At 38.8% G+C, this 72,089-nt stretch overlaps 3 protein-coding genes and 1 non-coding gene across 4 annotated transcripts; all 4 read left to right on the plus strand.

Moving 5' to 3' along the window:
• The first annotated feature begins 38,275 nt into the window (after nucleotides 1-38,275).
• On the plus strand, nucleotides 38,276-44,215 carry LOC110899162 (cyclase-associated protein 1). The gene is made up of 10 exons (XM_022146035.2): nucleotides 38,276-38,734; nucleotides 39,585-39,753; nucleotides 39,850-39,914; nucleotides 40,005-40,293; nucleotides 42,115-42,262; nucleotides 42,350-42,459; nucleotides 42,560-42,615; nucleotides 43,481-43,537; nucleotides 43,645-43,788; nucleotides 43,877-44,215. Exons 1-10 carry the CDS (start codon nucleotides 38,462-38,464, stop codon nucleotides 43,961-43,963), a joined length of 1,398 nt encoding a protein of 465 aa, XP_022001727.1. The 5' UTR covers nucleotides 38,276-38,461; the 3' UTR covers nucleotides 43,964-44,215.
• A 6,761-nt stretch (nucleotides 44,216-50,976) lies between these two features.
• Nucleotides 50,977-53,025, plus strand: LOC110901591 (acylsugar acyltransferase 3). The gene is made up of 2 exons (XM_035980628.1): nucleotides 50,977-51,579; nucleotides 52,184-53,025. The coding sequence occupies exons 1-2, from the start codon at nucleotides 50,983-50,985 to the stop codon at nucleotides 52,934-52,936; spliced, it is 1,350 nt and encodes a 449-aa protein (XP_035836521.1). The 5' UTR covers nucleotides 50,977-50,982; the 3' UTR covers nucleotides 52,937-53,025.
• A 305-nt stretch (nucleotides 53,026-53,330) lies between these two features.
• TRNAE-UUC lies at nucleotides 53,331-53,402 on the plus strand. The gene has a single exon. It is a non-coding gene; the product is annotated as a tRNA-Glu (tRNA).
• A 1,670-nt stretch (nucleotides 53,403-55,072) lies between these two features.
• On the plus strand, nucleotides 55,073-57,918 carry LOC110899161 (putative proline-rich receptor-like protein kinase PERK6). The gene is made up of 8 exons (XM_022146033.2): nucleotides 55,073-55,411; nucleotides 55,513-55,971; nucleotides 56,061-56,147; nucleotides 56,418-56,488; nucleotides 56,579-56,655; nucleotides 56,764-56,896; nucleotides 56,967-57,128; nucleotides 57,366-57,918. Exons 1-8 carry the CDS (start codon nucleotides 55,123-55,125, stop codon nucleotides 57,540-57,542), a joined length of 1,455 nt encoding a protein of 484 aa, XP_022001725.1. The 5' UTR covers nucleotides 55,073-55,122; the 3' UTR covers nucleotides 57,543-57,918.
• The last annotated feature ends 14,171 nt before the right edge of the window (nucleotides 57,919-72,089 follow it).

Genomic DNA, 72,089 nt, shown 5'->3' on the forward strand with positions numbered 1-72,089 from the left:
TGATTCACTAGACGGAGTCTTGATCACCACTTGCTTCTTATTACAAATAATCTAGGCCTGGTTATGAGATAACCAGTCCATACCCAAAACTATATCGAAACCGGCTAGCTTCAACGGAAGTAGGGTCAAGGGAAAAGAGTGGTTCCTAATGGATATGGAACATCCCTCTAAAATGGTTGAGGCGGTTTCTAAGGTGCCATCAGCTAGTTCCACCTCATACTTCACACTTAAAGTCTTAACATGTAAATTCAGCAATTTGCAAAACTTATTGTCTACAAAAGATTTATCAGCTCTTGAATCAAATAGTACTCTTGCATAGACATCATTTATAAGAAAGGTACCTGTGATCACGTTATCATCTTGCACTGCTTCCTTTGCATCCATCCTGAAGACTCTAGCATTTTTCTTCTTCCCCTCATCTGCTTTCTTGGCATACTTTGGGCAGTTTGTCTTAATGTGCCCCTTCTCATTGCAACTGTAACACGTTGCGTCCTTCAGCTTCTTGCTTTCCAGGGTCTTATGTTCCGTGGATTTGCAAATTCCGCAACGTCCCGCCTGAGATTGGGATTTGGAGTCAAGTCTGCGCTTCCCATAATGGTATTTCTGGCAAGTCTTACATTTGGGCTTATCCCCAGACTGATGCCCATCTTTCCTTGAACCAGATCCTTTCTTGTGATCATTGCTTCCACGGTGCTTCTTATTCGATCGACGCGAGTTGTCGTCATCATCATGCTTCCTCTTCTTGGCATCCTTGTTCCTCAGCGATCTCAGCCTGACCGCATCCAGCGTGAGGGATAAGGATATATCAGCTACTGACATGAATGTAGCTGGCCGAGAGGCTTTTACACTGGCCTTGATCTCCGGAGCTAAGCCTACTATGAAACGAGTTATTCTTTTAGGTTCTGGGGTCACCAGATAAGGAACCAACCTTGACAACATGTTAAAGCTCGTAAGGTAAGCCTAGCAATCCAGATTCTTCATAGTTAATGATAGAAAATCCGCCTCAATCTTTTCCACCTCATGTTGAGGGCAGTAATTCTCCCGGATGAGGGCAACAAATTGTTCCCATGACATACCATATAGTGGAATCTTTCCAGTAGCTTGAATCAGTGATCTCCACCAGGCCAAGGCCTCACCCTTGAATGACTGAGATACAAACTTCACTATATCCTTTTCAGCGCACCCGCTGATATCAACCACCGTGTCCATCTCATCTAACCACGTCATGCAGTCTATCGCTCCTTTCTCCCCTGTAAAATCCCGGGGCTTGCATGAGACGAAGTACTTGTAGGAGCAACCCTTATCACGGGGTCCTTTTTGAGACAGGACACTGTGATGGTTCGAAGAGTGACGATCGTCATCTTTCTTCCGTTCCTCCTTCTTGGAGGGTGGTGGCTTGCTATGTGACTCGGAATGAGTTTTGAGCTTAGAATGTGGCGCGGATAGCGTCCTACTTCGAGACCCGCTATATTCTTCATACTGCCGTTCTAAGGCCGTTGCAACAGCGTTGTCTACTAACGCTTTCAATTCAGCACCCGTTATATTAATTCGGGCGTTATCATTCTCATTTTCCTTTGGATGACTATTAATTTCGCCCGAGTCAGCCATTGAAATCTTGAGCTGCTACATAAGAAAATGACAAAAGTCTTATTCGGGAGTTTATTATGGAATTGCCTTTTCATGGCAATTCATTAACCATGGTAAACATAGACCATATCTGGTTAATTTCTTACTCACATTTATTTAGGATTTTAATATAACTTATCCTAATTACAAACAATATTGTTAGCGGCACAAAAGCCTAGTCACAGGGACGTTTTAATTTATTAGCCATGATTTCAGAGAACCAAAGCACGAAGGTTTGAACATAGTTCTTTACCTTTCCCGACAGGGAGTCATAGACTACAACTATCTTTTGTCTTATATGATAATGAATATGGCCCGTAGGCACTACATCACTAATGGATGCTTGATATGTGATCATCTAAATTGATGATTCAACCCATGATTTATAAATCATTAAATTAGGTTTGGAATCCCTTGAGGGATCTTTGTGTAAAAATGACACGTGTGATTTTAACGAATCACGCCTGCCAGGAGTGTTAACATGTTTACAGAGGTTAACGGGAATCTGAATCTTTTAATCAGGTTTTACCATCTTGGCCGGGTCTTATAATGACACGAAGGCTAGGTTATACCGTTAAGATTCTTTATTTAATAATTGGTAGGCAGATTAATTTAAAAGGAATGATTTTTGATTTATTTACTTCATATATTTTTGCATATAATGACAAAATGAAATGTATAAACTTAACATTCCATTATATTTTAAAAGGTTACACACTGCCCTAAACGGGACTTTTAAATAGACGCAATACCTACGCAGAGGTTATACGAAAAAAACAAGTCCACGCAGGGACCAAATACTAGGATAGATGTCCACACAGGGACTGAAAGACAATGTCCACACAGGGACCGAAAGGCAAGTCCACGCAGGGACTAAACACACAATAAATGTCCACGCAGGGACTAAAACAAGTCCACGCAGGGACTAAATACTAAGACAAATGTCCACGCATGGATTAAAACAAGTCCACGCAGGGACTAAATACTAAGACAAATGTCCACGCAGGGACTTGATTGAAATAGGAATACAATAGTACATATAGAGACTAATGATCTTGCTTCTTCTTTCCTTTCAACAGGTTTGCTAGGCCTTTGAGGAATCCACGATTGTTCTTACGCTCTTGCTCGAAATCTCATTCCACCCTATTTAAGCGGTGGAGGATTTCTTCCTGTTCCGGTGGGGAAAAACGTGACTGCTGCGATAAGTGCTGAGCCGGAGGTCTAGCAGCACTACTAGAAAATAGGCCTAATGCAACTTTTTGAAAGCAACCCTTTTCAAATGAGTTGCATTTGTCTCTAATGCAACTTCATTGAACATAAAGGTTGCATTAGAAGATCTAATGCAACCTTTTTATTTAAAAGTTGCAATTTTTACTAAAAATTGTAACTTTTTTTCTTAAAAGGTTGCATTGTGAAAATTTAAATGCAACTCTAATTTTAAAAGGTTGCATTGTTAGAAGTTAAACGAAACTCTTATTTTAAAGGTTGTAGTGTTGGAAGTTAAATGGATTTTGTATAAAAGATAAAAAATCAAAAAATAAATTCGCTTCCAAAAGGATATTGATTGCACCCATTGTTTCACAAACTTTTATGCCCCAAAACATTCACTAGTGAGCGTGTGTGGCCAAAAAAACCATCTTTTGGGCGCTTTTATTGTGGATCGCCCAAAAAACCCCTCATTTTTGTTTTCCCTCCAAACCTTCATCTTCATTTTCGTTTTCCCTCCTTTCAAACCCTAAAACAACTGAAGTCCCTCATTCCATTCATTTTTCGTCTCCCAAAACCATCCTTCAATCTGATACCACTCCAAAGTCCCCCCCCCCCTAAATTTGGTGACCGAGTCTTAAATCAACAGGTATCTACTACTCTCTCACACACTGGGTGAAATCAATTGAGAATTGTTAGGTTAGAATGTTGTAATTTGTAGAATTGTTAGGTTAGAATGTTGTAATTTGTAGGGTTTTTTTTGTTTGTTAATTTGTTCGTAGGGGGCTAGGGTTAGGGCGTTCGACAAATTTGAGTTTAAGATGTTGATTCATTTTGCAGATTATGTTCATATATGTTCAAGAATCGACGTATTAGGTTTGTCCTGTTGAACAATGTATGTGTGTTCATCAATGATTGTAACAATATTTTCTTATCTAGGTTACCAACTGTTTTTGTAACTTCTACACATGTTAGAGGTAAGATTGTTGGCTTTTTAAGCAAAATTTAGGAAGCTTTTCTTATAGTAGGTATATAATCTCTTATGTTATTCATCGACATTGTTTTGAGGCTACGATGATGGGTGTTGCTTTGAGTATTGTGAGACTTTTATGAAAAGAAAAGGTATTAATATGAACTTGAATACTTGAAAGGGTAATATTCTCTTTGTATTCAGTTTTGTCTGCTAGGTGTTGTTCCATTTCCATCAGATGTCAAACGACTCAAGGATCTTGGTGTTCACGGAGTGATTACTCTCAATGAGCCATATGAGACTTTGGTCCTTACATATTTATACAAAGTAATTTCTTTTTGTTTCTCTCATCAGCTTATAGATTATGAATCGTTTTAAAAAAAGGCTAGGTTCTCATGACTCGTCATTCTGATTCCAGCAAAGTTATGTTGATAGGAAAATAAATGGATTGATTCGGGTTTCTTTTTTAACCTCTAATAATGGGTCAAATGGGTTGAAAGATTGAGCTGAAAAGAAAAGGTATTTAGCAGGTCAAATGCATAAAACCTAAGGATAACATCGAACCTGAAACCCGACACATTTTGGACGGGTTTGGGGTTAGTTAATTATAGAGAAAATGTTAAGAAGTGTATTGTAATCATATGCAAATCTTAATTATTTAGTTTTTTTTCTTAACATGACTGGGCTTGACATGTAAAAGTCATGTTTAGTTCCAAACTTATAATAACCCCTTTATTTTGCAGTCAACTGAAACTGTCAGGCCAGGCCCAGAACACATGTTGGTCAAACGAGGTTTAACCGCAGAAGAATTTTTTGATAGAGCAAAGCAAATGACTGATGGTACTGTTCTTTCCGGCTTATCGAGTCTTAATGATTATTTATAGTGTTAATGGTATTACTGGCTCTGTGTTTATGTTGTCGCGTTAACTTGAAAGCCTTTTATATAATTACAAGGAGGCGAAAGATGCAACAAAGTAGTGGAAGTCAAAAATTTCCCAAGTGAATTTCTTTCTCTTTTTTCTGTAGTCTTTTTTTTTTGGATTTATATATTGTAGCTTGTAGCCCTTACTCTAAGTCTCTAATAGCATGTAATATTTTATTACTTTCTTCAGGAGCAGACTTCTGGTACTTTCGAGGGCACAATACGTCACTCCAGATTGGACTGGGTTTTAGGTTCCATCTCAAAAACATATGAACTTGCACAAAATGATTCTATTTAAGATTTGAGATATTTTACTAACTTAGGTTGTATATGTAATTGTTCAACAGCCTTATCTCCATATGCCTCTACATGGGTTCATGGCATCAAGCCCTCAAGCTCAGCACTACTTGTGGGGGGGGGGGTGTCCAGGTATTACTAACTTATTATGTATGGATTTTCAGCTTATTTGAACTTGTTGGCAATGATCATGGTTTTTTGATCATCATGTGCAGCGTCAGTCTCATAAATGTTGATTTTTTAGTCATCTGTAGGGGTGTAAACAAGCCCAGAGGCTCGAGAGAAACTTAAGATCGGTTCGGTTAAAAGCTTGAACGAGCCAAGCTTTATCGAGACCGAGTTCGAGCCTGAAATACAACTTGTTTAGTCAACGAGCCTGAGCATGAGCCTGAATTACAAAGCTCGTTTAGGCTGGTGAGCTTAAACAAGTCCAAACAAGATTTTAGTTTTTTTTAAATATATTATAATGGTAATGATGATTATAACCCAATCCTAAAAGCCCATTTCGGTTTCAAATTAGGCCCATATTATTTACTAATAACATCAGCGAGTCAAGCTTGAGCTGAGCTTTGGCTTGTTTAAGCGATATTAAAGCGAGCTCGAGCCGAGATATTAGCTTGTTTGAGATTGTTCTCAAAATAGCTTGAGCCGAGTCGAGCTTTGGATTTTACTCATGAGCCGAGCTCGAGCTCAAATATGTAGCCCGGCTCGTTTTCAACCCAAGTCATGTGATGCTATTTATGGATATTCTTATTATTTTTTCAATTAATTGTTTTGCTGAAGGAATTAGTTAAGATTACAAACCTTTACATGGAGCAAATGCTACTCGGTCGATCTATAAGTGTGGGTTCAATAACTTTTTAAAGAAAGCATAACAAATCATTGTCTTTATACGGTCTTGCCAAGGAATCACCTGCTCGGATAAAAGGTAGTGGAATAGAGAAAGCGGATTAGCTGGTAATAATCTGATGTCTTAGTGATAATCACCTGCTTGCAAGTATTTACTTTGTTTTTGGAGGTGTTTTTCAGTTTGAAGCTTTAATAATCAGATGTCTTAGTGTTATACAAGTTCTTTAAGGAGTCGATAGGTTTAGTGAAGCTTTAATGATCATTTGATAAGAAAAACATTATTGGAGAAAAATGATGTTTAGTAAAAGTAAAACTGAAGAAATCCTCTCTTATTAGGTTAAATTCTGGTTAAGACTTCTGTATTCGGCAATGTGTATTGAAAGTTTATTCTCATATGATGTGCTTTTTGCTTGTGCTTCTTCTTCAGATTGATGCAAGTGTTCCAAACACACGAGTTACAGCAAATTGTGGTGTAGTGAAGCCAAAAGTTGCTGCAGCTGAATATATATCTCAAGTGAGTAATTATGTTTTTTTTTTCTCTCATCTGTTTTACTATCCGTGTTAATGCCTATGCGATTTATTGGTATTTTTTCTGCAGGGTCCTTTTTCTGCAGATTTGTGTGTGTGTATTCATCAAATTGTTTTTATGAGCTTGAATTGCTAATAGCCTAAATTCATAATTACATGATACAGAAAAATGTTAATAATTGGGACAAGAGTAAAGAACACTAGGTAATGACATCTAATATTCAACCTTTGTTGCTATGGGGCGGTGCTGTACTTATACGCAGGTGAATTTAACATCATTATAGAAGCTGTTAAACCCTATTTGTTTATAGTTTTGCCAGTTTTCCCCTTTATTGACAATAACTGGTCTTTGTAGTGTACTGGTACCGGTTATCCTACCTTCTGCATCAAGCCAAGCTGTCAAGCAACGACTTTTGAATTTTGTCCGTTCATTATCTACAGTATTGGCATTTGCATACTGCATATCAAGGTAATAATGATTAATCTTGGATTTTTTTTATCTTTCCTGTTTAAGCTTATGCAAAACATGAATGGGTTGTTGATTACTGATTGATATCTAGTAGAGGTGGCAATTTCGACCTATGTAATTATAGATGGCTTATAGACGATGTTGTATTTTGTTTTGGCAGCTTGATACAACAAACACAAAAGTTCTTTGTGGATAAGGACCCCAGCGATGCAAGAACTGTACGACTTCGTGAATCTAGCATATCTATTTTTATTTTTTTTGTGTCGATTTGGGTTAAGTTTCTACTTGTCTGACAAATAAATAACTCAAATCGACATGCTCATAATTAAACGGGTTAAAATCGCCACTTCTAATTGTGAGCTTGTTCTTTATGCAGGAGTACAGTATGATGGTGGAGCTCGCCTTTGCATTAGAAAAGCATGGGATCAGTGTATTTCGCTTTCCTTTCCATGAAATTGGTAAGTCGCAATATTAAATATTAACGTATAACACCCAAACGTCTGGGTGGCCCTGGAGGAAGGTCGAGTTGAGCGACTACACAGTGTTCACTCTCGATGTGAGATCGATTTAAAAAAAAACTATGTGTATATATATATAAAATTTTTTTATACATATTTTTGTTTAAAAAAATATATTTTAGGGACCAATTTTTTCCTATTCGCATCGAGCCCTCAAAATTTTGAGAGATTTTGGGGATGGCCTTAATGGCGGTAAGGGTGTGGAGGGGGGTTAGTGTATTTTGTAAACAAAAATTCCAATCGTCCCCCGTTAGAGGTTTGATTAAACCCGCCAATATATAAACAGTAGGCTTGTTTAAGCTCACAAGTTGGCTTAAACTCAATAAGCAAAGCTTGGGCTCGGGCTTGAGCTAGCTTAAGCTCTACTTGTTTGCACCCCTACATGTGATTCATGTGACTAATCCTTGAGTTCTGCTGGATCTATTTCTCCTTTTTCAAGAGTGTTTGGAAAAGGTGAGTTGATTGATAACTATTTTTATTGTAACTGTTGTGCTCTTACTTTATCAAAGACATATTGTCAATTGGTGTTATAGTAACTGTTGTTTGTCGTTTGGAATGCTTTATTACCTGGATATTGTGGAGATAGAAGAATCAATATTAGTTTTGCTATGGTGAATTACATTGTATTCTAGGCAGGTGACAACAATACTGATCACCACACCAACCAGAAAGGGACCGGGTTCTCCAGTTACAAAGGAAATTTTTAAGGTTGAGACATTTAAACAATATCCGATTACTTGTTCGGATGATTTAACTATATATATAGACCGGTGACTAGGACTTTTAGCATATTTACCGAGCTAGAACTGCTTTCATGTAGCATATAAACAATTGGTAACTAAATGAATTATTTATATTTTTTGGTGACAAAGTATTAATTGGTGAACATATTTATGGATGTTTCAGGTGATTGGATTCTTCTATTCTGGTGCTTGTTCTCTATAGATAGGGCTGATGACTGCTGGCTTGCTACATGCAAGGATAACATGTATTGTGATATAACATCTCCATACTGTAGTGAAAACCATATGGGGGATTATGCATTTTTTAACACAAGTTGCAAGCCTCTTTAACCATATTAAATAACTCTGGTAGTAAGCATTTTATTATTTTTCAATCAGTTAGCTCGCTTGGTCAAAACCTCAAGACAAGTACCTACTTATGGGATTCTTAGACATGTGTTATTCTAGTTTCTTCTTCTAGGCAACATGTAAGTGGGAAATGTTTGTATATCTTGCATACACATCGTGTTATTGAACTATATATGCACATATTTTATTTTGATTGTTTTGGTTGGTGCAACACAGATATCTTTACTCAATGACATTAAGAGTAGAAATGAGGGTAAAAAGGAGGGATGCAGAGGTATGGATGTCCACAAGCTGCCCGAGGACTTATGGAAGGACATAAAGCTCAATGGACAATACAACCGGCAACCAAACTACCAAATTGTTCATGTAAAATAACATCAGGCATATATAATATCTCATACTGCTCCCAGTATAGAAAAAAACCCACAAATCAGCAGCATCACAAGGCTGTTTGGAAGGTTTTATTATCAAACCCAACAACCTAATCCTTATATTGCCTTTTCCATTGTAATTAACATCTTTGTTTTTATTTTGATTACATTGTAATATTGAATTTGGACATATGTTAATATATATAAGGGTATCTTTTGTATTCTTCTTACTATTGTATTGGTGTAATTGAGATAACAATATAAATTTTAGTACTTTTCACAAGCTTTTTCCTACGGATACGACTACCCCATACATAATACGGGAATGATTAAGGCATTAGGTGAACCTTTTTGATGCTATGGAGTTGTATTTAATTGTAAAAAAGGGTTGCATTTGTTATAACCAACATCTTTAAAAGCGTTGCGTTTGATGTAAAAAGGTTGCATTTGAGTGAAACAAAAGTTGCTTTTAGTGTAGTAAAGGTTACATTTCGCGCATCAAAGGTTGCATTTAAAAGTAAAAAAGTTGCACTAGCTTGTAAAAAAGGTTGCATTATAAAAAGGTTGCATTTCAATACTAAATGCAACCTTTTGAAAAAAAGTTGCATTATCTAACAAAAAAGTTGCATTAGGTCTAATGCAACTTCGCCTAATGCAGCTTTTGTTAAAAGGTTGCATTAGGCCTAATGTAACCTTTACAACGCCTAATGTAACACTTTACCAGAGTTGCATTAGCTTCATTTTCTTGTAGTGCAGGTATTGGGTACCCATGAGTTGAGTATCCCATTCCCCAAGGTGTTTCATAAGGTACTTCAGGATGAAGGGCGTGGTAGTTTTCCGCCGCTTCTACATAAGGGTCGACACCAATATAGTTGTAATGAGTGTTAGCTGGCTGCTCAAACAGGTTGTACGCTGTGGAACCGGCGTACGTAGATATCGGGTTATCATAGCCGAATGGTGGCGGAGGTGGTGCAACTGGTGCAGAATTCACCTCTGCAGGGTGGTTCGAAGGTCCACCCATTTGTGGGTCTTCAGGCAGTGGCGGAGAATAACTTCCACTTGAGTGGTGAGGGGTGCTAAAGTGAAAATCCCCTCCTCGTGTGGACATCCGCGCGCCTGTTCTCTCACGCCTTGGCGGATCCGGAGGTGCTTGATGAACTGGTGGCGGTGGAGGCGGTGGCGTAACTGCCACGAAACGTGAATCCTCGGAGGGATCCTGCTGCTGCTGTTGTTGCTGCTCATGAGGCGATGAATGGTGAGAGGGTGTAAAGTACCACTCACACTGGTTGAACCTCGCCTGATAACTGTCTGGACCCTGATAGGGTGTTCCATGGAAGGATGATCCATCAGAGATCTCGATCGGATGGTTGGGGGTACCTCTTGCAGGCTCGACGGGATCCGTATCTTCGTCCATGTCCATAGCATTGCCTTCGAAGAAATCATCCTCTAGTCCTAGAGGGTTAAAACCTATTGGTTCCTGGAAAAAGTTTGTCGGGTTGAATCGGCCCCCTAAAGACCGGAGTAGGGTCGCCAAAAGAACGGTGCGAAACGGAACCTTGAGAGGTATGAATAAAGGTTGAGGGTTATCGGGCTCGTTTTCCGAATTCAGACCAAAAGAGTGACGGTAGGAAGGTGTTGAACTGTGTGAGGTAGACCGTCTAGCGGGCTCAAAGAGGTTCCTCCTGTTCCTCCGAGGTTCGTCACTCCTTGTGCTGGAAGGAGCTCGCATGTGTGAAGGTCCGACCTCATGATCATGGGTAGTGATTGGCCCTTTGCCTCTTCCTCCTTTTCTAATTGCTGGTGGCATATTTCCTACTTAAACAATTTTAAATCAACAACAAACAATAAAGGATAAACTAGAACAACAATTCGAATTCGTCCTATGTTCTTGTCTAGACTCGAGTATGTGCAATTGTGTCATTGAGATTAAACACATAAGGATAGTGTTTAATTCACTCAACGTTGGCTCTGATACCAACCTGTCACACCTCGAATTCCACACGTTTCACCGGTGGGCCCGGTGGGGGATTACCGTGACGTAGTTGGCAACAATACAGTCAAACAACACAATATATAAATGCACAGCGGAAGCAAAAGATAGATATATTTGTAGGTCCCCTTGAGTCTATGGATCGTCACAGAATCGTCTATCTAACCTAGAGTGCGGAATCCTCTAGATCAGATTGTAGCAGAAAAGTGTAGAAACAGCAAATCACTTTCAACCGGGTTTCTATTGATTATCAAACAAACGTATTACAATCAATCAAACCCTAACCCTAATTTTCGTCCAAGCCTAATTGCTCTCACGAAATTGCTCTCTTAAACACTGTTTTGGCTGATTAACCTTAACCCTAATGTGTAACCTTGTTTATATAACACAAGGTTCACAACTGGGCTAGGTTAAAGACTCTTGGGCTGCGAATTGGACAGGCCCAATTCGCCCCCATCACCCAACTCCTTGGGTTTAGTAAGCCCAAACATTACAACTAACTATTACAAAGCTAAACCCGCTAATTGTTTATCGTTTAACTAAATTACAAGATATCCAAAGACCAAATCTAAGCTGTTGTCACAAACATGCACCAACAAACTCCCCCTTGACAATAGCTTCATAAAAACTTTGTCTTGAGTCAAAACTTTGTCTTCAGTCTTCTTGCAATCTTCACGTAGTCTTGCACTGTCTTTGGTCTTTGGATAGCTTCAGCTTCAACAGCTTCTGTCAGCAACAGATGACTCCCCCTAAGCTGATGCATCCAATCACCAAATCTTCAACACGTTAGCGTTTGAGTAAACTCCAGTTCAGCATTTGCACAGCAATCTTCAAACTCTTCAATCTTTTCTGCAATATAGAAAGGAGGTTCTACCATGCATCCAATCAAACTCTCATCTTCACACCTCACAGCAACTTCTCAGCAACAAACTGCTTCAATCTGGATACTATAAAACAAACATCTCGAGAAACCATAAGAATTTTTCAACATAAGTTAAATAAATTATTATTTTTCAAGAGATTAGTTAAACTGTATCACAGATTAAGCCTTTTCAATTTCATCACCAACACGCAAAACTTTTTGTTCAACACACAAGGACCTGCCTGATTGAAAATTTTGAACTCACTTTCTAACACCGTCTCCCCCTATCAGTAACAATTCCTCCACGAATAACAGTTTTTCGTACGTTAAGAATTTTAAACAGAAAATGACACTATTTTTGGATTTTTATATTTTCTGAAAGCAAGTAAATAACAAAAACAATAAACACTCTATTTTTGTGAGAATCACTGGTAAGAGGATCATATCAGCACAAGCAAACTGTTTCACACAATCATATAATTCTTTATTTAATTTTTCGTGAAAAGCAGTTCAAGACGATTACCAGTATGTTTGTCCACTTAAACAAAATGCATGAACATTTCAAGTACCATTACCATATGATACGTTAAGATAATTTTAATTACTGATATATTAGCGTGTCCCACATCAGGATATACCCCCGCGATCAAGGTATGCACAAAGATTCATCGTAGTAGGTGAGTATACTGAATTCATCCTTTAAGATATCATGACTGTGTCTAGATCTGCATAAAATCTGTTTTATCATGTTTTAATTGCTTAACTATGAACACCCAAATAAATATTAATCAAATCCTGGAAATAAAAACAGCACACTCTATCATGCAAGTATCTTCCCTACCACATATTTCACAAGTCCAATCCAGAATTCTGAAATCTTAACTGGGAATAGGTTGAGAAGAGAAAAGAATAGATCTTAGTAGAGATGGTATAATATACAAATCAAATGAGATTTTCTCAGTTTGATATAGGTTTATTGGGTTTCTTTTGGGCACTTGAGGGCCTCTTTCGGGTGTATTAGATCTATAGCGCGACAACGAACAGCTAGGTCAGCATGTATCTGGATGCAGCAGAAGCTGTCGTTGCCTAGCACCTCCAGGTCAGCATATATCTGGATGCAGCAGAGGAGGTACACGACTTTTGTCAGAGAAGATTTCAGAATCAGATCAAAATTGTGTGTATCGGGAAATATACAGACATTCAAATAGAAATGAGCTAATTCCAAGTGACTATCTTTCCTGGGGTCATGTACAATTTTAGTTCTAACAGACAGACAGCCAGGATATCCCTAGTTGAAATAACAGTATAAAGACCCAAAACTTCAGATTTTGGCAATCTATCAACGCAAGAATTAAGGTCATTAAACCATACACCACTAATGTGTTCCCCACTCATATTCAATTCATTTAAGTTTATATCACATTGGTAAGTTGATTATTTCATGCTTTTGCCTACTGGTACATCATATGATGAAGCTGCTATCACACTTAAGCAATTTATGGTTCAAGTTCAGTGTGACAGTCTAACTTGCTGATGTACTATTATTTCTTCTTTTCACACAGTGATATCTCATTTTTGATTTTCTATTTTTTTTTTTTTTTTTGATTTTTCAATTTTTTTTTTTGTGTTTTTGATTTTTTTTTTTTTAAGAAAAGCAGTAAACTATTTACAAAAATTCTTATGAAAAACCAGTTATTCAGGATTCCTCATCCCGTTGAGTTCGACTAAGTGTTCAAAGCGAGCCCTGTCAAATGCTTTAGTATAAAGATCTGCCAGGTTATCCTCTGTGTCGACTCGATGTAATTCAATTAGTCTCTTTTCAGCACAATCCCGTATAAAATGATGACGTATGTCAATATGTTTTGTGCGACTGTGGTTCACGGGATTATTAGTTATTGAAATAGTGGCATTATTGTCTATCATAATAGGAGTACGAGTGAAATCCAAACCGTAATCGCGCATCTGCTGTTGAATCCAGAGAACCTGAGAGCAGCAGCTTCCAGCAGCAATATATTCAGCTTCACACGTAGAGGTAGACACACAGGATTGCTTCTTGCATTGCCAAGACACGATCCTGCCTCCTAAGAACTGACAACCACCTGTTGTAGACTTTCTGTTCGACTTGCATCCTCCAAAGTCTGAGTCAGTGTAAGCAACAAATGTCAAATCACTATCAGCTGGATACCATAACCCAAGTTTAGGTTTCCCCTTCAAGTAACGAATAATGCGCTTCACTGCTTTCATGTGTGACTCTTTAGGATTTGCCTGATATCTGGCACACAAGCATACGGCAAACATGATGTCGGGTCTTGAAGCAGTCAAGTACATTAGAGAACCAATCATTGCCCTGTATTGAGTAGGATCAACATCTTCAGTGCTTTCATGATCTGGGCCAAGATTGTGATTTTCACATATGGGTGTGTTGGCAGTAGTGCAATCATTCATTTTGAACCGACTCAAAATGTCATACACATACTTTGTTTGATGAATAAACAACCCATCCGCCTTCTGTTCAACTTGTAATCCCAGAAAGTAAGACAGCTCACCCATAGCACTCATTTCGAACTTGCTCTTCATCACCTGCTCGAACTCTTTACACATGCTTTCATCAGATGACCCAAAGATGATGTCATCCACGTACACCTGTACCAGCAGAAATTCTTCCTTCTTCCTCTTGATGAACAGTGTACTGTCAATCTGACCTCTTTCAAAACCATTCTTTATCAGATGTGTAGACAGTGTCTCGTACCACGCCCTGGGAGCTTGATGTAACCCATACAAAGCCTTATCAAGTTTGTAAACTCGATCTGGATAATCTGGATCAACGAACCCATCTGGTTGTGAGACATACACCACTTCTTGGACTTTCCCGTAAAGAAACGCACTCTTCACGTCTAGTTGGAAAACTTTGAAGCCCTTGAATGAAGCAAAAGCTAGAAACAACCGAATTGCCTCCAACCTCGCCACTGGTGCAAACACCTCATTGTAATCTATCCCTTCTTGCTGATTGAAACCTTTGACCACCAATCGAGCCTTGTTTCGCGTGACTATACCTCTTTCATCCTTCTTGCACCTAAACACCCATTTAGTGCCAATCTCTCTTTCACCTTTAGGAAGATCAACCAACTCCCAAACCTTCAACTTAGCAAACTGGGCCAATTCCTCTTGCATTGCTTCAACCCATGAATTGTCTTTAAGAGCCATATGAATGTTCTTCGGCTCCTCTTGGGAAATAAAGCAACTATACAAGCATTCGTTCACAATCCCAGTCTTCTCAATCGACACAAATAAACCTGTATTCGCTGCTATGCTTCTTCTCGTTTGAACACCTGCAGCAGGATCTCCCAGTATCATGTCAACTGGATGATCCCTATTTGCTCGTGTAGTAGCAACAGCATCGACTTCTAAATTGTCACCAAGGTTTGAGCCAACCTCCCCCTGAATATGCTGATCCGCAAACGGATTAATGAAATCCTCCCCCTGATTGGGTTCGGGTTCATCGTCACTTGAATCAGTATCAGCAGCATCTTGAGAAGGTCCCGGAGCATCTGTTGTATCAACATTTGATCTAGGCATGAACTCGCCTTCATCATCACCAATCACTGTTTGAATCAGCTGAGACTCATCTGCATTGGAAAACTCAGGAATATTAAATGATTTAAAGACACTTTCATAATCATATAATATAGCTGGTCCACTCGTTGACTGTTGAGGTTTGTAAGAAGTGATTTCAACATTAAACACAACCTCAATTTTACCAGTTTTTAGATTAAAAACCCTTTTATTCGGTGCGCCAGGTACGTAACCTAGAAAGTAGCCCTCGTCAGCCACCTCACCGAATTTTTGTTTATCTTTATTTCGCACAATGGTGCAGGGTAATCCAAATGGTTCAAAGCCTTCTAAGTTTGGTTTCTTGTTAAACATTAATTCATGACAAGTTTTGTTAAAACGTTTAACAGTCAAAACTTTGTTTAGGACATAGCAAGCTGTATTCACAGCTTCTCCCCAGAAAAGAACTGGTAGCTTAGAATCTGAAAGCATTGTCCTAGCGGCTTCAATCAACGTCCTGTTTTTCCTCTCAGCAACTCCATTCTGTTGAGGCGTATAAGGAGCAGAATATTGATGCTCAATTCCCTTGCGAAGACAGTAGAGATCCAGAATACGATTCTTGAACTCCGTGCCATTATCACTCCTTATCCTCTTGATCTTTGCATCATGGACGTTTTCCAATTTTGTAAAAAGATCTATCAACATCTCTGCTGTCTCATCTTTTGTACCTAAAAAGAAAACCCATGAATAACGTGAGTAATCATCAGTGACAACTAAACAATAGTACTTTCCACCTATGCTCCTCACGTTCACTGGACCGAATAGATCCATGTGAAGTAATTCGTAAGGGGCATCTATGGAATTTACTGTTTTAGATTTATGAGGTTTCTTGTGTTGTTTTCCCTTTTGACATGGAAGACATTTGTCTTCCACTTGAAACCTCCGCAATGGAACCCCTCTCACTAGCTCATTTTTAACAAGATAGTTCATTTTGCGATAGTGAATATGGGCCATGCGTCTGTGCCACAACATCGATTCAGCTTCAGATGCTTTTGATAGTAAACACGCCACCACTGCAGTTGGATCCTTAGCACCCATGTCCATGACATAAGTGTCATTTCTCCTTGGCGCTCGCATGACTATCCAATCGTCCGGTATCTTCAAACCTGGTTTCAGCACTAAAGCTTCATTCTTGTTAAAATGGACCGAGTGACCCTTGTCGCAGACTTGTGACACGCTCATAAGATTGTGTTTAAGCTGCTCAACATAGTTCACTTTGTCCAGTGTGATCTTCCCATTGGTCACCTTTCCTCGACCTGTAATTCTACCACCTTTTGCACCTGCAAAATTCACTTGTCCTCCATCATATTCTTCAAATTCAGTCAACAACCTCGCATCCCCCGTCATGTGCCTGGAGCAGCCACTATCAACATACCACAAGTTGATAATCCTCCTTAGCAGCTCCTGCACACACCAACCAAGAAATTAGTTAGATTGGGGGACCCAAGCCTTAATGGTCTTGGGTCGTCCAAATTCACCAACCACCGGAACGTCCATCCAATATCCATTACTCCTAACTGGAGTCTTGGATCTTAGACCTGTTGGAAATTGATTTTGACTTCCACTAGGTCTTTGGTCCTGAGGGTTCCTATGTGTGTTTGGACTATTTGACCTTTTAAAATTTGGATTTTGATTCCAAGAAGCATTATAGTTATAATTTCTAAAGCCATTGTTATAAAAATTTCGACTACCATTATTTTGGTATCGATTTTGATATTGACCTTGACTTCTGAAATTATTTGTATTTTGATTGTTCATTCTTGGTGAACTGCTTCTAGGTCTCTCAAATCTGCCTGGTGGAGATCTAGGCTGAAATCTAGATTGATTTCTTTGAAAACGAGGAACTTGTGAAGTTCCTTTTTCAGCCTTATCCTCACCAACAGCTACTGGTTCTGGTCGCTTAGGAGCAGATTTCTTTGGAGAGTTGGACTCTCTCTCCTGCTTATCACCATTTTTCTCTGGTGACTTCTCTCTCTTCCTCTCATTCACCTGTGCTTCATTCGTTTTGTTAGGACAGCAGCTAGCTACATGTCCTTTGGTGTGACATTTGAAGCATGACATTCTTTTCGAAGACTTCTTATCTGAAGCCTTTGAACTAGATTCAGGTTTTGATGATGATGGCACAGAAGGATTTGGTTCAGTTTGCTTAATTTCAGAAGTTTCTTTGTTTTTATTTTTAGCAAACTCTATGTTCGATTCATTTTCAATAACAGCTGTTTCGTTTTTCATGTCACTTCCTTGAACAAAACTAATCTTTTTAACAGAAGTTGAGTTTTTATTCCTAGGTTGTGAGGTTTTCGTTTTCAAAACAGGTTTGCTGTTATTATCCTTCTTGGCCTCATCTCTCTCAGACTCCTCTCCTCGACCTGCTGTGGAACTACTCGGTGCTGTTGACATGAATTTGGTTAGCTCATCTTCATCAGGTAGGAATGAATAATCATGACTAAGAGGAGGTGGGACTTCATTAAAGCCTTGGAATCCCACACTCGTCTTGTCATTACTCTTCTTTAACCCACCCATCATGTGTTTCATAACAAAAGCAGAATCCCTGAATTGACCCAATTTCTTTTCAAGTTCAACAATTTTGAGTTGAGCATCTGACAACTCTTTGTTTTTATCAGAAATCTCTTTTGTTTTTTCAGCCATCATGTCATGAGCTAAGTCAATGACTTGAAGTTTTTCATTTAATTTGCAGGTTACGGCTTCAAGTTCACTTTCATAACCTTTTATTTTCTTCAAGTATGACGTTTCGTTTCTTTTAGCAAAAAAGTTTGATTCTTTAATGTTAGACATTTCGCTTACCAAACTTTTGTTTTGTGCAGACAACCTGTCAACCTCACCCTGCAGTTCACGACATTTTAAACACACAGAATTAGATTTTACCTCTCCTGTTTGTTTGTCAAGGTTGGCCATTAGAGCAGCAAGCTGAGCTTCCAATTGTTTATACTTAGCATCCTTTTCCTCAGCTTCTCTTTCATATTCTGACTTTTGTTTTTCATCTTCAGCACCTGTTGTCTGATCAACTTTCTTTTCTTCAGCTCTATTCTCTACCTTCACCTCAGCATCCACTTTCACTTCTGCATCATCTACTTTGGCTTCACCATCATCGATTGGAGTAATCTCTGCCATGAATGCTTGAGAGACATCCCCATCATTTTCTAAGTGAATGCTCCAATCATATGAACCCTCTCTTGCAGTAGAGATCAACGCCTTTGAGCTAGAGTTGTTTGATGCATTTCTGTTGTTTGAACTCTGGCTCGAATTATCTTGCTTTTGTTTCTGACATTCCCTAGCAAAATGCCCATAACTTTGACAATTAAAGCACCTCACTTTGGTCTTGTCGAAACCAACGCTCCTTCCAACAAATTTCCTCCCAGTTCTATTCATAAACCTCTTCACACGCCTAGAAATCATGGCCATTTGCCATTGCAAATCCATCTCTTCAAGATCATCAGGGTCAATCTGATCATAGTCTTCATCTAAAGTAGCAGGATCAGAAATCTTTCCCTGAATATAGTTTTCATAGGAGGCAACAAACGAAGCAAGGAGAGCCAGATGCTCTTCAGCAGACTTCACACTCATTGGCATTGACTTAGCAGTAGTACTCTGCTTAGAAGCTGACGATTTCTTAACTCCTGATGAACCTCCTGAAGCAGCAACAAAACACACATCACCATCCTGATTCACCATAACCTGCTCATTCTCACATGATAAAAACGCAGTAGCAGAGTCGCTAGAAGCGTTGTGAGATGAAGAAGATGTAAGCCCATTGTACACTGCCGGATCTTGAACCTGATCATATCCAGTATCTTTCTTCTTCATGCTGAGCTCATAAGCTCTCAACTTTCCTACAACCTCTTCAAGCTCTTTTGTTTCATAATCTGCTTCACCCTTGATCATTAAAGTGTAGATATCCCACTTAGTAGGCAAAGCATCTAGCAGCTTGTCATTCTTCTCTACATCAGAATAGCAATCGATCTCATAATTGTCCATTTCTGACATCAGATGGTAGTAACGTGTGATGACGTCTTCAAGTGACTCATGCTTCATGTACTTGAAGACAGCAAACTGCTTCTTCAGTAGATCAATCTTGTTCTTCTTGACATCAGCATTACCAGCGTATCTTTTCTCCAAAGCATCCCACATATCCTTTGAGTTAGTGTACTTTTTGAAGGTATGTTTGATGCTATCAGGCAACGACATTTTGATTGCAGCCAAGGCTCTCTTTTCAGCCTCATACATCTTTTTATCATTGTCTTGCATGTTCACATATTCTGTTCGACGTGGTCTGCCCTCAAAGTCGTGTGTTGGATTCACGTAACCATCTTCGATGCATATCCACATGCGCGTATCCTGATATTCAATGAAGGATTGAAAACGATCCTTCCATGTCAAATAGTTCTCCACCTTCATCATCTTAGGTGGTTTGTTGGTAGTGCCAACCTCGTGCTCCATTCTCAACAGCTCGTTCAAACTAGACATGTTCGACATTTTAACGTAACAGACTGAGAAAACCGTACGAAAGTTTCCGAAAGCAGTGGTTACTAAGTTACACCGTTAGAATCGTCTCGAAAAGACGAATCCAATGATATATAATGTCAAAGACCGAAATCGGGATTTTCCAGACTTTTTTTTTTTTTTTTGTCCTAAAAATCACACGAGTTCAACGGTCCAAACGGTTCTGTCAAACGAGCTACGAATCAAATTCTATTTGCGAAACACTGAAAAATTTCCGACGCTTGCCAACTGAAATTCCACCCCTAAACTTCTCTACTAATTTCGCTAGGTACTTAGTTAAATTTGCTGGTTTAATTTCGCAGGTTAGCTTCGCTGACAAGTCAAGTTCGCTGGTTTGCAACTAGTTCAAATTCGCTGATCAAGTTCGCAGGTTCGCTGGTCAAACTTCGCTCCAAATCCGCCAAATTCGCTGGTCAAATTCGTTATTACGACGACCAGCAAATTCGCCGAAACCGAGATAACTTCGCTGTGGAAAGTTATTCGGTTACCAAAGTCGCCTTTGGATTTAAGTTCGCCGATGTCCGAGTTAAATAAAACACAAATTCGCTGGTAAATATGCTGGATCAGTCAAATTCGCCCAGTACAGCTAAATTCGCCCAGCAGCTATGGAAAGTCAATCTGTTCGAATTTTTGAAGATTTTTCAGATTTTCCAACACTTATCTGCAAAATCAAAACACCAAATCAGCAACTTAAAACCGAAAATTATGAAGAACTGATTGAATAAACACGAAGAACACGAAGAACAGTCTTCGAATCTTCAAGTCTATCAGCCACAAACTATTCCAGAATCAGCCAAATCTTTCCAGAAAACCTGCAAAACAGCAATCAAACAAACCAGAATATCAAAACAGCCAACAAAATTCGAAAATCAAGATCAAGCACACAAAAAATTTCGAAAATTTTAAGAACCCTAATTATCAGGTTTCAAAAAATTCGAAAATTTTACTCCCTGTTTCTGCAGCAAACAATTCTGAACCGAGCAATCAAGAGCCTAATGCTCTGATACCAATTGTAGGTCCCCTTGAGTCTATGGATCGTCACAGAATCGTCTATCTAACCTAGAGTGCGGAATCCTCTAGATCAGATTGTAGCAGAAAAGTGTAGAAACAGCAAATCACTTTCAACCGGGTTTCTATTGATTATCAAACAAACGTATTACAATCAATCAAACCCTAACCCTAATTTTCGTCCAAGCCTAATTGCTCTCACGAAATTGCTCTCTTAAACACTGTTTTGGCTGATTAACCTTAACCCTAATGTGTAACCTTGTTTATATAACACAAGGTTCACAACTGGGCTAGGTTAAAGACTCTTGGGCTGCGAATTGGACAGGCCCAATTCGCCCCCATCACCCAACTCCTTGGGTTTAGTAAGCCCAAACATTACAACTAACTATTACAAAGCTAAACCCGCTAATTGTTTATCGTTTAACTAAATTACAAGATATCCAAAGACCAAATCTAAGCTGTTGTCACAAACATGCACCAACAATATTTCAACTGAACGTTATTGTAATATCATGTATCACAAATAGTTGAAAATAATCCACAGGGGATCAAAAATAATTAGGAACATTGTTCAACAGCTTGACGTCCAAGCTTGCGAGACTTATTGTGGACGCTAGGAGAAAGCAAGCCTAGTTCGTTTAGTACCTGCAGTTAACCTTTTTGGGAAAATACGTCAGTTTACACTGGTAAATACATTCAACCGACACTTTTGTAAAAGGTTTAATAAAATTGATTTGAATGCACGTAGCGCAAACTTTTATAACTTGGGATAATTATTTTAATATAATACTTGTAAACGAATTACATGTTTCTTTGCGTTCAGTAGCCCGTTTCGTAGACCGGGTTAAAGACTAATAGACACACCACAGGTATAATACCCACAGGGTTAATCCTTAAGTGAGATACCATTTTTCATATGCAGCTGTCAGGTGTACGCCTACACCCCGTGCTCCTATTCTGGAACGAAGGTTTATAACAACCTATTAGAATCCTAACGGGTCTTTGATTAAGTTTAAACTTAGACCGGTTAGTTTTAACGAAAGATACGATTCGAACGCACGATTAAGCGAAGACCGGAATAAAATGCGATTTAGACCCGACAAGTTTGAAGACTTGTTTAATATGGGTAATCCAATCACATTCTGGATTTTGAGATAAAAACGACAAGTTTTGGCCCGTTTCGGCTAATTTATGTAAACTAGTTACGCGGCCCGCCTGAGGCCTGCTGTAAGATTTTTCAAATCTTTTTACATAATTGCAGCTGGCTCTTGGCGTTTCGAAGGGGTAACTTTGCACTTTGGGCCTCTCTTATTTACGTATAAGGGCCTCGTGACTTTTACCCACTTTGTTAAGCCCTCGGTTAGTTTATTACTACCCGAAAAGTCCTAACTTTCAATGTTGACGCTTTTAACCCCTCATGTACGAAATCGATCATAACTTTCTCATTTTATAACGGAACTTGATGAAACTTATATCATGCATTCTAGTGAACATATTTTACCGTTACAAAGCCTCGGGTTTGTTAAAGGGTCATTCAGAGGTACAACTTAAACATGTTGACACATTTAACCCCTGTAGCTTGTAATCTCTCACTTTCTTCCACATTTCGTTCCGTATGATCCATGATTCATTCGTTTGAAGGTACGAGCATCATGTAGGGTTACTGTAAAGTAGATTTATCCCTTGTTGACATTTTAACCTTTGAATTCACATACTTTCTATGTTTGTCAACTTTAGTCCCTCTATAGTATTCTTTAACACGTTCAAGCTTATGACACGTGTCAATACATTATAGGACGCAAATTTTCGAGGTGTCACAACAACCAAGACCGAGGTTGGAAGCATCATAATAGACAATGAAACCGTCGTTTCCATCGGGCAATGTGAGAACAGGAGCATTGCAGAGCATGTGCTTGAGGGTTTGGAAAGCAGAATCTTGTTCAGTTCCCCAAACAAAAGACCTGTCTTTATGCGTAAGAGCGGTAAGCGGCACAGTGATCTTTGAGAATCCTTCGATAAATCGTCAATAATAGCCCGCTAGTCCGAGAAAAGAACGGACTTCGGATGGGTTCTTAGGTGTAATCAAGCTCTTAACTGCTTCAATCTTCGCCGGATCGACATGAATACCTTGACTATTTACGATGTGACCCAGAAATTGAACTTCCTCCAACCAGAATTCGCACTTGGAGAACTTGGCATAGAGTTGATTCCCTTGGAGTAACTCGAGAACCAAACGTAGATGTTGCGCGTGTTCGGCTTTCAACTTGGAATAGATCAAGACATCGTCGATGAATACGATGATGAAACGGTCTAGAAATGGCTTACACACGCGATTCATTAGATCCATGAAAACCGCGGGTGCGTTGGTTAGACCAAAAGGCATAACAATGAACTCATAGTGGCCGTAGCGAGTGCGAAAGGCAGTTTTGGGTATATCCTCCTCTTGAATGCGTAGCTGGTGATAGCCTGAGCGGAGATCGATCTTCGAGAAACACGTAGCACCTTGCAGCTGATCAAATAAATCGTTGATACGGGGCAGGGGATAGCGGTTTTTGATGGTTAGCTTATTCAATTCCCGATAGTCGATGCACATCCTGAACGACCCATCCTTCTTTTTGACGAAGAGGACTGGCGCGCCCCAAGGAGAGGTGCTCGGGCGAATGAAGCCTTTTTCAAGAAATTCCTGGAGTTGATTTGAGAGTTCACGCATTTCGGACGACGCGAGTCGGTAGGGAGCTTTGGCAACAGGGTTGGCTCCAGGAATGAGGTCAATACGAAAATCGATATCACAACTTGGTAGTAAACCAGGAAGATCGTCAGGGAACACTTGAGGAAATTCGCGGACCACAGGGACGTCTTTTACTTCTATATTCCTTTTCTTTTCCTCCTCCGCTACTACAATGTTAGCCAAGAAAGCCCTGTATTCCTTGTGGAGATACTTGCTAGCTTGGACACATGACACGAGCTTGAGACCTTTCGAAGCAGTTTCGCCATAAACACACAATAAATCACCACTCGCGAGCGAGAATCGAATCATCTTGTCGTAACACACAACTTCAGCATGGTTTTCGCGAAGAAAGTACATGCCTATTATGACATCAAAACTTCTGAGTTGCATTGGGATAAGGTCGTCTGGGAAGATGTGATTGTTGAGCTCAAGAGTACAATCATGAAGAACAAAATTTACGGCGACAGTTCTTCCGGTAGCGACTTCATCATCGAATGTTGAGGAGAGATAGGAGCGCTTACGACTAAGGAGTTTCTCAAATTCGAACGACACAAATCAATTATCGGCTCCAGTATCAAACAAACATGATGCATAAATACCATTCAAAAGGAACGTACCATTGACCATGTTGTTGTCGGTCTGGGCTTGGCGCGCGTTGATGTTGAAAGTTCTGGCGCATGCGGCTTGTAGCTGCTGCTGAGGCTGCTGCTGCTGCTGGGGCTCCTGCTTCATGACCCTGTTCGGGCACATGTTCGCAAAGTGGTTAGGATCACCACATGCATAGCAGACTCGGGCGTTGATCGCGGGTGCCTGAGCTGCTTGTTGGCCTTGCGGAGCCGGGAGCAGAGCTTGATGAGCAGTGGCTTGAGCTGGGGTGTTGCGGGGACCAGTACGGCAGTTGGCAGTGAAGTGGCCGTACATGTTGCAGTGAGCGCAGAATCGACAGGCAAGACCCATCGGATGATGATATGAGCATGTTGGGCAGACCGGGTGGGGGCCTGTGTATGCACGCTTTGCAGGTGGTGCATAAGTAGTTGGTGCTGGACGGTGATGGTGCTGCTGCTGGGCCAGTACGACCTGGAGAGGAGCAGCAGTGGTAGTGACACCACAGTTCTTGTTGCTGGAGCTGCTGTTGTTCTTCTTCTTCTTTCGGCGTGAGGACTTTGATGGTTGAGCGGCGGCGGTTTCGGCAGTTGGAGCGGCGGTAGCTTGATGCATGTGCTTTGAAGTTTTATCCCAGACACCAGCCTTGACCCGCTTGTCGTTGATTTCAGCGGCCAGTAAGTAAGTCTCCTCGATCGTCTTAGTCTTAGCCGCTTGCACGAAATCTGCAACACAGTCAGGCAGGGCTTGGATATACTTCTTGATTGCCATGTCAGAAGTCTTCACCTGATCAGGGCAGATGATACTGAGCTGCTTGAATCGAGCAGTTAGAGCAGCGTTCTCGCCATCCTTTTGCTTTATGTGCCAGAATTCATCTTCTAACTTTTGGCGTTCATGAGGAGGGCATAATTCTTCAAGCATGACCTCCTTGAGTTCGTCCCACGACAGACCGTAGGCTGCATCGTTCCCTCGTTTGTTTCTCTCGGCCGTCCACCAGTCGAGTGCGCGGGACTGGAAGACGCCAGTAGCGTTGAGAGTGCGGAGCTCGTCAGGGCAACCGCTCTGTCGTAGAGTTACCTCAATGGAATCAAACCATTGGAACAACATTGTAGGACCTTCCTCGCCAGTGAATTCTTTTGGCCCACAAGCCTTGAACTGAATGAAACTGAAGGCAGCTTTGGGAGTAGCTTTAGGAGCTTTGGTTCTCGACTCCTCAGATGATTTGCTGACGTTCTCATAGACATCACTCACAGCTTTTGCTACTTGTTTGGCGATGATGGCAGCAAGACGTCTGTCTCTCTTTTCTTGACGAGTAAGTGGGTGACGGGATCCTGATGACGGTCCAGTTGACATTGTCTGCAATAGACATTGTCATAGGTCTCAGATGCGTCATAACCGAATCTCACCTCACACGTCTGACACTTACTAAAGCTCAGGAACACAGTCGCATAATTACATAAACACATAGGCATGAAATCACAGATTCACGTAACACGGTAGCACATAAGCACGTAAGCACATAGGGCACAGAAGCACAGAAACACAAAAGCACATACGCATTTAGTCACAGAGGCAGTCAGAATACAGAAACCTATCATTCAAAGTTCGCGATTGCTTGAATATAGCGATCGCGTTTAATTATAGCGATTAGTATGGTATATGCGTATAGTATAGCGAGCATCTTAGTGTACGACGTCTCCTTATGGTAGTAGCAATTTGTTAACGTTTTGAGATAGAAGGGCAATGCGGGTTGTGTGTATCGATCATAGTGAGAGCAAAAATCGAATAAGTTTCCAAAATTTTAAACACATAAACAGGTAAATACACATATAAACACATAAAAACGACGAATCATCAGAGTTAGCAGTTGCGGGCTCAGAATCGAAACACATAAAAAATCGAGAAGTAGATTGTCTGCGGCTATTAGACTTTGACTACCCAAAGCGATTCGACTATTCTCAAAGACTTGTCATTCACATTTGACTTTCAGGATTGGGCCTCTGCCTCGATTCTTGGGCATCCGGCGCACATCCCTCTTGTCATATTGTGAGTTCAGGTCGTTGGAGTCCGTCGAGACTTTGGTGAGAGTTTTGTAAAACCGTGGACAAGCCGTCAAGGTTAGGGTTTCACCCCTTGCTTGACAACTTCCCTTCGATTTTAATAAAATAGAGGAGATTATTCATCAAAATATGGATTTCACTCCTGATTTGGTATAATTCTCCCCGTTGGTAAGTAAAATTTGCAGGTTGATCAAGCAGATTCTAGTCGAGAGTTTGCGGTTTTCACACATAATCTCGACTAAATCGCTTCTTCATTATTGAAAATTTGAGTGCAGTGATAATGTAGCATAGGCGAGAATGGCGAAGAATAGCAGTAAGCTCATACATGGTCCATACTGGACATGCACGAGTCGGTCTATTGGGTCCTAACTATAGACTAGGTTTCTAAGACATCGACCCGGACTAGGTCGAGTCTTGCCTAATTCCCTATAGTTATGGCTCTGATACCAATCTGTCACATCACAACCGACGGCGGAATCATCGGGGCATGGCACTGAGTGAAACAGATTGTCCAGAAGTTTCCATAACAATTATCATTACCAATCAATTTAAAGTAACATGTCCCATACCATGCCTCAAAAGGTAAATAAATTATTACAGACAAAGTCTAGGCGAATAGTTCTATTCCGACAACTCAGATTTTTCAAATAGAGCAATTGTTTATCTGCTTCTAGAGACTCTTGGTTACGTTAGTACAGACAACTATTTGTTGGGCTCTAGAAACTTATTATAGCCTCGCTTTCCTAGGAGATAAGCGTCCTAATTACATGTCACATACGTTAAAATAAAAGTCAATACACATAGTGTAAAGGTGAGCATACAAGTTTGATAGTAGCATATAGAGTTCGAAATAGTTTACGCTTAACCAGCACGTACACAGAGGAAAATGAAGCATGTTAATTATCGACATGGATCTGTCGATACCAATGACTGCGGGTTGACTGCCCAAGGCAGTTCGTAATACATGATCACCACCGTAATCCATGCAAATAATTGTCCTTAATAACCCCCGTGTGAATGGGTGCTGAGTCAAAACTATAGTACTATCGTCGTTAAGGCAAGTAGACAGCATTCCACGTGTAAACATAACAACAAGCATTCATTTAGTCACGTAATACATGCAGTAACGGTTAGCGTTTAAAGTATTGCGTAGTGTGTTCGATTGTGATTTTGTATAAGTAACGTATGTAACACCCAAAAGTGCATAAAGCAAAAAGGGATCGAGTATACTCACAGCGGTTGATGGATTGAAGGGAGCGCTTGAGAGTAAGGTTAGCCTGAATTGATCGATAGCATAAAGGTAAGTGACTCGTAAAACGAACACAAGTGTTGAGGGGTCGAATGGTAGTTTGGTCGGATGGTAATCCGATCGGACGGCCAATTTGTGCGGATGATAATCCGTTCGGATGATTATCCGGTCGGACAGTAGTCCGGTCGAATGACTATTCGAGTGGATTGTTTCTTCCTATGAGAAGGATGTGTTTGTGTATGATGGTTTAACTTTTGAAGATTTTGTTGTAGCATTTGAAAACATTGAAGTATCTCTACCTTTCAGGTCGGTCGACCGGACGGTAGTCCGATCGGACGGTAATCCGATAGGTTGACACTTCAGTGAGAACAAGTTCACAGCAGGTTGTCACTCGATCGGACAGCAGTCCGGTCGGGTGGCATCACTAGTGCATTGAACATGTTGAAAAATCGATTAAGTGTTAAAGTCAAGTATCTCATGATCCGAAGAGTAATCCGGTCGGATGGTAGTCCGATCGGACAACAATTCGTCAATACTCAACTTAAATGAGGTTGATTAAGTGTGGGACTCAAAGTGTCGGTCGTTCGGGCGGCCGGTCGCTCGGATGGCAGTCCGGTCGGACAGTAGTCCGGTCGGATAGTCACTCTGTGCTGGTCGTTCTGTTCGGCTTTCACTTGGTCGTTTTGATCGTTTGTAGTTTTATCGAAACATTTTGACAACGTGTCAACCAACAGAACCCCGTATCGAACCTGGTTACCTGACCGAACAGGAATCACCCAACGTTCAACCAGTTAACCGGTTCAAGTCGGTCGTCCTTGATTAACCCGAAATCGGTGGTTTCGCGGATAGGATTCTGGTCTCGAGCCAACACATTACTAAGAACAAGTAGAGGTTAGAATGAGATCCGATCCTATCGGTTTGCATGCATTGAGTGTAAAAGAGTTGGAAGAAAATTTGGAAAAAACCTTCCTTCAATCCCTTTTTACCGTGAATATGTTAGATCTATGAAAGATCTTTGTTTATTTATGTGGAAATCGGTGAGATTCAAGTTGTTCTTCAAAGATTGGAGCCAAAACATGAAGTTCTTCAAGAACACATGATGACATCATCCTAGAACCCTTGAATCTTGGTGATTTCACGGTTAAAAGTGAAGATTTAAAAGATAGAAAGGTGTAGGAGTGCGTGTAGATCAAGAAAGTACAAGGTTTAGGGAGAGATCTTACCTGGTTTGAGAGAAATCGAAGAAACGGTGAAGAACACGTGCTGCTCGGACAGAGGATTTCCAAAAGTAGAAAGTATGAAAGTGACATAGGTATTTATAGGATTCCAAAAGAGGAAAGGGTGGGTCGGTCGGATGACACCACACCCGGATGACCGGTCGGTCGGATGACACATCAACCGGATGGCAGCCCGGTCGGATGGCGATCCGGCCGGCTGGCATCTGGTTCGAGTGCGCGGCGCGAGGATTCTTGATATTTCGATTTCGATTGCGAGCGATGAATGCGATAGAGTTTCCTATTCAAATTACTTCTAATCCCAACCACTTGTATCTCGCACTATCTCTTCTCCACCAATTATCATATTATATTAACATATAATCATCATTAGTTCGTATTCGATTTGCGATTCGATTCGATTGCGATTCGATTGGTTACCACATAACGTAAATAAACATGCACAAGTAACACATAAGGCACACACACACGTATAATAATCACAAAAATGCGTAATTCGAGTTTGCGAGCGCGATGCCGATTAGATTAGATTGATTATCGCATTGTTACTTCCTATTATTCACAGTCGTATAGCGATTCGTATCGATAAATATACTTCGATTACTGTGATTATAATTAATTACTCCACATAATACAACTAACGTAAAATAAAATAGGCCATATACAGTCAAAGAAGTCAAAACAGGAATTGAGCAAGGAGAGACAGATTGCAATTAGCAATCTTTTCTTCCTTTGACTTCAATCTTGACTTTAACTTTGACTTTCGAAACACTGGGGTGTTACAGAGCAAGTATCAAGTATGTGAATAAGTCGAATGTAAAACAAGTACGAATAATCAAGGTATAGTCCGTATAAAATGCTCATGTTTTATTATGATCAACGTTTCGAATTACGAAGCTGGAAGTGACATACGAATACGATACGAATATAAGTTTCCAAAAATAGGGATATAAATAATCTTTCTAAATAAGGAAGGTTTCAAAAGCGAGGCGTTACAATTAGTGTTTTGGTGCTTTTAGTTTTTGGCATTTTATATAATAATGTATTTTATTATTAGAGAATTAGATGACAAACAACAGATAATTAGATAACAAAACAATAGAAAATGAAAAAAAAAATTAAAAATGGTAATCTAATTTGTCATTCAAATCTTCACTGTCATCAGCCTCTTCTCCTTGAATTTTGATTTGGCGTTTTGAACCTTTGAATACCTTAGCTAGATGCCAACTTTCCTACATAACGTCCGTTAGACGAAGCTTTGTTAGTGGCATTCTGTTTTTTGGTATGATATTCTTGTTTGGTGACATGTCATTCAAGATCAACTCCTACTTGAATGCTACTTATAATAATGGAGTCCAAAATAGCATTTTACACTGGTATTGATCCCTTCATGCCATGCATATAGTCATTAAGAACAAAGCTCACATGATGGCATATCATTGTCATCAGTCTCTTTTTCTTGAATATTTGTCCATCTCATTCAGCAAAAGCTTATAGAGATACCCATCTCAGAGAAGAATCCATTCAGAGAAAGTTTTTCCATCTGTGATTTTTTTAACTATTTTTTGGCGTTTAAAGTGAGTGGTTTCTAGGAAACATGGCATTTGTTTTCTGGGTGTGATCAATTCATTGTGTAGAGAACTCTCTCTTATAGGAGTTTTTTGGCGCGTAGTTTAGACGGGATATTTATTATAATAAATGATAGTAATAAAGTAACCATCTTTTCAGTTACTGTGTGTATTTACTGTTTTGTTCAGCTTTTATCAGTTTTAGGATGATAGACGTCTCATCTTCCAATTTTGGCCTTTTTTAATGGCGTTATGTAGACCAAGATGATAAAATACAATAACAGAAAAATTATTAAACAGGAAAAATATTTTTTATTATTTTTGGCGTTTTGTAAGCAATAACTTTTTGTAGTATTTTTTGGCGTTTTGAAACTAAATAGAGAAATATAGCATTTAATTATCTTAAGAAAAAAAAAGATTACACAGAAGAAAACCAACCAAAAAAAATTAAAACTCCTCGTCAGAAGGTACTTTATCCGAGAAGTATCCATCACTTCCGTCGTCTTCTTCCTCGGAGTCTTCATCTAGACTTTCATCCATGTCATCACTTTCACTTTCATTGGCTTCTTGTTGTTGAAGATTCTGAAGCCTCCATTTGAACATGTCATGCATCAACGCCATTTTTAAGTCCATGTCTGTGTTCAAACAAGTGGCGTTGTGCAATTCTTCCATAAACCTCTTGACAGCGCACAACTTTCTCACATTTGTAACCATTTTAATCCTTCCAATCCTTTTCCCCAAATATTTAAATAAAAATTGGCATTTTAGAAAGCACCAAAGTTCTCATGTATTTTTTTTATCTACGTTTCATTATTTGAATTCGAGCCAAACTTACAATTTGAAAACCTATTTAGTTAAACTAGTAGGGTGCCTGCGATGCGGCGTAGGCGACACTTTGCATTGCGGCACTCGTTTCTGGTAGTTTTCTTATTCGTATAATATTTATGATAATATTATTGTGGTGGATATATGTCATAAGTGTTACACATATGTAAAGTTTTGTTTTTTTTTATAAAAAATAATAATCAAAAGACAAAAATTATTGTTTTTTTATAAAAATTAATAATCAAAAGACAAAAAATAAAAGATAAGTTGTTATAATTGTAAAGTATATTAATTTTATTGGTTAAGTTATTAAGTATAATTTTATTCTTTAAAGTTCATAACTTTTTTTAAATATTCATAGTACTCATCCAATAAACTTTAAGTTTAAAATTTTTGTTTTTCTAAAAATAAAAAATAGTATTTGACTCATAAGTACGTTTTAGACCTTTAACTTAAGTTGTTAAATTTTGTTTTTTACAGATATAAAAAAAATTATATTTTAATAAAATTTCAAGAACTGTTTTAATAGAAAAAAAGATGTTAAGAGTTTATATCTTTATTAACTTTATATCATACTAAGTTCATATTTTTAGTTCCTAACTAATCTTATCTATATGAGTCTACTTTTAACTAATAATCCCTAAAAAGATGCAACACAATCAACTATGTATCTAGTCAGGTTGGTAAAGAATTCTTTTGAAACTTACTAATATTATCTATAACAATATAGTTAACTTATAATTCCTAAAAATTTGCAACACAATTTAGTATTTATCTAGTAAAAATTGTAAATTTCGAGAGTATTTTATTTATATTACTTGTTACAAAAAGGAAAATTGGCCTATAATAATCTCACCTACACCTTATTGGTCATTAATAATTCCACCTCAGAATATTCCCTCCACCAGTCCCACCTTTCACTTATTTTTTCTACAATGATCCCCTGTTAAAAAAACTTAACGGAGTTAAGCTTTTTTCCAAATTACAAACAGATTTTTTAGGGCTTTTGGTTAGAACGACGATGCGAGTCCATTGATGTAAAACTTGCCTCGAAAAGGTGCTCCAAACGACGAAAGCGGCGCTTGAATTCAGGTGTTTAAATTTCCAATTAACCAAAATCAAGTCACTTGGAGCACCATTTCGAAGTAAGTTTTACATCAATGGACCCGTATCATCATTCTGGTCAAAAGCCCTAAAAAATCTGTTTATAATTTGGAAAAAAAAACTTAACTCCGTTAAGTTTTTTTAACAGGAGACCATTGTAGGAAAAATAAGTGAAAGGTGGGACTGGTGGGGAGAATATTCTGAGGTGAGATTATTAATGGCCAATAAGGTCTAGATGGGATTATTATAGGCCAATTCCCCTTACAAAAAAAGTTTATAAAAGAATTATTTTTTTATAAAAACAAAATGTTATGTTTACAAATAAAGTATAAAACTGTTTTACACATGTAAAGTTTCATTTTTTAATAAAAAATAACAATCAAATGACAAAAAATAAAAGATAAGTGGATATAGTTGTAAAGTAAGTTTATTTTCTTGGTTAAATGATAAAGTTTATAATTTTATTCTTTAAAGTTCATAATTTTTTTTAAATATCCACATGGTACTCATCTAATAAACTTTAAGTTTAAAATTTTGTTTCTATAAAAATAAAAAATAGTAGTTGACTCATAAATACGTTTTACACCTTTAACTTTAATTGTTAAATTTCGTTTTATATATATAAAAAATTTATATTTTTATAAAATTTTAAAAACAATTTGTATAAAAAATAGGATGTTAAGTGTTTAATCTTTATTAACTTTATATCATAATAAGTTCAGTTTTTTAGTTTAGCTTTAAAGTTTATTACTTTATTATTTTTTAATTAAGAAATACAAATTATTATATTAATATCCAAGAATAACTGCAATATTTTATAATTTCAGCTTGACTATATCTAATTGCAATATCTATTTACTGCAACTATAGAAATATTAACTTATATAAGTTCAGTTGACTTGTAAATTTAGGATACTAACTTTATTTTGAACTTTATTAATATGGTCAATAACTGCATTATATTAACAACAAAAATAAAGTTCAAATATAAAATAACTTTATTCATACGTCTAGATCAAACATAACAACTGGAAATAAAAAAACATAAAAACACTTGATAGATTTCATATTAGGCTGCATGAAATCTATTTCACTTCTGAATTGACACTCAAGGTATTTTTAATCGGGTTTTCTGGTTTGTGCTTGAATCTGCAGTATCCTCTAATTCCTCTTCTTTGTCATTGTTCTCAGAATCGTCTAAATTAATAACCTCACTATATTCCATTCAAAGAGTCTCCTGGATCTCTTCATTTGAGTCTTAAACTTCTGATCCTTAAAAAGGACAAAAATTGAATACAAAAGTTAAAAAAAAGATTAAATAAACCTTAAAATTACTTCTTCACTAAATTCACGTTCAAGATTAGACTTGTATGAACTAAACATTGCACCATAAGAAAGAATATCAACACTTTTATCACTATCATCCTGCAATAAAACACGCATATAATAACATAACGAACATGTTAATATGAAAGATATACACAAAAATAATACTTAAAAATATACCTTAGAAGCTTGTTCGACAACTAGGTTGTTTAAATTGGCATATTCATCATGCAACTGAATCTGAAAAATCAAATAAGTTAACATTCACGTAAAAGTAAATAAAAGAAAACAGTTATTCACTACTGCAATATAACATAACTGACCTTAGAATTTTCAATCTTGCATACTTGGTTTTTCGCAACAATTGAATTCAGAACTGTATCCATTTTTTTAAACTTTGTTCAACAATAAATATAGGGGTGTCATGATATGTATTTATAGTAGTAACTATAGAAGTACGTTAGGGTTTAATTGTAGATTTGCCACCCCTTTATTTAGGAAGTTTGTTGTGGTTAGTTTTAAATTTTTATAAGATATATCTAAGTATAGATATTAGGCAATTTTAATAAAATTAAATGTGACACATAATATTTTCATTTTATGTTACGGTAATTTTACTTCTTTTTGTTTTTGTTTACATAGATGGAACTCATCTTTGTAGATTAGGCACATTAGATCACAAGTATTAATTACTTGTACATTAAAGCATTATCAACTTGTACCTTTTAATCCGTGCGTTGATATTGAACAAGACAACTATCGAAACGTCGACGAAAATGTGTAGGTCGTCATGCTATCTTTGGATTTTTTTTAAACAGTATAGTTTATAAGATATGTCAAGAATACGTAAAAAATTATAAGTTTGTTGTAGAGGGGTGAATTGTAACTAATTATCTGTAATTTTGTTAAAAGCTCAGGGATCTAAGTGTAATAAGTTTAGGGGCTAAAAAATAAATAGCGTTTAAAAGACCAAACTACCCTCATTTTAGGGGTCTTTCTATAAATAAAGAGGGTGAAAAGTTCTTATTTTTTTGGGTATCTTAAAATACCCTTCCCTCATGCATTATAATATAGTATAGATAATTAATAAAGTACAATTAGATACTAAAAGAAAAAAATGTGTTTTAAAATGATAAGAGGTAATTGCACAATAAGGCCACACGGTGTGGAAGGGCATGAAGAATGGGCGTGAAACGCCACGTGGCAACTAAGGGCGCAAGATTTAAGGGGCGAGGAAGGGCGCCCGACCCCTCGAACTTTCCGGTCAGTCGTGTTATATATGTACGTTTCGTATAGGATTTTGTAGGTATATATGTTTTCGACCCCCCGGTTTTATAAAAATAAGTTTTTTAGGTATATACGTTTTCGACCCCCCGGTTTTATTTTTTTATTTATATAGCCCAAACAAAATATTTAATTAGCCCAAATATTATAGCGCAAATCATTATATTTGGTAGAATACTAGAATGTATATTATATTATAACCCAAATCAAATCATTATATAGCCCAACTTAAAAGCCCACCCTATAAAAAAACCCAAATTCGTTTACTTTTGGACATCGACCAGAAGAACAGAAGCCGCAAGCCAGAACTGCAGAAGGGGGGAAAACGCAGGTTCCAAAACTGTTCGACTTCAGCTTCTTGTTTGAGAACAGAAGCCAAAACGCTGCTCGTTGTTGTGGTCTTGTACTCTTGTTCGACTTCTTCAATCTTCGTAAGGTTAAAAGTATGTGTTTGTCATATTTAGGTTTAATTTAGTGCTGCAATTTATGTGATTTAGGTTGAAATTAGGGGTGAAATTGGTCTGAATTTTTGCCCTAAACTTGTTGAATCTTTCTGTAACTATGTCTAATTTTATTTATTTAATCTTATTGTGATTTGATTTATATAGAAATTAGAGTTTGAAATTTAGGGTGGTTTGTTAACTTGTTTTGTTATTAGATCATGCTATATGGAAGAATAAAATGATAACTTCTTTTTTAATGTTTGAGAACGTTTTTTTATTTGATATTAATGTTTGACCCGACCCGAATCGAATCACCGACGTCTGACACAAACATACACCTCGAAACTATGCGAAAGAAAATTTTTTTAGGTCCGTTATCTTTCGACCCCCGAACTTTTTTTTTCAAACTTCGCCACGGGTGGCAACCAAGTCAACATTGTGGCATGGCGAAAAAAGCACGGGGTGTGAAATGGCGTGGAAGAAGAAAAAAATTAAAAATAAATAAACATTAACCAAACAAACAAACCTAAACTACACCCAACAATCAAAAGCCTCCACCTCACCCACACAACTGCCCCCACGCCGGTGGAATTCCTCCCGTCCCTTCCCCACGCTAGCCACAACGCCGTCTACGGGGTGGTGTTCCGGCGTGGTTGTGGCTTCCACGCCACTTTTCCATGCCCACACCGTATGGTCTAAGTACATGTAGTTTCTCAAAAGTAACAATGCTAAGTTTAAGATCTGAAGTGATAAAATTAACCTTAGCTCTCAGTTAGCTTTTTAACTAAAGTTAGCCTTAATGCCCTAAGATGTTATAAAATCAAAAGTTGATACCTTATATTATCACTTTAATCTTTTAGTACCTAACCTTATTAATTTCCACAAACCACATAGATTAACCATGCAATTAATTCCACCTTGTTTTTTTTTTTTTGAATGGCCAACAAAAACAGAATTATTATATCAATCGCTGGATTAACAACTGTTAATCACAGCCAGCAAAACATACATGCAGTGAAACATAAACATACAAAGTACAACTTGAAGCTATTACTCCCACACCAAGCATACATTAGACACCCAAGGCTGTTGCACCAAAATTATTCCACTGGTTCCAAGTCAACAAGGATTTTTTTGCTCGATTTTTATACCACATAAAGCTCGCCGCCTTAATTTCCTCTAAAAAATTATGGAATTGTGGCTGTTTTCTGTTAAAAACTAAGTCGTTTCGGCTTCGCCAAATGCACCACACTACCGTTTGCATAACCATATAAACGACCTTTTTCCATTTAACCGAGCCACTGACATGCTGATGAAATCGCATCAAATCCGTACGTTCCAGCAGAAAAATTGAATTAACTCTGACCCATTTACTGACCTCCTCCCATATCCTTTGCGCGAACGAGCACGAGATGAAAAGATGGTCAATCAATTCGTCCCCGTTACCGCAGATAGGACAGAGGGTGTTTGGGACATTTACGTTCCGATTTCTTAAGGCCATCAGAGTTGGGAGCTTGTCAAGAATAACCCTCCACAACAGAAAATTCACCTTAATCGGCGACCATGAGTTCCATAGAAATCTTTGACTCCGACCCGAATATCTCCTCTCTTACATCAGTCTTCTAAGACTTTTGATCGAGAAAGCACCAGTGTCTTCAAGTTTCCATGACCAACAATCTGGATCCGAGCTCAAGGAGACTGAATTGAGTAAAGTTGTGATCTCCCCAGACTCTTTAAATTCCACTACTGAGCTGAACTGACGCCTCCACTGGAAACTTAAGATTGCTGCACCGTTCTCAACCCGTACCCTATCCGTGATACACACATTTTTGCTACATTCTTTGTATGAACTATGGATACCTTGTACATGCTTTGCCTTGTAATAATGGTAAACTATGGATACCTTGTACATGCTTTGTATGAACTAAAGTAGGGGCGGAACCACCATTATATTAGTCGTATCACAGGCTACGGCTCAACTTCGTATACACAATGTAATTTTTTTTGTTTTATACAAAGGATACCCCTAACAAAAAAAAAACAAGATATTTTATTTTAGTAAAATCCAATTCTTTTTATAAGATTTAAAAGTTATTTTTGAATTCATTATGTATAGAAAACTAGAACTAGCTTATGCTTATGTTTGGGTAATTGATAAAACTAGCCCATTGGTCCAAACCCAAAACAATAATAAAACTTAAACAGGCCCGGAATTTTTGAATAATGCCATGCTTTGTGCGGTCGAAAAGAATTTTTTTTAATATAGTAAAAGATGACGGTGTGATGGAACAATTTCAAACTATGAAAAAAAGATGACAAATCTATTAGGTATTTGTTTTACTTTCTTTATTTATTGTCGTTTTTTTAATATTATATGATTGAATGGTAAAAAAAAATATTTTGGATGCCCTTAATTTAATAAGCTTATTCCGTAACTCTACTAAACTCAAAAAAAAAAAAAAAAAAAATGGATACCCATTATTTAATAGGCTAATTTCAGCACTATGTTAAATTCATGTTTTAACTTTAATTAATATGTCACCACACGTGACATAACTTAGTGCAAAGTACAAATAAATTTCTGCTAAATGTTTCAAACTTAACCGTTACAATTTTATATTAGGATCAAATACAAAAGATCCTAATTGTAACTTAACCGTTACAATTTTAGATTAGGATCAAATACAAAAGATCCTAATTGTAAGAAAGGTATAAAGGCTCCTAAAAAAACCCACAATTACAAAAAAAAAAAAAAAAAAATCTTAAACATCCACCACCACCAAAAACCTAAAACCCCACCCCCACCCTATAATTAGAAGTCTTTATAGAATAACTTGACACACTTTAATATGTGGGCGCCACACCACACTAACATAACTCATGTAGCTTGCACTAGAATCTACTTTAACACTTCATTATAACAAAAACTTCAAAACAAAATAACGAAGCATTTAACGAGAATAATAATAATTAGTGCAATTGTTTAAAAAAGTAAATAACAAATTCACCAATTTTCAGAACCAAAAAATTAGAATTTTGACTTGTATAAGAAAAAGAACCGAAAAAACATAAACCAGATAGATATAATAATTCCAGAACAACGCACTACACACGACGACTCAAATTCTCAAAACCAGTCATTCCAGATCTGCTTTATGTGCTCAACTTCTAGAGCGAGAAACTTCTAGAGAGAGAGAAACCGATGGACGAGAAGTTGATACAGCGGCTGGAATCCGCCGTAGCACGGCTGGAATCACTATCTCTTCCTTCACAATCCCGATCTATCGACGTTGATGCGGTTGCCGCTTCCACGGATCCATCGATCATCGCATTTGAAGATCTTTTGACGGAATTCGTCGGCAAGGTGCTGAGTGCTGCGGAGAAGATTGGAGGACAAGTTAAGGAGGTTACTGATGTGCTTCATGAGGCGTTTTCTGTTCAGAAGGAGCTTCTGGTTAAGATTAAGCATACTAAGGTTAGGTTTAACACTTTAACTGATTCTGGATTTGAAGTTTTAGTTAATGTAATATGTGTGATGTGATCAGGTTGATTGTAGTGGAATTAAGTTAGTGTGGTTGTTTGATTTATTTTGGTTTTGTGATGGTTATGATTTAGGTTTGGAATGGTTTTGTATATTGCTGTTAATTGTCTTTGATTTCTGGCACTGGTTAAATGATGTAGTGATTGTAGTAATTAAGCTTGCTCGATTTAAGTGTAGGTAAATTATTTGTGGTCATTTGGATATCTCTGGAAATTGTGTGAGCGTTTTTGAATTGAATCAGAATATTAATTCGGATAATTGTTAGAGAGATCGAGAACGAGTGTAAAATCTGATATGAAATTGTGTACCGAATTCTGAACAAAGTGTTCAAAAAAGAGTCAGTTGATTGGTGGCAGATACCTCAGTAATAGATAACACTGGAGTAGTTAATTAGCTATTATTGCTTCTCTTTCGCTACTAATGCTTTAGTTGCTACTGATGTTCAAGTTTGCTACCATAGTCAATGTTCCTAAGTACTTGAAATCATAATGTTAATAAAAAACTGTGTAGTCTGCACCTTCTAATATGTATTGATGATATGGATGACACTAAGATCACCAACATTAAGCACAGTTGAAATAATGACGACGTCACAGTATAGTTCAGAATATGACATCGCTAGGTTCCTTTGAAATGTATCTATCGAAGTTCAACTGCTTGAGTGCGTTCTCTTTGTTAAGCCTGTGCTACATCTATTGGATGTATGATCATTCAATTAGGTATTGTTTAGTGGTTTAACCAAGGATTTTTGTTTAGTGATTTTTTTTGCATGTTGATTATGCAGAAACCTGACATGGTAGGATTGGGTGAATTTCTCAAGCCATTAAATGACAAGTTAATGAAAGCAATTAGCCTGACAGAAGGAAGGCGGTCAGATTTCTTCAACCACCAAAAAGCTGTTGCAGAGTCTCTAACAGCTCTAGCATGGATTGCATATGTGGGAAAAGATTGTGGTGAGAAGTATTCTTCATACTTTGTGTTATGACAAAGTCCATATTGGGTCATGCATCAGGGTGCTTAATTGCTTATTGTCGATGTTATTTCATCAGGAATGAGCATGCCTATTGCACATGTCGAAGAATCTTGGCAGGCAGCTGAATTCTACAACAATAAGGTACTAATGTACTATAGTATCTCTTTTTTAGTTGGAAGTTTTGAATTTATCAACCTACTATTGCTAATACATCGACGTTGGCGATTTTAGGTTCTTGTAGAATATAGAAATAAAGACTCGAATCATGTGGAATGGGCAAGAGCTCTTAAAGAACTTTATGTACCTGGATTGAGAAATTACGTGAAGACTCATTATCCGTTGGGGCCCGTTTGGAGTGCTACTGGATCAGCTGTGTCTGCTCCACCGAAAGCCCCTGCTCCTCCACCCCCTCCTCCCGCCTCACTCTTTAGTTCCGAGCCTTCCCAGCCATCTTCGTCCCGCCCAAAGGAAGGAATGGCTGCCGTTTTTCAAGAAATTAGTTCGAAGCCGGTTACTGCTGGTACCTTACGTTTTCATTTTTCTTTTTCTTTTCCCATTTCTTTTTCTTTATTACTATATGGGTATGGGGAAATATCATAAAAAACACTATATATTTTGTTTTTGAGTAAAATGCCATTTTCGCCCCCTGGGGTATGGCCAGTTTTGCAACTTTCGTCCAAAGGTTTGTTTTTTTGCATCTCGATCCACATGGTTTCAAATCTTGCCATTTTCATCTGGCTCATTAACTCCATTCATTTTTCTCTGTTAAGGGGTATTTCTATCATTTTTGCTAACTTAAAGGGCAATTCAGTCTTTTTCACTTTATGTAAAAAGACCAAATACCCTTGAAAAAACCGAATTGCCCTTTAAGTTAGCAAAAAAGACGGAAATACCCCTGAGTTAACGGAGAAAAATGGATGGAGTTAACGAGCTGGATGGAAATGGCAAGATTTCAAACCTTTTGGATCTAGATGCGAAAAAACAAACCTTTGGATGAAAGTCGCAAAATTGGTCAAACCTCGGGGAGGAAAATTGCATTTTACTCTTTGTTATTTATCACAGAAGTCACTGCACATTTTTATGCATATAAAAAACACTACACTTTCTGTTTTTTCTCGCAAAGTCACTCCATATTTCTCACAAAAGTCACTCCACATTTTTTTGCATATTACAAAACCTTTGCACATCAGTGATGTCAACTTTTATTTAGAGTATTCGACGTTTTAACTCATGGCCGAATAAATTGTAAATGATTTAAAGAAAAATACACTTATATATATAATAGTTATAAACTTAAAAATTTTAAATTCAGAAAATATTGATATTGATTATTGTAATAACCATAGTTAGTTATATTGATCGGTTTGATTTACGAAGGTCAAATCAGAAAATATTGATTATTGTAATAACCATAGTTAGTTATATTGATCGGTTTGATTTACGAAGGTCAAAACAAATCCATTTCATTTTTAAATTTTAGATGAATTCTTGAGATGTTCTAACAAAATAATCTACACCTGGTGCAAGAAAATTAAGAATGTTAGTAATGGAATTTGGAAGTTAACGTGTGTCTCCACCATGGTTGCAAAAGTCGCTAGGCGCTCCCTAGTCGGTCGACCGGGGAGTTGAAAGTACTCGGGGAGTACTCGGACATGTTAAATTATAAAGAAATTAGTTTTAGGAAATTAAATATATGTCAAATAACATAAATTTACTAATATTTATAACAAAATACGTGAAAATGGTATTCATTCTTTAATATCATAGGCATAGAAATTATTATTATTTTTTTTTTTAAGTCAAACTCGGCCCGAGTTGACCTACTAGATCCGATTTTGGCCAAGGTTGACCACGTTTGATCGATTCCGAGTAATTAGGCGGAGTTGAAGAAAGTCGCCTCGGCTGCCTACCTTGTAGCGATTACTCGGGGTGTACTCGGCCTTGGAAACCTTGGTTTACAACCATGGTCTCCACACATGTTCTTTTGTGTCATCATACATTGCTTATATATATTTTATTCTTAAAAGAAAATTCAAAATGATGAAATTAGTTCGTGACTTTTGTGAGAAAAACAGAAAGTACAGTGTTTTTTATGTGTAAAAATTTGTAGAGCGACTTTTATGAGAAAAAAACAGAAAGTAGAGTGTTTTTTATGTGTACCATTGCAAGGTATGGGACTTGTCCCACATCGGTTGTATGGGCAACTGATGTGGGGTTTATATACCAAATGGGCTCTCTCACCCATCAGACTAGTCTTTTGGGTTGAGTTCTCTCGTTTGGTATGTAACATTTGCCCTTACCATATTAACTTGATTTATTGACTTTGTTTTCATGTCTGTAGGATTAAAAAAAGTTACAGATGATATGAAGACCAAGAACCGTGCAGATAGAGCTGGCTTTGTTAGTGCCAGTGAAAAGGAGGTTCGTACAAGTGTGCCATCTGCTTCTAAAGTCGGACCTCCAAAGTTGGAGCTTCAAATGGGTCGCAAGTGAGTACACTTTCCTTCATGATTGACACTCGAAATTTGCATCAGGTTGTTAATAGCGGTGCATACCCTTTCGCATGATATATACAGATGGGTTGTTGAGAATCAAATTGGGAAGAAGGATTTGTTGATTGATAAGTGTGATTCAAAGCAAACAGTGTACATTTTTGGATGCAAGGATTCGGTTCTACAGATTAAAGGTACCGCAATTATGTTCTTTTAGGTTATTTTCCTGCTACCAGTTTGTCTATGCTTTCCTTGATTACAATTTTTATTCAAGATAATAATTGCTTTGTGCAGGGAAAGTCAACAACATAACCGTTGACAAATGCACTAAAATGGGTGTTGTATTCACGGTTAGTTATGGAACTGTTTATTTACATTTCAAGTAGGGGTGTTCATGGTCCGGTTCAGCCAGTGCTGACAAAAGTTTTGGGCTGAACCGCTTACTATGGTTTTATGCTTATATGTATCTAGCAATCCAAACTGGCCGGGTTAAGTTGGTAAGCCGGACCAAGAGGTTTTTAGCGATTTTTTTTTGTTTAATTTAGTTAATAAAGATGGTCATCATTGTACATACATATAACTGCATCTTTCAAAACTGAAAATAAAAACTAGAGTAAAATGCCATTTTCTTCCTGGAGGTTTGACTAGTTTTGCAACTTCCGTTCAAAGGTTTGTTTTTCCGCATATGGATCCAAAAGTTTCCAAAACTTGCCATTTTCATCTGGCTCGTTAACTCCATCCATTTTTCTCTGTTAAGTCGGAGGTAATTCCGTCTTTTTTAGTTATCTTAAAGGGCAATTTGGTCCTTTTCAGGGGTATTCGTTTTTTACATAAAGTGAAAAAGCCCAAATTGCCCTTTAAGTTAGCAAAAAAGACAGAAATACGCTGAATTAACGGAGAAAAATGGATGGTGTTAACGAGCCGTATGAAAAAGGCAAGATTTCAAACCTTTTGGATTCAGATGCGAAAAAACAAAGCTTTGGACGAAAGTCGCAAAACCTCAGGGGACGAAAATGGCGTTTTACTTTAATAATTAAATAAAAAAGGTTAAACGCCTGGTTCCAAACTGCCGGCCAAACTGTTAAACCGTCAACTTGCCAAAACCAAACCATATAGATCTCAAACCGACCGAGTTGCTTTGATCTACCGGTTTATGAACACCTCTAATTTAACCCACAAAAGATAAAAATACTGACTTTTACATTTGAAAAATAGGATGTTGTTGCTGCTTGCGAAATCGTTAATTGCAACAGTGTTGAGGTGCAATGTCAGGTATCCATTTTATTCGATTCTTCAGAGTGGTTGAACGGTTCTCCTCTATCATGGAATGCTTATACTCAACCTTGTTGTTCTATTGTTTTCCATGTGCACGATTATAGGGTACGGCCCCTACTATTTCTGTCGACAACTCAGCAGGTTGCCAGTTATACTTGAGCAAGGATTCTCTAGAAGCTTCTATAACAACCGCCAAGTCGAGTGAAATTAACGTTTTGGTACCTGCCTCTGGTCCCGATAATGATTTGGTATGTGTCCGTTTTTTATGGTCTGGTCATCCTTTTTACTTTCGAGATATTTTAGTATATGATTTGGTGTTTTTTTTTTCGGTTGCAGGTGGAGCATGCTTTGCCGCAGCAATACATTCATACTTACAAGGATGGACAGTTTGTAACAACCCCCGTCTCTCACTCCGGAGGCTAACTAACTAACTAACCAACCGACTCTTTTCACGTTATTACAACTCGTTTATCTTTTCAAATACTCTTATGGTGTTTCTTCTCGGGTGTGCATGCATTTAACAGAGGTGGTTTGCTTTTTGATTGAAGGGTGCTTCAAGTTTTGGTTTCTTGAGTTGTATTCCCATACATTGTTTCTCTATAATTGTGATCATACTATATTTCTTGTCCATTACATGATTAAATACCAAAAATTATGTCATTCGGTTTTTATTTTTTTCCTAGCCCGATTAATCACATGTTCGGTGATACAAGAGTCTCGACGTATATCACTCGACTGGATCTATACTCGCTACTTGCAGAACAAAAATGATGATGGTGTGTTGTGAAGTCCTGTGTGTTCATTTTTTTTTAAAGAATTGTCATCTTGGTCCAAAACGGCAAGCCAATTGCCAGTAGTCTTGGTGCATATACGCTGCTGTTGCGGACTGTCAGTGAAAGCTGCTGCCTTCACCAACTTATCACCGTCATCCCTCCTCCACAGATCCACTCCGTGCTTCACATCATATTAGAGTTTATTACTGTTTTTGTCCCTGTGGTTTGTCAAAAATCACTATTTTAGTTCATTAGTTTAAAAATTGTGATTTCAGTCCATGTGGTTTCACTTTCGTAACCATTTCAGTCTAGTCTCCTAACACTGTCTATTTCGTTAAGTTTTTAATGAAATACCTAAAATACCCTCTTTAAGAACCTAAGGACCTAACTATATATAAACAAGAAAACATTACATAAATTAGCAAACAAAACTCATCTCACCCTATTCGATGGCGTGATCAGCAAACATCATGGGCGAAGGTTGTTTGGTCCGCTTTCAATATTCCAAAACATGCGTTCCTTTGCTGGCTTATTTACAAGAAGAAGCTATGGACACAAGACCGAATTCTTCGTTGGAACCATACGGTTACAGGTTCGATGAATCTCATGTGTTGTTTATTATGTTATTCAGGGTTAGAGAACCATGAGCACCTTTTCTTTGAGTGCCCTTACTCGAAGATGGTATGGAGTAAAGTGAGGAAAAAAACCCGAATGGATACGGTTCGAGAAACTTGGGATGACATCACTTCGAAGCTTGTAGCTGCGGCAAACTCGAGATCGGTTTATGCCGTGGCTAGTAGATTAGTGGTGGCAGCTTCAGCTTATGCTATTTGGAGGGAAAGAAACTCGAAACTCTTCAAAAACAAGCTGAGACCCCCGGAGCAACTTGCTGATGATATTATCGACACTGTCAGATTAAAGTTAACTTCTTTCAAGTACAAGCGGAATGTGAATGTCAAGCGGTTCTTGGAAGAATGGATGATGGATAAGGAAGAATTCTTGGATGAAGAGTGAAGACCATTTTTGTTATGTCAATTGATGTAATTGGTTGTTTTTTGGTTTTGTGTTTCACTCTTTAGTGGTATGCCACTAAGAGAACTAGGGAGTATTTTCAGCTTCCTACTTGTTTTTATTTATTTTTATAAAATCACCGGGGTAACCCTTTACCCAAAAAAAAAAACTCATCTCACCCTCACCAGCAAACCACACCACCGCCCACGAAACAACCACCCTCCCGCAACCGCCATTGCCGTCTCCGGTCACGCACCCCGCCTCTGCAACAACCGGAACTCCGGCTGCACATCGATGGACTAACTACGGATCATCTCATCCTCAATTTAATTCCGATTCCAGTGGAGTTTCCTGTGGTTTTGATGCCTTCATTAGAGGGCTTCAATCCATTCTATTCAAACCCATCCTCCACCTACCTCCTAAAACCAGAAAACCAAGTTCGTGACCAAAACCGAAAACGCAGTTCATCCATCACCATCGTGCTTCCAGTCGAACACCATTACCTTAGTGGAGGGTTCAAATGAGAAGAAAAAAATTGTAAGAATAAAAAGAATAAGTTTTAAACCAATAGAAATGCTCAATTTTACTTCATATTATTATGTATGTTTAATGTTTTTAATAAGGGCATATAGGTAAATTTATAATTGTAATTAATTAGCTAAATAATTAAATTTGTAATTCACTTTTAAATATACTCTTTCAAGATAAAATAATTTATGATGGACAATTTTTTGACATGTGTAGGATAAATTTTAGTATGTGTAGGATAAATTTTTAAATGTGTATGATAAATTTAGATACGTAGGGTAAATTTCGGTAAGTGTAAGATATATGTACGATAAATTTTGAAATGTGTAGAATAAAATGTTTTTTTTATTATTAATGAGAGATAACATAATTAATGAAATAAGTTATAAACTATTTAAGAGTAAAATGCACGGATAGTCCCTGTGATTTTGCAGAATAACACCTATAGTCCCTAATTTTTGGAAATTACATCGGTGCTCCCTGTGGTTTGATACTTTGTTACTCGGATAGTCCCTGGAGTGGATGACAGTTAGTTTTCCCCGTTAAGTGGATGTGAAATGACAAATTTACCCTTCATCTTCTCCACTCTATACAAACAAAACAACCCAACTCCGGCCAACTTCCAAAGCCACACAACTCCGGCAATCTTCTCCACTCTATAAAAACAAAACAACCCAACTCCGGCCAACTTCCAAAGCCACCCAACTCCGGCGATCACATCGGTACGACGTCGTTTCCATATAGGTGAAACCTCTGTTAATTGCAAATTTGCAGGTACAAAAGTCAAAAAGCCTGAAGTTATCAACAAATCAAGACGAAGGCTTAAATGTAAACCAAACAAAACAAGCGAAAACGACAGAAAAGAAGTAACTAAATGTTAATTAATTGAAACGGAATAGGTTAAAAATTAAAGCTACCTAGCGGCGGAGAGAGAAAACCGTTTACGCGGTTGTTTATGGCGGAGAGAATGCAAAACACCACCGGAACAATACTCCGTAACAACACATGAAAAATGAGAAGCTTCAAATTGAGCATACAAAGACGGTAAAAACGGATGATCGATTCTTCTCCGTTGCCGCTATTTGTGTTTTCTTCTTCAACGCGAGCACTTCTCTGTCAACAACTTTCATGGCATGATAACACTTTTTTTCTTCAACATCTTCGTTCCGTAACCTGCATAGATAAACTTTTCCGATATCACCGCTTCCGATCTGTCGTACAAGGCAAAAATCTCTAAAACTCAAAGTACAATTTCATGGCTTTGGAAGTTGGCCGGAGTTGGGCTGTTTTGTTTTTATATAGTGGAGAAGATGAAGGGTAAATTTGTCATTTCACATCCACTTAACGGAGAAAACTAACCGTCATCCACTCCAGGGACTATCTGAGTAACAAACTGTCAAACCATAGGGAGCACCGGTGTAATTTCCAAAAGTTGGGGACTATAGGTGTTATTTTGCAAAATCATAGAGACTATCCGTGCATTTTACTCACTATTTAATGTTTTACCATTATGTCATTTTTTTTTTCTTCTTCCCCTAGATCTTTATACCTCTCATATATATGTTACACGTCATCCTCGTTTTGACGAAACACATTACCCACATGATACAAACACCACTGCCAACCCAATTACCACTCATGAAACTTTAACACACAACTAAAACTTACCACAACTAAACAACCTACTGCTACAAACAACCAACCCAACAGCCCTATACCTATTCCTTTTTCCCCACCTCCAACACATCCTATCGCACCCACCTTCCCAACCACAATAGTTAAGACTATGGGTATGGGCAGTGGTGGATTCAGAAATTTTTTTTTAGGGGTGTGAAATATTTTCAAAGATTTTAGGCCCCTAGCTGTATAAAAATATCGGTTCATAGTGGGTCGGGTTGGATCATGTAAGACAAAAGAACATCAAACTAAAATTTATAAATCATCAAAAACACGCCAAACGTCATTACAAATTACAAACGTATTTAAAATTATGCCCTACAAGTTTTTTTTTTTTGAAATATATCCAAAATATCATCTACAGATACTAAACACGCCATAAGTTTATTACATTTTTACTCATTGTTCTTAACACATATAATTTGCTCCATAAGTTCATAAAACAACACTAAACACTTAAACAAAATAAACAATCATGTTCAACCATAGCCCATAACTTTCAATTATATTTTTAAACATTCAAGCCCTAATATTAAATGTTGATTACTTGTAACTAATCATTTAAAAAACAAAGCTATAAATAAAACAACAAAATCATTTAACTACAAGTCTAGAACAACAAAAAAATCAAAAAAATATAAAAAGATTAAACCCTTACACATCTATATTTTCTCCTAATCATCACATAAAACAAAATAAATAAATAAATAAATCATACTAGCTCTATATTGGAATTCTGACGTAATATGGGTCGGTCCAACCGGAATTTTGTTTTTTCCGTAAAAATAGCCACCAGGTCGTGAGCAGTGGCGTCAAGTCGCTGGAAGTTTTTTTGGGGGCGGGATTTGGAAATACAATGGGTGGATGGGTTTGAATTATTTTATTTAGTTCAAATTTCTTTAGGTTGGGTTTGGACTTGTGTTAATAAAAGTTGATTGCAGATTGGGCTTTGATTGGATTAAATAATTAAGTGAATAAGTGGTTAATAATTATTTTTTTTTCTAAGTGGGGCGGTTGAAAATTTTCAAGGGGTGCGGGTGAAAAATTCCAAGGGGTGCGGTCGGGATTTCCGGCGAAAAATAACACTAAAAAATATTTTTTCATGGGGTGCGCCCGCCCACCCTTGGCATAGGGTGGGTACGCCCCTGGGTATGGGGCTTGAGTTGGGGCGTGGGTTGGCTGAAAACGCCCAAGCCACCACCCCGGGGGCTTGGGTTGGGGCGTGGGTTTGGGCGTGGCCCCTTGGGGCGGGAGTTTTAAGCCGGACGTAGGGCGGGCTAGTGGTCCTATGTGGCGGGCTCCTATTCGCTTGGTGGCCATGTGTATTTTTTTAAGTTTTTGTAAATTTTTTTTAATAAACCGCCAAGCCACGCCCCGCCATACCCCATCCAAAGTGGGTTTGAGAATTGAGTTTTGAAATTACACGCGTCAATCCATGCCCCACCCATGTCCCAAACCCCCACCCCACCATATCCACGGTCTAACCCTCCTCCGTCTCCTATTATATCCACCTTCACCATGTGTAAATATGAATTTGAATGATGTATTAAGAGAAGAGCTGTACAATATATAGCCATATACAAGGATTTAAAAGAATATAAATTACAACAAAGTACACAAGAATAACAGTGTTATCTAAGGCCTTGTGTAGTGGGGCTCCATCTCACCTCATAAAGCCCTATAAAGCCCTTGAACACCATTACGGGGGGCTTTATGAGATGAAAATAGGGGGAGGGCGCTACTTTTTTCACGGCGTTTTGTTGTTTCCATTTTCCACTTTGGTCCCTGCATTTTACACTTTGGTCCCTGCATTAAAACACTTTGGTCCCTGCATTTTACACTTTGGTCCCTGCATTTTACACTTTGATTATGATGAGGTAGGGGCTTTATGACTACGGGCTCTAGTGACATAAAGCCCCTGTGTGACGTGGCACGACACGTGTCGCATAACGCCCACAAAAGGGCTTTATGACTACACATGACCTAATAAGGGTGAAGGGGGTGCTCACCTAATAGGTGAGTCCCCTCTCTTACGCCAAACCAATCCCCGTGTGCCACGTCAACTCCCCTAACACCCCAATTTGATGGCGCCACTCCCCTCTTAGGTGAATTGGGTTTTTTTTTTAAAAAAAAAAAAAAAAAAGAAAGAAAAGCTGTGATTGGACCGCCCTCCCTCTCTCCTCTCTCTCCTCCCCCTCTCTTCGGCAACTCCCCACCGTGCTCAGTCCCCGATTTGCCTCACCGCACCAACGGCGGCGGTGTGCCCGCTAGGTGACTTGGGTCACCGATTGGGCTTACCGAGTACGCCCCGGACACCCTAATGGGTTATGATCAGTTAGCTTTTTTTTATTTAGAAGAGACAGAATTCAGTTTCATAATGTATAGGTATAATAAACATCAAAATTGATGAATGGTAGACAATAACACCGGACGGTATGGGGGACGGGGTGGCCCCGTCCAGGCCCGGCGCCGAGGCGGAACACCGCTCCCCTATGCCCCGTCGCGTCTTCTTCGTCTCCCACCAGTCGGATTCGACGGGCTCACTTTTTGAAATCTAGTCGTTGGTAAACGGCTATATTATAAAATAAAAAAACTTTTTTTTACTTTAATAAATACCCACCTCTCATCCATTTTTTTAAAATACTCCATCTAAAATCTACCCACTTCTCTGTTCTCTTATCCATTTTATAAAAAAAAACTCCATCCTTTTATAAAAAAAAATCATGAATCCCTTCAACCCAAACAATTCCAACCCGAACCCGAATCAGGATTCGTAGGTTATTTCGTTTTAATGTTCTATTTTTTTAGGATTCGTAATTTTATTTTTTTCAGGATTCGTAATTTTATGTCTTTAGGATACGTAAGTTTATTTTTTAGGATATGTAATTTTTATTTATGTTATGTAATGGATTTAATTTACTTCTTTTTTGTATTATTTTTATTTAATTTTTAAATTGTTTTTATAAAGTTAAGTAAATAAAAAAGATAAACAATAAAAAATAATTGGTGTGGGGCCCCATCCTCCACTCCCTTAAAGTTGCTTGGGGGGCTATCCCATATGAGATAGGGATATGACGTCCTACGTGACGACCCATCCCTTAGAGATGACCCTCCCCATACCTTATGGTATAAGCCCAAACTTGAAATTTGACCGTAACAACCGCTTTTTGATTCGGTTTTGTTTTTAATAGTATGTTTGTATTAAAATATAGTAAATAATAAATGTCATTACTAATTGACTGACACTGATATGAGTTTTCTTGTTTTTTCTTACACTTGTATCATAATATCTTTTTAAACATATTATTATATTAACTGCCGGCCAACACGTTTTCAGTCTCATCCTCCCGCCAATCTTTCTTATCATTTGGTATAACTATTATATATATGTGTGTGATTGTTAAGTTAAAAGATGAAACTAGTTTCTAAACCTTTGTTATTGCAAACATTATTATGACCATGATATGGAAGCTCCTAAGATTAGGAAGAAGACAACTTCACACAATTATCTCTAGGGAAACAATCAAACCCTCATCACCAACTCCTTCTCATCTTCACACTTACAATCTTTCCGAAATGGATCTCATCAACCAAAACTCATATACACCATTGCTTCTCTTCTACCCAAACAATCGCAATTTCGGTTTAACCTCTGAACAAAAAGCCACCATTCTGAAGAAATCCTTGTCACACAGCCTGACACAGTACTATCCTTTCGCGGGTAGGTTTACCGCACCTGCATCAACGTACGTTGAATGTAATGATGAGGGAGTTTTGTTTCTTGAAGCCAGAAATGATGGTAAACTGGACACATTCCAACATAAGAGTTTGGATGACGAAAGTTTGGAACAACTTTTCGCTGATGAACTGGTGTTTAGCAAGAGTACTAGTAGTACAAATCCAGTAGCGGTTCAATTAAATCATTTTTCTTGTGGCGGGTTGGGGTTGGCGGTTTCTTTGTCGCGCACTATTGGGGATGGTTGTACTCTTGGCTCGTTCCTTAGTTATTGGGCTTCGGTGGCTCGTTATGGCTCCACGGCTCACAAGAAGGTACTATCACTAGTAGAAAAACGATTATTAAATGCTTTTTAAACACAATTTGACACCACGTGAAAAAAATAGCTAGAGAAACCGCGTCATAAAGCTTTTGGTATTTTCCCTAAATATCTCTTGTTGATTAATATTTATCTTTAGATTTCAAAAAAACATTTAACATGATATAATTTAGCAATTTTGTGACACACGGTAACAAAAATGCAGAACTTTAATCTGCCAAATCCACCAAAAATCACAAAATTTCCCAAAATGCATTTAATCCGAAATTTTACAATATACATCCGTGAAAATGTAGTTCTTTACTAGAATCTATCTGAAAAAAAAAAAAAAAAACCTATACTAAAATCTACTAAACTATAGACGACAGATATTTTATTCAACAAATACCTAACTTGTTAAAAATCTACGGCGTCATATTCTTGATAATCGAATTCGAATCAATTTTGAATTTTTCGAATCCCAATCGAATTCTAAACACCCCTGTAGTGAATTATGATAGATGAGTAAGGATAATTACAAAAGAAACCTAATAAAATCATATCTATAAAATATTCTAATAATATAATAATAAATCCTAATAGCATATTCTCTCTAACAGGTACTCCCTCTCAAACCTCATTTCATTCTCCACCCGCGTATCCACCCTACTCATCCGGAAGCCAAAGCGCCCACGATGAAACTATCAAATAGTTTGGTGTCAAAGATATTCGTGTTCCCTAACTCAAAACTAAGTGACCTTAAGAACAAGGTCGCATTTGCCACATCTGGATCGATAAACAATCCTACATTGGTTGAAATACTGACATCTCTACTTTACAAAACCGCGGTGGGAGCAGCCACCACAAAATCCGGTTGTTTTAAGCCGTCTTATTTGTTTTTTATGGTTAATGTACGTGACAAATTTGTCCCTAAGCTACCGAAATCCACCGTTGGAACTTGTGTGAAAGCTCTAATGATAGAAACCCACGATATAAGTGAAACATCCTTAAGTAAGGTGGCGGGAGATTTAAGGAAAAAGTTACAATTTGAAGAGATGCAAAATGTGCAACAATTAGTTGAATACACAAAAGGGTTGATGGGCAAATTGGGAAATGGAGAATTAGAAAATGTTGGCAAGGGATCATATTGGTGTTCTAGCTTTTGTGGGTTCCCTTTCAACAAATTGGACTTTGGGTGGGGAAAGCCCATGGGTACAACTCTTGCAATTAGATTACCAAAATCTGAATATAGAAATGGTTTTGTGCTGATGGATACTGCTGATGGTGATGGTATTAAAGTGATGATGGTTTTGGAAAAAGAATGCATGGATATATTTGAGAATGACAAGGAGATGCTTTCATATTGTTTGTAAAATGAGATATTAAATCTCTTATATTGTTTATTTTGAAAACTCTTGAGTGTGTAATGTTCATATGGTTATATCATAATAATTTTACAAAATTTCTTTGCCGTTAGATATATGTACGCGCCTATCTTTATCCGTGTTTCTTTAGTCTAAAACTATTACATAAACCGTGAGTTACACGAGTATAAGACATGGATACATGAATCTGGTTTGCGTATCATTGATTATAGAAGGCGAACTACCAATTTATTATACGCAAAGAATCTAAAATTCGTAGTTAATTATCTCGGTGGAAGAGGAGTTATGTGCAGAAATTCCAAAAATCAAAGAGGCAATAGATGTACCTATATAGTTTTCATTTATATATATGTATAACAATGGATCAATTTGAAAATAAGAATCCATTGTCGTCCAGCGGTTAGGATATCTGGCTTTCACCCAGGAGACCCGGGTTCGATTCCCGGCAATGGAACCTTTTTAAAATAATACTTTTTTTACTTTCTCAGTTCACCCCCTAAGGATTCAAAAGTTCATATTTAACCCAGAAACTTTCCATTATTTTGAGCTGGTCCATTGAGATTCAACACTAATAGTCTAATATTATTTCCATAATGTGAGTTTTGTATTTTTTTTATCAGACCATTGTATATTACAAAGTATTAGTTAAGTGAGCTAAGCTACCTTTAACTTGTATGCGCTAATCAATATGTGTCGAAAACATCAATACAACTATATAAATTGTGGTTTAAACCAAATCTAACTTAAAAAAATTTAAATTCCAGGTTGGGTTAGGTTTGTGGCGGTACAAGTTAAAGGGTATTGATGAATATATCATGGAGGACTTGTGTTGTCATAAAGTGAAGCTAGAGGGGTAGTTTGGACGAAAAAAAATCTTCCTTATAAAAAAAAAGACTTGTGAGGTTTTGCTAGGGGATTTAGGGGGTGTTTGGCCTAGCTTTTATTTTTTGGCTTATGCTTATATTTTTAAGTAGCTTATAGCTTATTTTCTATCATTTGATAAGCCTTGTTTAAGTGTTTGGATTAGCTTATAGCTTTTTTTATATCATTTACCCTTACACAAAGAAGCTTTTTCAAAATAAGCTAAAAAACCATCTTCAAGTAAGCTTCTTAAAATTAGCTTATATAAGCTAATAAGCACAAGCTTAAAAAGCTAAACCAAACACCAAATTAAGCTTATTTTTGTAAAAAAAGCTAAAAAAGCTATAAGCTTTGTTAAAAAAGCTAGGCCAAACACCCCCTTAGTTGAATGTATATAGTCTACCCATCCATATCGAGATCCTCTCTTTGAACCCATTATCTCGATTCAACTACACCATCAATAGATCTTAAAAACAGTTTAATTTTTAGCCAAAAATTTTGAACGTCTTTCTTAAAAGTTTCGTTAAATCTCCTGATTATCCCAGTAAAAGTTAATCCGAGATCCGCCACTATGTACATCAATCTTATCTGATGAACAACCACTATTGTATTCTCTAGTGCACACTAGTTGTAACACAATCGACTTTCTTAGTGTGAATGAAAAATTGATTTTTATGTTTGCAAGTTTGGGTTAAAAAAAAATGGATATTATGCGATGCAACCATCTCAGACCGTCTCAGGCCAATCAGGGCCTCGACCACTTAGAGAGAAACATCATTATGTACACACCTTGTTACCACACAACTTGTTACCGTATGTACAAGCCCTTTGGTAATATAAGTTTGTTTATGTTTTTCTAAATGGAGCTTTCATTTTGTACTTGACCATCTAACTCTAGGAATGAAGTTGGAAAATCAATAGGTCAACCTAGTCAACAAAACACACACCGTTGTCAAAATGACTAATAATAGTAAATCTTTATGCGTGAGAATCGAAAACATGCTAGGAACAGAATTTTAAGGTTCCTTAATATCAGGAGCTGTACGAGGTTACCCCGCCCTTTCTTTTTTGTTTCCTACAACGTATCTTTTCTCTGATTTCTTTCAAAGTTAACCCTGCCCTTCTCCTACAGGTACCCCTCTCGTATCCTCCTTCAATGTAAAATACCAATTTACGTGTGCGCGCACGCGCGCATATTTGAATCTAGGTTTCGTTATATGCATAATCAAATTTATAATTTTGGTTCATGATTTTCAGAATTGAGTTCTGGAGGAGCGGCGGGGTTACCCTGCCGTTCGGAGTCAAATCACGAAATGTCATCCAAGGATTCGGGTTCTTCGAGCTACAACAAGAAATCGCCATCTGCCAACAATGACAAAAATAATAATAATGGACCCCGTTATTTAGATGGACATAAAATCCCAATGTTACATTTAACATTACCCTTTATAAACCACAAATCACTAGGGGATAGGGAGGAAGCAATCTTAATCGGAGCAATCACAGGAGCAACATTAATACTACTTCTCGTCGTAACCTGCATCTGTTGTTGTTGTTGCTGTCGTTGTTGTAAACGAAAGAAAAAATATCACAAAATTAAAAGTATTAATTTTAGCCCATTTTATTTTAATTTTTGTAACAAATGAATTTATAATTAATTATGGTTAGGTTCTAACTTTTGTGCATGGTTTAAAATGTTTAAGAAGTATCGAACCAACAACCAGGATCCAATGACATCCATCTGAAAATGCCTTCAACTACCGCTAGTGGTTCAACAAGTTTCGACACGGGCTCGTCCGGACCTCATTGGACCCCATTACCACCACCACACCCCGGTTTAGCCATGGGGTTTACCAAGAACATCTTTACATATGATGAGTTAGCCACGGCCACACGTGGGTTTGATAGGTCTTTGCTTTTAGGAATAGGCGGGTTTGGTTATGTCTTTAAAGGTGTGTTACCTAACGGAAAGGAGATCGCTGTGAAGAGCCTTAAAGCTGGTAGTGGTCAAGGCGAACGTGAGTTTCAAGCTGAGGTTGAAATTATTAGTCGTGTGCATCATCGGCATCTTGTATCTCTTGTTGGATATTGTATGGAGGGCGAAAAAAGAATGTTGGTTTACGAATTTGTTCCTAATCGTACTCTCGAATACCATCTTCAGTGTATGTGCTAAACCCTAAATCTATTATTTGGTCTTTCTTATATTTGCATCATTGTTGTTAATATTTGTTGTTCATGACTTGATCTTTAGGTAAGAGTCAGCCAGTTCTAGATTGCCCAACAAGATTAAAAATCGCTTTGGGAGCGGCCAAAGGCTTTGCTTATCTTCATGAAGATTGTAAGAACTCTTTTTTCGTCACGTAGGATAACTTAAGGTGGCAAACTAAACGAGTCGGGTGAGATTGTTGACGTGCCTATAAATATATAGTATTCCATATATAGTTAAAAAGATATCATAAGTTAAAACTAATTTTAGTTTTGGATATATGATTTTGGATAAAACATTTGACCACACCACTTTGACTTCCTTGACCCTCTCTTTTAGGATATTTTTTTTTTATTTTACATGTTTGACCCGTTACAAGAAAATAACCTAAAATGATTTTAGGTTGTCCTCGCGTTATCCATAGAGACGTCAAGGCTGCAAATATCCTAATCGATAATCAGTACGAGGCTAAGGTACTTATATTCTACCTATCAATCTGAGATCAAAACTATAACAGTCATACAAAGATGTTAATGGTTGTAAAATGCTTCTAAATCAAATAGGTGGCTGATTTTGGCTTGGCAAAACTTTGTGCTGAAGATAACACTCATGTCTCGACACGAATAATGGGAACATTCGGGTACGTAAAATATACTAATTAATACTAGCAAATTTGCATCTATTTTATCATAGATATATACAATTAACTAAACATCTTTAAATTAATAATGAACATATAAATGTGTAGGTACGTTGCACCGGAATATGCATCAACGGGTAAGCTGACAGAGAAATCTGATGTTTTTTCTTTTGGAGTCGTGCTCTTGGAACTGATCACAGGACGAAAAGCTGTGGAGATAGACGAAAGTTTAATCGACTGGGTAAATCTTTTTATCATTGTGTATGCGTATATTTCATTGTTGTTAGTTGTTGCTTATCGCGCACGTGCAGGCGGCACCTACACTTATGCAAGCATTAGATGGGGGAAGTTTTGACGCGATGGTAGATCCGCGCTTGGAGGGTAACTATAATAGAGATGAGATGCATCGCATGGTATCTTGTGCAGCCGCTTGCCTTCGACACGCTGCAAGGAAACGCCCTAAAATGAGCAAGGTGTGTAATAACCCTGAACCCTAAATCCTAAACCTTTAGTAAGTTATTTAGGGGTTGGATAATCAGATTTGGAAATTAAGCTTATAACACAAGCATAAAGAACTTTAAGAACACAATAACCAACTTTTCAACAACTTATTTAGCTAAAAATTGTTATTTGGTCTGATTATTCAATACCACATAATCACTTTCATTGTGCGCATGCATTGAGACACTTGGTATGCTAAAACATGTCAGATTGTGCGCGTATTAGAGGGTGATGTGTTGTTAGATGACTTGAACAAGGCAGATACGAAAGCAAATGTCACGCATGGATCGGGTGATGGCATATCTGACTACGAGATGCATTCATACAACAAAAGTAATAGGTCAAGCCAAGAATTCTCTAGCGGGGAGTGTAGCATTTCATCTTGATAATCTCTAGATATACGTTTGAAGAACCGATACCCTTGAATGATCAGCAGGGGGATGCAGAAAGAAATGAAAAAAGACCGAATGGATATATGCAAAAATGGTAGACAATTGCTGATTTGCCGGTAGACTCACGTCCTTGTATCATGCTTGTTGTTGGAAATATCATAAATTATCTCTTAGGCATTATGTCAAACATGTACGTGGAAGGTGAAGGCATTTGGCTTTGCCAACTGGTTCTTGAGAGAGATGTGTATAGAACTTGAAGTTTTTGGCACAACACTATGGATTTTACGTAGTCTTCTTTCTTTCTTGAATTTTTAAGTGTGTACATGCACAAAGAGGGTCCAATCTGTTGGGAATCATGGTATCAAAACTTGAAGCGGAAGCGGTATACATATTTAACACAATCGATTATATACATATATAATCATGGCCGATTTTGATTTTATAAAATATGTTTGATTTATTAATTCGATTAATAAATATTCACAATCAGGATCGAGGTTATACGCATATAAACAAATAAATAAAAAAACAACCATAGTGGGTTTTAGTAATCAACCTTTGACGACTACACCGGAATTGTAACACGCGGGTTACAACGAATCCTCGCTAGTAGAAAGTTCACAACCGAGCACGAGATACCTAAAGGTAGAACGACCAAAGAGATGAGCCGGCGGAGGTGCTCCGGTTCATGGTAGGTGACGGCGGCCCTCAGAGGGAGTCGGCCAAACTTGGGAAGGAAGCTAGGGTTTTTGTTTTTGATAAAAGATGTAATTAGGGTTTGCACCTTAATGTTCCTTTTATAAAAAACAATCTTACATTAAGCCCCCTATGGTTATACAAGTATAACCTCTTAATAATAATCTAATTTATATTAAGTCCCTCAAGTTTAAACTATTATTATTTCACAAATAATAATCCACTTACTCGTGAACATATACGATTCGTGTACCAACGTGTAACTCTTCGGATCGTACCGAGTTGGTTATGTTGACTTTAATTACGATCGGACATGTACATATCTCCAACAATCTCCCACTTGGAAGATTTTAATTAAACGAGTCAACGTGTGCAGAGTTGGACGCCTAGTTGCATCGCACTGCTCCTAACACGGTATGACACTTTACAGTCGTCAACTAATTCTTTGAGTTCAAGTAACACATTACTTAACCAAATACTGTATTTCTATCAATAAGTCCCTTCTGTATAGAACATTGTCGCAACCCCCGTCCCCCTGTACGATTACGGGAACGGGCGGCCGCGACCAGTTTCGGTGGTATCCTGTTATTGTCTAATTTGGCAGCGGAATTTACATCAGGATCGTAGTTAGGAAATATTTTATCAGAGTAAAAATACCACACTTTTATAATATTAAACACATGGGATAAAACCCAAGTTTTCAGTACACACATTTTCATAGGAATAAATCCTATTTTTATTGAATAAAAACATCTATTTTATTTTAGGTAACTTTATTGCCACTTTTCCAAGCTTTCAGTGTTGTTCAGCTGGCTTCTATTTGGCTTTCACATATTGTAACCTGAAACGCCTTTAAAACATTTTGTCAGTGGGAAATACTGGTGAGTGAATCCCAGTTCAATCAAGTTTTAATAAAAACCATTTTACAGTATTGAGGGCGATCTCGCAATTACATTTGTTTCCAAGTTATACCAATTACCACCCATGGTACTGTCAGACCTGACTTGTGGAATGTTACCCCTCCAGTAACAAATTTTGTATACAAAACCCCAACATACCGACGATAATTGTATTCTTACAAATACTCAATAACTGTTTGATATATAATTAATTAAGTGAGGTTTTGTAAAAACAATTTGCAAAAAGGAGATTACTCACATCGCTGTCTTAGGATTTTCGGTAAGGATTTCCTGGAAATAATCTATAATTTACACAAATGCACACGTGTTAGTATAATAACCCATTTTAACATTAGTAATACCCTCCCCGAGACGGTATGCCAACGACTACGTCGGGCAGAACCACGACAGCCGTTACGAAACCCTAGATCAATCGGGCAGAGTATCTAATACGTCTCCAGGGGTTATGATACTTACAACGGAGCAGAACCTCGTTATTTAGGGGGTATTAGACCCGAGTATAGCTTCTACTACTTCAAAATTCGATTAGAAAGAAAAGAAATGAGCGGGTAGACTGAAGATCCGATGCCTCCTTTATATAGGGCCTGACTTGGGCCTTCTTGCGGCCCGCGTAAGAGTAGCCAAAGGGCTACGCGGCCCGCCTAGTAGGTGGACTAGGCCATAGGTGATCCGGGTCATGACTAGGGTCAACACGTTGTGTGACACGTGTCAACACCAGGGTTTGCTGGACCTTTAAGTTGTCGCGGCCCGCGTAAGGGTTCGGGGATGCCTTACGCGGCCCGCCTGAACCCAAAAATTCCATTTTAATTAATTTTAAATATATAAAAGGTATTCGGGGCCTGTTTTTACGTATGGGGGGTATTTAAGACATATTTGGGATATTTTAAATATTTTTAGGGTGTCAAAAAATAATTCGAGGGTGTCGGTTCACTTTAGGGTTGTTATAAACATTCATTGATCATAAGACATGGATCATTCATTCTTATATAGTGATCAACTATTCTCTATTCTCGTCTTTAATTCAAAGTGGTCTAACTAGCTACTTTTAGTCCGAGCGTGGCCACGCGTTTATTCCAGTTTGAGTTAACGAGGGCGCTAGAATGTCTAAACTTCTAATCCCATAGAAGTGCAGAATTCCATCAGCGTCATACAACTCCCACTTAACCTTGGATTTCTCCCAACGCTGCCCGGATTACTATCCATGTTTCAGGACAGTGTTAGATAACATCAAAGATTGTCCTTGATCAATGTAGTTCAATATGTGTCTAAGGAAAAAGGACAGATTGAACATATCAATATCAAAACATCTCATGACTTAGATCCATGGAGATCGTTTTAAACGAGTCACAACCAATATCATTCCCTAGTGATACCTGTGAATTTTGATTCTCAACCCCTTGAGTTATTCATCTCATGAATACAATCATCTCAATTCACAATAGTCTTACATTCAAATTCATTTCCATGTAATTTGATCGACTTCGGATATTTTAGAATACGCTTATTTAAGGATTTAAACATACAAATAACAAACACAATTACAAAATAACTAAACTTGCATTTAACCAATAAATCAAATAATTATTCAATGTAACTGTTGTAGTTCAAAGTTAAAACACCAATACTAACTACATATCATGCCCAATGTCTAGCAAATCTAAGCCCTATCTTTCCAGCATGCTCCTCATGTTTAGTTTGAGGTAAAGGCTTAGCAAAGGGTTCAGCCAGTTTTAGATCCGTATGAACTTTGGTTATTACGATGTCTCCACGTTCAATTATCTCTCTAATATAGTGGAATTTTCTGAGTATATGCCTTGTGGTTTGATGCGACCTTGGTTCCTTTGCAAGAGCAATGGCACCCGTGTTGTCACACAGCATCTCGATCGGTTTCTTTATGCTAGGCACAACGTCGAGATGAGCAATTAACTTCTTCATCCAGGCAGCCTCCTTAGCAGCATCTGATGCAGCATTGTATTCTGATTCACATGTGGATTGTGCAACCACACTTTGCTTCGAGTTCTTCCAAGTAACAGCTCCATCATATGAAAGATGATGAATCATGCTTGTTTTCAACACTTGTATTATGATATGTATAAACTGAAAATAAAGAGTTTTTGAACTCATAGCTTGGTGGAAATCACCTCAACACAAACCCACAACTATAGGATAAGTTGTGAGCTTGGTGGGTACAAGATTCCACTTCCACCAAGTTTTATGAAAGAAAATGAAGTTACAAGAAAAATGTACAAAACAGAAAATATAACTCACTTTGCACCTCAAATATGGTGAGGTTTCACCTTGGATTACCATGGTAATCTTGTGAAAACTTTCCTAGAGGTTATCCAAGTGATATGGAAGAAGAAACAAGAAGAAATAGATGAGGAAGTGAGCTAGAACTCACTTTGAACTCTTAGAACTTTCTGCCCAACTTCAGTGTTTTTGGAGAGTTTTAGAGAGTAATTTAGAGTGTTTGAGAGGTTTGGAAAGTGGAAATGGGGCTTAGAAGTGTTGTATATATAGTGGAGGATTAGGGTTAGTAGTTGGGAGTGTAATTAAGGAGTTAGGTGAGAGTTAAGGATTAAAAAGTGGCCAATCCGCAAGCATAAAACAATAATCTGCAGATCACACCCTTTGGCGGGGCGCGACAGACAAGAGGGGTGTCACGAGTGGCGGCGTCCCTTGTCCGGGGAAACTTGATGATTTTTGACATATTTGGTCCCTGTTGTTTGTTATTTGGCATAGATTATTGTATTTTAAGTATAATTTACATATTTTCAAGTACTAAACAAGTATGTAAGTATGGATTAAGTATCGTACATATATAACCAAGTATTTGCAGGTAAAGAATGTTTAAAGTCGCGTATTAATGATAGTTGTTTGCAAGTTAAGCACGTGTTTACGAGAATCATGAATATGTCACAAGAGAACATATGAATTAAATGTATAAGCAAACATGAATAAACAAGGTATAATTCTCATAAAATAATCCATTTTATTATGATCAAGGCCTTGAGTTTACGACAATTCGAAATGAAATACGATTACAAGATATTAAAAGTTTCCGAAAATAGAAATACAAGACAAGCTTTCTAATTAAGGAAGGTTACAAAAGCGGGGCGTTACAATGAGAGTTGCCCTAATCTACCATATACACACATATATAGACTAGGGCCTAAACCAACCTATCCGAATTTACGCATAAATTCGGATTACAAAAACCATTCTTACAAACTCGGACAACACAAGAATATAAGGACCTTCCGAATTTAACTGATAAACTTGGATATTTTACAAATCATTGACAAATTCGGAATAACCAATGTTCACAAACTCGGACAAGGTATCAAACTCGGAACCCGTTATTCCGAGTTAACTTGTAATCCGGAATTTGTCAAGCTTCACCATATTTGACTTCTTTAACTTGGACTTTGACTATGTGACAACTCGAAATCTAGAACCTTCGTTGTGTCTTGAGGCAACATACTTGTACGCTATGTGACTAGTTAACTGATCAGACTTAATGATAAACGTGAACCTTTTATGTGTTATGTGCTTCGTTATGTGTGCATTTGTATGTATATGCGTACGTGTTATATGTGAACCGAGAACCCAACACGAGACAACAAGGACCCGACTCGAGACCATGTGGTCTCGAGTGAACAATAACTATTTGGCCGGTTTGGGCCTTTGGCCGGTTGGGCCATTTGGGCCGTAAACCCTCAACCGAAACCCACTAAGGGTGCACCACTTGGACTAGCACATATATATATATATCACACCCTAGTTAACCTTGTCATTTTTGAACATCACACACACACACTCTCCTACTTTCCCTCACAAACACACTCCTCATTCTCGGAATTGGACCTTGGATCGGCTCACACACACACACGGTTGGAAGCTTCACACACACCCTCGAAACCCATCAACCGGTTAGTGTTTCTCGATGTTTATTGTTGAATGCTTAGCGTTAATATGTTCATGTTGTGTTTGTGCTTAAATTGATGTATGATGAGATTATGTGACAATATGTTGTTTGTGAGTTATGCATGATGAATTTAATGTTCAAGAAATCGGTTCATAAGTATTTCTCGTATGTGCTATAATCGGTTGATGATGATAATATGATAATGTACTCAAGATTTGTTATGAGAGTGTGCACATGCTTTAGAACCAATGAATGCATTCTAGTTGCTAGAAGATAATAAGGATTTTGATAAAACCGGTTTACATATGTGAGGATTGAAACCATTATATGAGTGTGTTTAAGTGTGTTGTATTGTTGTTCATAATTTGTTTGAAAAGGGTTATTTTTGTTATGAATGATTGAAGAACTTGATGAATGTGTTATGAATATGTTTGAATGTTTGAAGAACATGAAGAACTACTTGAATATACTTTGAATGTGTTGAATATTTCAAATCTGCATTGTTTGATCCATTTTGAGTAAATTTTAGACAACAAAACATGTTTAGTGGCTGGTACATATTTCTGCATGAATTCTATTGGATAGTACGATCTGCACAGAATCAGCAACTGTTGGGGAGTCGGAACCCCTGGTTGCGACTCGAAATCTCCGGGTTACGACACCGGTTGCGAGTCAAGAACACCTGGTTGCGACTCGCAACCACAGCATGATGAACCGAGACCACAGGTTACGAGTCCCGTTGCGACTCGAGACCAAAACATGACAAGCCGAGACCGTGGTTGCGACATAGGTTGCGACTCGCAACCACCAAGGATCAGCACAAACAGCATGACTCGAGACCATGCTTGCGAGTCCGGTTGCGACTCGAGACCACACTTATGGGCCTAAGTTAGTGGGCCGGACTTATGGACTTCTGTGCTACTGTTGGTGTGTTGTTTAGGCCTGTTACTACGAGCCCAACTGTTCGGGCTTTATACTTAGACTTCGGGTTGTGTTTGAACGATAACTATGAACTGTTACTGTTAAACGTGTTGCCATGATTATTACCGGTGAACAATACGTGTTGAACATTCATGCACTGCTTGGCTTGAATCTGATAACGAAAAATATCTGTGGTAGGACCTAACTGACTACCTGCAATTTGATTGACTTTCTGTGTTACTACCGAGCAAACCAAGGTGAGTTCACACCCTTTACAAAGCATGGGATTCCCTGGGTTAGGAATGGGGTTAAGGAACGTGGGTTCCTCGTCCTCCTTGGGTAGGACGTCAGTGGTTCAGGAATGTGATTCCTCGTCCGGATGGACGGATAACTCGTACTAGACTAAAACTCTATCACGAAGTCCCTCCTTTTTGTATCGACTAATCGCCGGGCCAATGGCGAGCGGGTCATTAGTTAGATAGCGCTATTTAGGTCTGACAAACCTCACACCGTGCCGCAGAGGACGGGCGTGAACTAATGGATCTGGGGCACGTCAATGATGATAGACATTGATGTTTTCAGGGCACATAAACATGACTACAGTCAGCAGTCGATATGGTAACGAGTCTAGTGTACGCATGGGGTAGCCCCCACGGCCGAAATGCCTGATAACTAACATGGGGTAGCCCCCACGGCTGGAATGCCGAAGTAACTGGGAATGAACATGTCACGTTTTAAACTATGGGGTAACCCCCACGGCAGGATGCCAGTTAAAGGAAACTGTTTTTGAAACAACTAAAACGAACACCCAACTGTGAACTCACTAAACTAGTTGTTGACTCGTTACTACATGCTTTGCAGGACCATAGGTACTCAGCTGGAGCTTGCATGGAGGAGGGTCGTTGGGGGACACGGATTGCTGCGTGTCATATTTTATTTGAAAACATTTGAACTGATGTTATAACTTTAACTTATGCTTCCGCTTGCAACTTAAACTTGGTTTTGTGAAACACCAATCGTATTGGTTAAACTTTTATGATTATTTATATGCTTGTTCAGTATGATTGGTGGCTGGATCCTGGTCAGTCACGCCTCCAAGCGGTAGTATTCCGCGGGTGGATTTTGGGGGTGTGACAGATTGGTATCAGAGCCATTGGTTATAGTGAACTTGGTTTTAATAAAGGAGAAACGTTTTTGTTAAAACTAGACTATAACCGGTTTAGTGCTCAACGGTCCACAACGACACTTCGCTTCGCATGCAAGGCTCGACATACTAGGTAATATGATGTGTGTATATTGCCTACTTGTTAGTTACATAGTACATTGCCCATGGTATGCTTGATTAGTATAACTACTGTTTCTTGAACACGTGCGTGCTTACTCTATCCTACTATCGTACTTTCGCGAACCTCTCTCACTCGTGTTACTCTTGATATGAAGAATCATGTCTGGACGCGTTAACATGACACAAGCCCAGTTGACCGCACTGATCAACGAACGAGTTGCCGCAGCGCTTGCAGCTGCAAACGCAGGAGGTATATCCTGCAGTCCGAATTTGTTCTAGGATCATTTGGATCCTACTCTCGTGAACCAACCTTTGTGTTAAACTCTGTCTTTCTTTCACCTACCTTAGGTCAATATGCTCAGGCACCGGTGTGCACTTTTAAGACCTTTATGGACTGTCGACCCACTACTTTTAGCGGAACTGAAGGAGCAGTAGGTCTCCTACACTGGTTTGAGAAACTGGAATCTGTGTTCGAAATGTGTGAATGCCCTGAAGCGCGCAGGGTGAAGTATGCTACTGGTACTCTCGAGGGTTTGGCTCTCACGTGGTGGAATGCTCAAGTGCAAATGTTGGGGTTGGTTGCTGCCAACGCCACCCCATGGGAAAACTTCAAGGAAATGGTTAAGGAGGAATACTGCAGCCGCGATGATATCCATAAGTTGGAAGATGAGTTCTACAATCTCAAGATGACGGGGTCAGAGATTGAGGCATACACTAAGAGATCGCATGAGCTTGCCTTGTTGTGTCCTACTATGGTGGACCCTCCCTATAAGCGAATTGAACTCTATCTCAAGGGCTTAGTGCCAGAGATCCAAAGTCATGTGACTTCAGCAAACTTGACTACCATCCAGCAGGTTGTTCAGTTGGCTCACCGTCTCACTGATCAGGCGGTGGAGCAGAACAAGTTACCAAAGCGCATAGGTGCTACAACTACTTCTGGTACTTCTAGTGGGGACAAACGGAAATGGGATGGAACTTCAAGCAGGGGTTCAACTTCTGTGCAATCTCAGTCTCAGCAGAGAAAGACTGACGACCACAAGAGCCCCAGTCAGCAATCGTCGGGTGGTCAAAGTCATGGTGGGTACAAGGGGAATCACCCCAAATGCAATCGTTGCAACCTACACCACAGTGGGCCATGCACCAGGGGCAACTGTCATCGGTGCAACAAGCCTGGTCATGTTGCAAAGGATTGCAGGAGCGCATACCCCGCCAATCAGAATCGTCAGCAACCTCAGCAGAACCAGCGACAGCAACAGGGTAACAACAAAGGATGCTTTCAGTGTGGAGCTGAGGGCCACTTCAAGAAAGATTGTCCCCAACTGAACCAGAACAACAACAACAATCAGGGGAATGGTAACAATGGGAATCATAACAACAACAATGGTGCTAGGGGACGAGTGTTCGTGATTGGTCAAGGTGAAGCAAGGAATGATCCCAACGTGGTGACGGGTAAGTTCCTTCTCGACGACTTTTATGTTACAGTCTTATTTGATTCGGGTGCCGATACTAGCTATGTGTCACTAGAAGTTAGTAAAATGCTTAAGCGTACTCCAACACCCCTAAACGACAAGCACACTGTAGAGCTAGCCAATGGTAAGAGTTTGGAGGCCTCACACGTAGTCAAAGGTTGCCAACTTATTCTCGATAACCAGACTTTCTCTATTGACCTTATTCCTATCGTCTTGGGTAGTTTCGACGTTGTCATTGGGATGGATTGGTTATCCCAACACCGAGCAGAGATTCTTTGCAACGAGAAGATCGTTCGTATTCCTGGGTTAGGTAGTGAACCTCTCATGATTCGTGGCGACAAGAGAAGTGCTGTTGAGAACATCATCTCTCTTCTTAAGGCCCAGAAGTGCTTACGAAAGGGACACACTGCGATTTTGGCTCTCGTTACTGATACCACAGAGAAAGAGAAGAAGCTAGAGGATTTTCCAGTTGTACGTGACTATCCTGAGGTATTCCCTGAGGAATTACCTGGTCTTCCGCCCCATCGCCAAGTCGAGTTTCAGATTGAACTAGCTCCTGGAGCTGCGCCTATAGCACGTGCACCTTATCGTTTAGCTCCATCAGAGTTGGAAGAACTCTCCACGCAACTACAAGAACTCCTAGATAAAGGTTTTATTCGTCCTAGCTCATCGCCCTGGGGAGCTCCAGTACTATTTGTGAAGAAGAAGAAGGACGGTACCTTCAGAATGTGTATCGACTATCGTGAACTCAACAAGGTGACTGTGAAGAATCGTTATCCTCTACCGCGCATTGACGACTTGTTCGACCAGTTGCAGGGGTCGAGCTACTATTCAAAGATCGATCTGAGATCGGGATATCACCAGCTGAGAGTTCGAGAAGAGGATGTCTCTAAGACGGCCTTTAGGACTCGATATGGGCACTATGAGTTTTTGGTCATGCCGTTTGGGCTGACAAATGCACCCGCAGTTTTTATGGACTTGATGAATCGAGTGTGCAAGCCTTACCTAGACAAGTTTGTTATAGTCTTCATCGACGACATCCTGATCTATTCTAAGAGCAAAGAGGAGCACGAACAACATCTACGACTTATTCTGGAACTCCTTCGGAAGGAACAGCTTTACGCAAAGTTCTCGAAATGCGACTTCTGGCTTCGTGAAGTCCATTTCCTAGGACATGTGGTGAACAAGGATGGGATTCACGTAGATCCATCCAAAGTGGACTCGATTAAGGACTGGCCTGCACCTCGTACACCAAAGGAAATTCGCCAATTCTTGGGATTGGCAGGTTACTACAGGAGATTCATCAAGGATTTTTCTAAGATTGCACAGCCTCTCACCCTATTAACGCAGAAAGGCGTTGTTTATCATTGGGGAAATGCGCAAGAGTCAGCTTTTCAGCACCTAAAGGATAGACTTTGTAGTGCACCTATCCTTTCACTGCCAGAGGGCACAGACGATTTTGTGGTTTACTGTGATGCATCAATTCAAGGTCTGGGTTGTGTATTGATGCAACGGGATAAAGTCATAGCTTACGCCTCACGACAACTCAAAGTTCACGAGAAGAACTACACTACGCATGATTTAGAGCTGGGAGCTGTTGTTTTCGCACTTAAGTTATGGCGGCATTACCTATACGGAACCAAGTGCGCCATCTACACCGACCACAGGAGCCTAGAGCACATATTCAAGCAGAAGGAACTGAATATGCGGCAACGACGATGGGTCGAGCTGCTGAATGACTACGAGTGCTCCATCAGGTATCACCCGGGCAAGGCCAATGTAGTGGCGGACGCCCTCAGTCGAAAGGACACTGCGCCTAAGCGCGTAAGAGCTTTACAACTCACGATTCATTCTAGTCTACCTTCGCAAATACGAGCTGCTCAGATAGAAGCACTGAAACCAGAAAACGTCAGGGCCGAAGCCCTACGCGGGTCAAGACAACGTTTAGAACAGAAGGAAGACGGTGCTTATTATGTAACAGGACGCATTTGGGTCCCACTCTATGGCGACTTACGAGAACTTGTGATGGATGAAGCACACAAATCTCGCTACTCGATACACCCTGGTTCGGACAAGATGTACCACGATATTAAGACTACGTATTGGTGGCCTAGCATGAAGGCCCACATAGCAACTTACGTCAGCAAGTGTTTGACTTGTGCGCGAGTCAAGACGGAATATCAGAAACCCTCAGGCCTACTCCAACAACCAGAGATACCACAATGGAAATGGGAGCAAATTTCCATGGACTTCGTTACTGGCCTACCTAGATCCCAACGCGGAAACGATACTATCTGGGTGATCGTGGATCGACTCACAAAATCCGCACACTTTTTGGCAATTAAGGAGACGGATAAATTCTCCACTTTAGCAAAATTATACCTCAAGGAAGTTGTTTCGAGGCACGGGGTGCCCACCTCTATCATCTCTGATCGAGATGCACGTTTTACTTCGGAACTGTGGCAGGCAATGCACAAGTCTTTTGGCTCACGTCTAGATATGAGCACAGCGTATCACCCACAGACGGACGGGCAGTCCGAGCGAACTATTCAGACATTAGAAGACATGCTTCGCGCTTGTGTAATCGACTTTGGCAACAGCTGGGAAAGGCATCTGCCACTCGTGGAATTCTCATATAATAACAGCTACCACACCAGCATTAAAGCTGCTCCGTTTGAGGCATTGTACGGACGTAAATGCCAGTCACCCCTATGTTGGGCAGAGGTGGGGGATAGTCAAATCACTGGTCCAGAACATGTGGTAGACACTACTGAGCGGATTGCTCAAATACGACAACGCATGGCGGCCGCTCGAGACCGTCAGAAGGCCTACGCCGATAAGGGCAGAAAGCCACTTGAGCTCCAGGTTGGGGAGCGGGTACTACTCAAAGTTTCACCCTGGAAGGGTGTGGTTCGTTTTGGTAAACGAGGCAAACTCAACCCACGATACGTTGGACCTTTCGAAATCATTGAGAAAATAGGCAAGGTGGCCTACAGGCTGAATTTACCAGCAGAACTCGGTGCAGTTCACAACGTTTTCCATGTGTCGAATCTGAAGAAGTGTCTGTCAGATGAGACCCACGTAGTTCCTCTGAAGGAACTCACGATCGACGAACAGTTGAAATTCGTCGAAGAACCAGTCGAAATCACGGACCGGGATGTTAAGGTCCTCAAAAGCACTAGAATACCTCTCGTTCGAGTTCGCTGGAACTCACGTCGCGGCCCAGAGTTCACCTGGGAGCGCGAAGATCGGATGAAAGAAAAGTATCCCCAACTGTTTGAGAACAGTACAACCGCTACTGAGGCTGAAGCTACGGAATTTCGGGACGAAATTCCAGATCAACGGGGGGTGGATGTGACACCCCAGGATAACCGGGAAAACCTTACAACTTGACTAGCTTCCTCAGTGAGTGCCATCAAATTTCGGGACGAAATTTCTTTCAACTTGGGGATGATGTGACAACTCGAAATCTAGAACCTTCGTTGTGTCTTGAGGCAACATACTTGTACGCTATGTGACTAGTTAACTGATCAGACTTAATGATAAACGTGAACCTTTTATGTGTTATGTGCTTCGTTATGTGTGCATTTGTATGTATATGCGTACGTGTTATATGTGAACCGAGAACCCAACACGAGACAACAAGGACCCGACTCGAGACCATGTGGTCTCGAGTGAACAATAACTATTTGGCCGGTTTGGGCCTTTGGCCGGTTGGGCCATTTGGGCCGTAAACCCTCAACCGAAACCCACTAAGGGTGCACCACTTGGACTAGCACATATATATATATCACACCCTAGTTAACCTTGTCATTTTTGAACATCACACACACACACTCTCCTACTTTCCCTCACAAACACACTCCTCATTCTCGGAATTGGACCTTGGATCGGCTCACACACACACACGGTTGGAAGCTTCACACACACCCTCGAAACCCATCAACCGGTTAGTGTTTCTCGATGTTTATTGTTGAATGCTTAGCGTTAATATGTTCATGTTGTGTTTGTGCTTAAATTGATGTATGATGAGATTATGTGACAATATGTTGTTTGTGAGTTATGCATGATGAATTTAATGTTCAAGAAATCGGTTCATAAGTATTTCTCGTATGTGCTATAATCGGTTGATGATGATAATATGATAATGTACTCAAGATTTGTTATGAGAGTGTGCACATGCTTTAGGACCAATGAATGCATTCTAGTTGCTAGAAGATAATAAGGATTTTGATAAAACCGGTTTATATATGTGAGGATTGAAACCATTATATGAGTGTGTTTAAGTGTGTTGTATTGTTGTTCATAATTTGTTTGAAAAGGGTTATTTTTGTTATGAATGATTGAAGAACTTGATGAATGTGTTATGAATATGTTTGAATGTTTGAAGAACATGAAGAACTACTTGAATATACTTTGAATGTGTTGAATATTTCAAATCTGCATTGTTTGATCCATTTTGAGTAAATTTTAGACAACAAAACATGTTTAGTGGCTGGTACATATTTCTGCATGAATTCTATTGGATAGTACGATCTGCACAGAATCAGCAACTGTTGGGGAGTCGGAACCCCTGGTTGCGACTCGAAATCTCCGGGTTACGACACCGGTTGCGAGTCAAGAACACCTGGTTGCGACTCGCAACCACAGCATGATGAACCGAGACCACAGGTTACGAGTCCCGTTGCGACTCGAGACCAAAACATGACAAGCCGAGACCGTGGTTGCGACATAGGTTGCGACTCGCAACCACCAAGGATCAGCACAAACAGCATGACTCGAGACCATGCTTGCGAGTCCGGTTGCGACTCGAGACCACACTTATGGGCCTAAGTTAGTGGGCCGGACTTATGGACTTCTGTGCTACTGTTGGTGTGTTGTTTAGGCCTGTTACTACGAGCCCAACTGTTCGGGCTTTATACTTAGACTTCGGGTTGTGTTTGAACGATAACTATGAACTGTTACTGTTAAACGTGTTGCCATGATTATTACCGGTGAACAATACGTGTTGAACATTCATGCACTGCTTGGCTTGAATCTGATAACGAAAAATATCTGTGGTAGGACCTAACTGACTACCTGCAATTTGATTGACTTTCTGTGTTACTACCGAGCAAACCAAGGTGAGTTCACACCCTTTACAAAGCATGGGATTCACTGGGTTGGGAATGGGGTTAAGGAACGTGGGTTCCTCGTCCTCCTTGGGTAGGACGTCAGTGGTTCAGGAATGTGATTCCTCGTCCGGATGGACGGATAACTCGTACTAGACTAAAACTCTATCACGAAGTCCCTCCTTTTTGTATCGACTAATCGCCGGGCCAA

The sequence above is a fragment of the Helianthus annuus genome, chromosome 12 (assembly GCF_002127325.2).
Source record: "Helianthus annuus cultivar XRQ/B chromosome 12, HanXRQr2.0-SUNRISE, whole genome shotgun sequence".
Taxonomy (NCBI): Eukaryota; Viridiplantae; Streptophyta; class Magnoliopsida; order Asterales; family Asteraceae; genus Helianthus; species Helianthus annuus.

Excerpts from the sequence above, each read along its gene's own strand:
- LOC110899162 (XM_022146035.2), top strand. The coding sequence starts at position 38,462 with ATGGACGAGAAGTTGATACAGCGGCTGGAATCCGCCGTAGCACGGCTG. Across the intron at positions 39,754-39,849 it reads ATATGTGGGAAAAGATTGTG|GAATGAGCATGCCTATTGCA; the intron begins GTGAGAAGTATT and ends TTATTTCATCAG. Across the intron at positions 40,294-42,114 it reads TTCGAAGCCGGTTACTGCTG|GATTAAAAAAAGTTACAGAT; the intron begins GTACCTTACGTT and ends TCATGTCTGTAG.
- LOC110901591 (XM_035980628.1), top strand. The coding sequence starts at position 50,983 with ATGACCATGATATGGAAGCTCCTAAGATTAGGAAGAAGACAACTTCAC. Across the intron at positions 51,580-52,183 it reads GCTCCACGGCTCACAAGAAG|GTACTCCCTCTCAAACCTCA; the intron begins GTACTATCACTA and ends TCTCTCTAACAG.
- LOC110899161 (XM_022146033.2), top strand. The coding sequence starts at position 55,123 with ATGTCATCCAAGGATTCGGGTTCTTCGAGCTACAACAAGAAATCGCCA. Across the intron at positions 55,972-56,060 it reads TCTCGAATACCATCTTCAGT|GTAAGAGTCAGCCAGTTCTA; the intron begins GTATGTGCTAAA and ends CTTGATCTTTAG. Across the intron at positions 56,148-56,417 it reads TGCTTATCTTCATGAAGATT|GTTGTCCTCGCGTTATCCAT; the intron begins GTAAGAACTCTT and ends AAATGATTTTAG.